The sequence below is a fragment of the Sprattus sprattus genome (genome assembly GCF_963457725.1).
Source record: "Sprattus sprattus genome assembly, chromosome: 11".
Lineage (NCBI taxonomy): Eukaryota > Metazoa > Chordata > Actinopteri > Clupeiformes > Clupeidae > Sprattus > Sprattus sprattus.
In genome coordinates, this window is record NC_137909.1 from 18713280 (window position 1) to 18785368 (window position 72089).

Consider the following 72089-nt stretch of genomic DNA (forward strand, 5'->3'; position numbering starts at 1 on the left):
TGACGGCAAAATAAAAATACAACATTCACTGTTATTTAGGCTAGAGATCGTAGAGCTCACTATTGTTGGTGAAATACGGCATTCAAAATAGCCTGCTACTGGCTTCTTACCATAGCCTTCTAAATTCGAGGTTTAAAATAATCAGTGTGGTTTGTGTTGTGTACGCCACTTGATGTCGCGTAAATGTTTGAAACAGTTGATCTCGTAAGCTATAATATCGGCCTAATAAAGCGATTTGTTTGTTTTGGCTGATTGCACGTGTGGACAGTAGCCATTATGAACTATAACTGCTTAATTTTTGCATCTATTTCATGAAACCACAGAAGTGAAATACGAACATTCTTTTGTAAGTTTGCTGGAATAGCAGCTTGTGTTTAGGCTGGAGAAATTACCCTGAATCATCACAAAGACAGCAGCATTAATAACTTCAATACATAAACAACCATTGATAACACCAGTGCTGTGTAAAAACCCTGATAATGCAACCATATGACACAGCCTACTTATAAACACGTTTGCCTTTTTTTAAACGCACAAATATCTTTTTTTTAATTGATCATGATATGATAACTCACACCGAATGGTCAATATACATTGTCTGATTGTAGGCCTATGTGATGCGCGCGCGCGCGTATGTGTGTGTGTGGGGGGGGGGGGGGGGGGGGGGGGGTCCCCTGCATTCGTTTGCATTTCGGTGACAGTTTATCGACTTATTCTGCAATTGGTCTGAATTTTAGATGCTTGGTAAATTTGTATTCCATCATATAGTTAGCCTACATGATTATATAGCTGCAGGCCAATAGCCATCTCGGGAGTAGTGCTCAGCTGGTAAAACATACACTTTTGTTTTGACCTTACCCTCTGCTAAGTCAAGACATTTGGTATGGACTGTATGGTTTCCCAAATCTGCCTAGGGCCAACTTAATGTTTAATTCTAGCAAAGGCAAGCTTGTTGCTAACTCTTTTCATCCCGATCTGACAGTTGGAGCAGTGCTTACCAGGCCTCCCGACATGGCGGACAACGAGGAAGCGTTTGTTGTCCAGAATTCGCCCAGTGAAACGGAGTCGAAGGATTTACACACTGAAAGTAAACCAGAAAAACCAAATGGAACTTCAAGCAAATCCCCGTCGTCGCAGACAACTTATATTCAACAGGTTAGGCCTTTTCTATATCTTAAGGGTCTCTGCCTATAGCTGCAAACAAACTGACTGTATAAATGTAGTTCACATTCCCATTCCTATAGGCTATAGACTGTTTAGAATGCAAAAAGGCAGGCTCTAAACGTTTTTTTTTTTAGTTCTCGGTGGTGTTGTAGTTGTTCTTGTGGCTGTTAATCTTCTATTTTGGTTGTTTGGACGGTCAGTGTGATGTAAGAATATGTTTAACACCGCACACATATTTTGTTATATACTTTAACCTTCACGAGTTACCTGAAACAGGCTATTCACAATAAAACAGTTGAATATAAGGAAAGGTAAGGAAAGGTATACCGTGTAATAGATATGTTATAAACACGGTTGTTGTTTATAAGTGAGTGTTGATGTTTAAATAGGCCTGGTATAGCCTAACTCCAACAAGGTTCATCATTTGCAAAAACAAAATTGCAAAATAATGTAGCACTGAAATAGTATAACAAATACATACGTGAACTAGTCCTATATAGGCTACTTTTAAGAAATAACATGGACTTGACTCGAGGTCGATAAAGACTTGAGGTCTTTATTTTAAAGGACTTGTCCCTTAGCTTCATCTTAGCTGAAATGAATGCAACCATTTGAACAGACTTGTATAGCCTACATAATATTTACAAAATGTATTCGCTACAGTAGGCAGTATGACACAAAGTTCTATTTCATGCAAGGCGCTGTCTTTTTATTTATTTCATGTTGTGTATGTTTAGTATTCAAATTAGACTTGGTGCATTGCATTCTCACGATTTGAGGGTTGTTGTTTTTTTATCTGTATTTTAAAGGGAATGGAAGGAATTAAGGTATACTTGCATGAAAGGGAGTTGTGGGTGAAATTTCACGAAGTGGGCACAGAAATGATAATCACCAAAGCTGGAAGGTAAGATACACAGTTTCCTCAAAATGGCAAATTGCACCATGGTATTTTGCGCTGACAAACATGCTTGTTTTCTCCTTTGACATAGGCAGGTGAAATGAAAATAGCTTAGCCTTCTCTACCATGGACTAGCACATTGTAAAGTGAGAAGGCCTGAAAACATCATTGGTTCTTTCGGGTTGTTTTGGTCACCTAAAGCACTCAAAACGTAGCCTACTCTCTATGTTCTGTTTTGTTTTTATTTGACATGTGGCATAAACGACCTGGAGTACTGAGCAAGATCATATTTTTTTCCTTTAGAAATTCTGACGATGGGGAGAGTGATTAATGTAAACGGTTACCATGTGTGGCAAATACCTCAAATGATGTAGGACGTTAGGCATTGTCCACCTCATTTGTGTATATGTTATAGAAAATATCGCTCGGTTCATAATGGAACATTTCTCGTCTCTGGGCAGTTTTGCTCTCGAATAAATTAAGGCTGACTAGGTGGTTATGAAACTTATGAATGCCATTTACTTAATGCCTTGTGTTTGCACTGCCGAGTGCCGAAGTCGGTCTAGGTTGACGATAGACGACACACAAAAAATCGTTCTAGACTGAGAAGGAGACCATTACAGTTACAGGAACAATATGGTTTGTGAGGCCAAGGCGTGAGCGAAGCCATTCAATGCCACCTGCCTTACAGTCAGGATTATCGTCTGATATAAATGGTGCCTGTACAGTGGAATTTTGTTGACAATGAATTAGCGCTTGTGCCGTTGAAAAGACAGGTTCATGTAAATGTCCTGAGATTGTATGGTTACCGATTTATTCAGCTTAGGCACGGGTAAAAACACTTTTGCCATAGAGGCAGGCCTAGAAACATCCTTTTTCACTCTGTCACGACGGATCGTTTCTGCGCTGAATTCAAAGAGGCGGATGTTTTTACGTTTTCGGTGTAGGCCTTTTTATAACCCTTCTTGGATTAGTGTGTTGCATGCCTTGCGTGTGATACTTGCAGTCAGAATTAATTTGGTTCAGAGCCTATTAACCTATGAAATTCTGTTTATGATCACATTTATCTAAAGTTATAGGCCTACTCAATTACAACCGTTGAAATTGTTGCCTTTTTGGTGATTTGGTAAATGATGCACTCTTATAGGAACAAACCTGACGACGAGTTCATTCCGAGTGTGAATTGTGCGAAATAACAAATCAAATATAGAAAAATATACTTTCACACTCTCGACAGCTTCGACCTAATATAACTGCGCATGCCTTTAGGGCTTTTAGACAACTATGAATGTATCTGTAGTCTAGTAGGCTACGGTGGTCCGTGCTCATGTTAACAAATTGTCTTGCGGGTCTCAGGTATTTATTATTCATTAGAGCTGTGTCGCCGATAGCCAACCAGTGTGAGCTGTCATTCAGTAAACCTTGCTATGTTCTCACACTGCTGCATAAAGCGGCCTTTCAATTCAGTTCTGAACCCTGAACCTCTGCTCTGCGTCCTCAGCACATGGGCCTCAGTCCAATCTTGCTGAGGGAGTTTGCATACTGTAATAAATAGTCCATAGTCCTTAGTTAATGCAGCTGGTTATACATTCCTCTTTGTTTGACCTAATGCTCAGAAACGGTATTTATTTATCGCATTTATTTGTTTTGGCTTAAAGGGGATAGGGCCTACTTGATTATTGGGCCTGTATGATGGTTGCAAGTTCTTTGACGTTATTACTAAGACACAAGTTTCAGCGAAGCTTATATTTAAATATGTTAATGGAAAGAAGGCTATTTGTTGTAACATAGGTAAGGTGGAAAATTCCCATTGGGAAGTTAGCTGTATGACATTCTTAAACGTTCTCATGAAGAACACGCTTATGTAAGCACAGCTCAGCATTCGCCTCCAATTTTCCAATTGTAGGCCTGTTGCTATTTTCAATATTTGCTTAGTTATACTTAATTTATTTGTGATTTGGAGGAGCGTTTTCATGTGATAACTATTACGTTAATGTGATACCTTTTCTGCACTGGGTTTTAATGGAAATACTTAACCTATGTAATCGGAATTAAATGGAAATCTAAATGTTAAACTTTCTATGCAGATACGCAGTTTATTTTATTAATAATTAGTTCAGATGGTTGGCTATTTCTACCGGCAGTGGTGTCAAGCAACAGGTTTGCAGCCAACGGTCACTGACGTAGCATGGCCGAATGATCAGTCGACTCATCAGTGATGGTATAGCGTTTTGTCTGTCACCCAAAAAAAACTTTTGTGGGTTGAACTTCGCTTGGCAGCGAATTATTATTTAAAATGTTGTAAGGTAACATTTGAGTAGACGATTTAAAACAAAAACTATGGTGTATTATTCAAGGTTAGACTTGACACCACTGTATACAATGTTTTGTACAGCACAAAATGCCCATACAAGTTTGTATGTTCAGTATATTTATTGGCAACTGTATATTCTTGCATCGCAAAACTTACAATTCAGTAACATTGTTTTCTTTCGTCTATTTATAGGCGAATGTTCCCCAGCTTCAAAGTAAAGGTGACTGGACTGAACCCCAAAACGAAATACATACTTCTGATGGATGTTGTTCCTGCGGATGACCACCGCTATAAATTCGCCGATAATAAATGGTTCGTAAGACACAATAGCTGACCCTGTGGTGAATTTCAGGCACTATTTCAAAGACTCATATTTTGCATTCAAGATGATTTATTGATTTATTTAAATGGGAAAGTGCATTCGTTATTCTGAGGAATATAATAATTTGATTCCACTAATGCAATATGTCGAATAACCACTCATGATCTCAGTTTGCAGTACCATCTTATTTTCTAGACAAAGTTTTAGTCTCTGTATGCTAAGGACATGTTGAGACTCAAAACGGAGGCTAGGTTATGAAATGCTCCAAAATACCTCAAGTTTACTGTCCTTAAAGAAAAGGACGATTGTGGCTTTTGAGTAGGCCAATATACAGTCAATGCTCCAATGTATTAATTAATTAAAGAATTATTTTGGAATCCATAAAATAGATTTGCTTGGCGCCTCAGACATAGAAAATAAATTCTAAATGCATACTAAAAATATGGTTGGGTAAATAAACGTTCCTCTCTGACATGCTAAGCAGATATGGTCTACTGCGTGTGTGCATGCATATGGGGGGAGGGGTAGTGGAAGTTGCGGAGTGGGGATTTCTTGGCAAGTATAGTCAAAACTAAATAAAGGCGAGTGTCTTCATTTTTTGTCAGTTGAAAATGACCAGAAGTGCAGGAACGAAGACCTCTTAACACTTCTCTTTGCACTTTTTGCGCTGTGCTTGCAGCTATGAAAATTCTATGCCTGGTTAGGGTAATGGCCGTATTTTGTAACCTTGTCCCACCGAGACGTTTTAGGGTCAGTGGCTTTGAATGGTCGTGTGTTCAGTGAGGATGCACCAGCCAATAACTGATAATTACCTTTCCTGTTCAGGCTCTGGAACTAATCGCCCTTATGATCAAACACTGTTGTGTAGGTTTACATAACAAAGCGACTTTTTATACGCCAGAGCGGAACCCTGCAAAGCAGCTAATCTTACAATCTTACACATTCCCACAAGGCATAAAATAACAAATAAAATAATACGGCTGATTTCATTTTTGATTTAATTTTTTGCTTTGTGGACATTTGTTATTCAGATCAGAGTAGGCCAAATCTCGGTCACTGTAGCCTTGGGGGCATTAACGAGAGTTGCCCATTTTCGGCCTACCTGTGTGTATTCATATTAACCTAAGGCTATTGAAGACACGTTTATCCAAAGGCTTCAGAGTAGCCTATATAGAATCAACTCAATATATTTTTTCGAAATTAAGAATGATCTTATTATTATCTATTACAGAATTTGCACTGAAACAAAGTATGGCTAAACCGAGCTTCATATAAACACATAGGCTACCGACATGTGTCAACATTTAATATCTAATTGCTTCAAAGGCAGAGTATGTTTGTCAGCCGTTGGTAGGGTTGTTTGAACAGTAACGGTGAACTTTAAATGAACGTTTGGGTTTTTTCTGCAGGGACAGCTCTCGGAGGTCGGTGTGAGTTAAAATGTTGGATTTTTGTGCTGTGGTTTAGGTCCGTCACAGGGAAAGCAGAGCCGGCGATGCCCGGGAGGCTCTACGTCCACCCCGACTCCCCCGCCACAGGAGCGCATTGGATGAGGCAGCTTGTCTCTTTCCAAAAGCTTAAGCTGACCAACAACCACCTCGATCCCTTCGGACACGTAAGTATATGGTTGTTTTAAATTAATTTTCACTATTTTGTCTTCAAGATAGTGTTGTTGATTTTTAAAGCGCTTGTTTTGCAACATTAAACGACGTTTAGGCTTTAGGTGTGGTGCGAGAAAAGTGCCATGTTATCCTAAGCTAATCGTTAAGGCCTATTAGTTTAGTGGCAATACCCGTTTTTCTTTTATGGAAACTTTTGTTGCAACTAATCTTTTGTTGCAACGAAAGTTCTTATTTGGGCTAATTCATGATTTCTTTGATCATTATTAATCTCTCACAAGTCCTTTGAGATAGACATAGAGGTCCTGGCCTACACACAGGCATTAGCTGGCAATCGTCCAATCATGAAATGTAATTTTAAAGATATATGCAGATCTGAACACTTTATTCTGTTTAAACATTCAATGGTTTGAAATAGTGAAAGTGTGTTTTGGAATTTGGAATAATGGATAATGGTTAACACCACCCCCATCACAGCAGTAAATGTTGTTATGGTTTTGCTGTGAATCATGTATTTTCCATCTCTTTTTCATGGGAGTCTAAGTTTTCGGATGTGTCAAAACATAAATGATTTTATCATTCATAATGTAACATAAGTCATCAGAGATAGAAATGCTATGAGGGTATCGAGTAGCAAGTACTGTGCAGTATTTCATAGTATAATGCTGTTAACAAAGGTGTTACAAGTTTGAATAGAACCAGAGAAGCATCCTCCCACTTATTCCCTCCCACACCCAGGACCCACAGTATTAGCAACTCTCAGCTTAGAAAAGAGTCCATAATGACAGATTCAGCAACAGTGTCTTGCTCTGGTTTTCGTTATTGTACCATTACTTATAAGTCAGTAGATTTGCATGCCGAGCTATAAAGCCTGAACTGACAGAGAAACCTGACCACAATGAGGCTGCTCTTAACCAGTGAGCTGATTGATCCTCACTGTGTCTGGCCTTGCTCAATCCTGAGAGTTGTTTTTTTTTGCTTGTGTCTGCCTAAATATGGTCTCCCAGCCCATGCAGTCCAGTCCAGTGCTGTGCTGTGCTGTGCTGTGCTGTGCTGTGCTGTGCTGTGCTGTGCTGTGCTGTGCTGTGCTGTGCTGTGCTGTGCTGTGCTACTCTGAGCTATGGTGTACTGTGCCACTGCTAAGTACTGATCACAAAGCACCATTGGCCCAGTGTTTGTTCGGCCCGATTGTGCTTGTTCTCCTGCCAAACCCCAGCTGGTAGGGCGAAACTGGAGCCAGCCCGGAATGTGAGCTGTGTTGTACATTTTTTGGCCCAAGTGCAGTTTTGATTGGTTGCAGTGGTTCTTGACTTACAACACCCCCACCCACCCACCCATTCAATCCGCCCCCCACCCCAAACCCTACTTCCCCCTTCTCTCCCCTTCTCTTACCCCTTTTTTTCTGCAAGTGCACCATGGGATTCCTAAATGAAATACTGGTTCCCCACCAAAATAACAATCCGTCGACTTGTTGTTCCAGGTGGTTGGAATAATTTTCATGGCTATTTATAATTACTAGCTTTTTGGAGACGAAGCAGAAGCAGGATAGCCCCGTAGACTGGATCCAGTTAGCAAAACATCAAGACAAGCTTGTCCAATGGAAATCAATTTGAATTAATGACACACAGACGCGCGCTCACGCACACAAACACAAACACAAACACAAACACAAACACACCACAAGGCAAAGTGAGATGAAGAAAAAGGCCATGTTTCATGTTGCAAATTCTTGCACATGCAGTGAACACAGGGAGAGCTGTAGTGAGAGGTGGTGGTGGGGAGGGGGAGTGAATAATTTTATTTCCAATAAAGTGTTGATATTGACTCCAGCCTCGCACGAGGCCAAAGAGGTTCTCTTTGATCGTGGCCCCCACATCAGTCATCCCTTCAATAGGCTTACGCATTCTTTCCCAGCCTCTGCAAATCTCTAGAAATGTTGTCCGTGCGTTAGGCAAGCTTTGGATAACTGTGCTTCAAACTGTTTATGCTTTAATGACAGTGGGAGATGAGCAATAGTCAAGGGTATACAAAGCCTGTTAATCTGCTGGGCTTCAGAGACCCTGTGATGTCGGAACATGAAAGCGGGAGGGCGACCACGGGACCCCTGGGTCATCCCTCACTATCATCAAGAACTATCATAGCCAGTCTAGGGGTTGGGGGGGGGGGGGGGGGGGTGCAGATATAGACCAACAGGGCACACAAGGAGCAGACCAGTACTGCAGACTGACTGGGTGGTCCCCCCCACCACCACCACACCACACCCCCCTCCAAAAAAATCCAGCACCACTAACAGCTACTCGAGCATGCTGGGAAAAACTGTCCCATCTCCATCGGCTGGGCCATAAGGGTAGATTCCATGATATTCTGATGGAGTGAGAGACAAGGTGGTGCAGAAAAGGGAGAGGGGGTCGATCACTCAGCATGGGCCGCTGTCTGTGTTCACTGACAAGGCCAGGCCTGAGGAGAGGCAAGGCAAAGCAAAGCTGTGTATCCCTTTTGTGGGTAGCCCATGACAGTGTGCTGCCGCCCTCCTGTTCCCAAACGTAGAACTTGTATTTTCCCTCACAACACTGCAACAGGAGAAAGGATCGACGGATGGCTGAGATAGCTGAAGACCACCTCATCTTGGGTTTTCGACCAGTTGAAAAATGAATGAAAAGAATGCTTAATTTCCTGCTTGCTTACAGTAAAGAGGATTAGAGTATTTAGAGTGTTTGAGATACTAGCCAGACACACTGACCCACAGAGAGGCACTAAGGGTATCTGTGTATGTACTGCCCACAGTGAGTATATTGAGGTGGACAGCCATGCTATGATCATACAGTGGTTATGTCATATAGCATGAGAAGGGCAAGACTCATTTGCTTTCATGAGGGGATTTATTATTTATCTCGTCTTTTTTCCTCTGTGGTCAAATTCAAAAAAATCACAAGAGGAAAATGGGTAGGTCTCCGCCAGATGAATAAGCTGTTCTGTATAACTAGACCACCAGTATCTGACTTATTCAGGAGGTCAAATTCATTGTTTATCATATTTTTTTAAATGACCATCTCTTCACTAACGTCTGTGCAGTGTGTTGTATTGGAGGCAGCCAAATGGGACCGACCTACAGAAACACAAATGCCTCCGGACTTGAGACCCTGCAGGGGGAAAAAACGTTTTGTTATCTCTATGCTAAAGTGGACTTAATGAAATTAAAACCCATCAGATTGCTCACGGCTGATGCCCATGACTCCCAAGTACGTCAGAACAATTAGACTAAGGCCCGCGGATGAGAGAGGCCTCGCGAGAGGGGCGCAGGGCCCAAGTTCAACTGAGTGGACAGCGTCTTTGTGTCGCCAGACGAGCCGGCAATTCAGCAATAGCGCCGCGGACTTAGTACAAAACAGGTCAACGGAGGTCAGAAGGAAAGCAGGGGAAGGAAAAGGTGTACAAACATGGCCGCGGGAAATTGAAAAAGAAAGAACGGACCAGCCACCGAGAACTGTGCATGATTTGTTTAGGCAGAGCCTTCTCCCATGGCAAATTGTTTAATGATGGGCAGAGGCAGTGGCCGAGGTAGTGGTACATGGACGCTGTGTTCCACTTCAACCACAATCGTTCGTGAAAAATATGACTTGTGGCATAATGTTGCCGTCTCCATTAGAATGATAACTCCAATTAGGCTACTTTAAAAGCAAAGCGCTATTGTGTTGCTTCAGTTGCCTTCACCTTAGCAATGAGTGATAAGCTATTGGATGTGACCGTAAACCATAGCCTACCTATAGGGCAGCGTTTCAAGCTAAATTAGTTACATATTTTAACCAGTTGATATTATTCCTTGCAGATTATTCTAAATTCTATGCACAAATACCAGCCGAGGATCCACATCGTGAAAGCGGATGAGAATAATGGATTCGGATCCAAAAACACTGCGTTCTGCACTCATGTGTTCCCAGAGACGGCCTTCATTGCAGTCACATCTTACCAAAATCACAAGGTAAGTCAGCTCAGTAATTTTCTTTATAACATACGTCAAACTTAAAATACTTACAATAACACGTATTTAAACACGTCTTCGTGTCTGTTTATTTTAATGAAGCAGCGAGGCTATTGAAAAAACATCAATAACGATTAGGCTAGCCTATTCGATCTTGGTGGTCATATAATTGCCTTTGTTGAAATAAGTGGCTGGAGATGACTTTGTGTGTTTAAATAATAGAAACTAATAAACGAGTTGTACAAAGTTTTTATAATGAAGGCAGGTAAATGGGTCCAGTCGCCACAAATATACACAAATATAGTGATAATGTAGCAGACCACCAGTCTTATGTCTGAAAAGCAGCGTACTCAGCGCACTGACACATGTCAACGCTCATGGTCCAAGGAAACCGCATGTTCGATAACCAAGCAGAGACCCTGCATCTCAAGGGACTTTTCAGACATTTCAGTCAATGCCTCAATAAGCAGTTTCAAGTGGTAGCACAACAGGATGAATAATTGAAAGAACAAAAACTGTGTCTGATGTATGTGTGCGTGTGTGCGTGTGTGTGTGTGTGTGGTGTGTGTGTGTATGTGTGTGTTCATGGTGTTGGACTTTCCTCAGACTTTTACACAGAATAGTTTAATTTAGTTATCATAGACTCAGTGAACTCAGTTAACATGCAGCCAATTTACAAACAACTATTTAAAAGATTTTGTGTTGCTAATTTGATCAAAGTAAAATAAGTTGTTCTGAAATGTAAATTTCGTTGTTTGCAAGGAACGGGCTTTAGGAGTGTAGAGTGACTGTCTTTCATAGGCCTAGGCCTATCTGTATACTCATGTGAAACCGTAGCCAATGCAACTCCAATAAATTCACAAAATAATTAAGTCAAATAATTGAAGAAAAAAAGATTATGCATTGGTGTATTCTGGTAAATTAGTTTCATAGGCTACTTAAATTTGAGTCACAATCTGTTACGCAAGTCGCTTTCATTAATAGACTTTTTCAAAAAGAAGCACAAAAAGGAAAGAGGTGTAGTGTTGTCATTCACGTAGGTTTGAGCATGCGTGAGATAAGTATGATGGACTTGACTCAGATTGGAGCGCAGGTGATCATTATTAGAAAGACATATAAATGTAGGACAGTTCTAGGGTGGATGTTACTCATAGATTTGTATTTGCAAGGAATTAAAAATCGACGGCCAATTAAAAAGGGAAGACCAGGTACAGTTGTAACAAGAGGACAGTTGTAATTTGCTTAAGTTCTGAGCTCGTGTCTAACGTGTCTAACGCGATGAGACATGTGTTATGGCTCAGTCTCAGCCTTTGTCCAAAGTTACACTGACAGAAGTGGCTTTGCGGGGCAAATTTGTAACTTTAAAGTTTTGCGCAAGTTTTGACTGCACAAATGATGCGTTTTTACAGGAACACAAGTATTAGGTTGTGATTGTAACCAGTGATTTCCAAAATAGATGTTTGTATAATTATTAGCTACATTACAATGTGTTGTATTAAAGTTATCTTGTGTTTGCCTTCGGCTAAGGACAATTGTAAAACGCATTGCAATCGGTTGCAAACAGAAAGTGTAATTAACAAGCAAAATAGGCTATAGCTACTTTTGCGAAAATGTGACACCCTTGGTTGGAGGCGATTTGCATATCTCACTGGCAAAACCAACGCTGTAAAGACAACAATTTACAGAAAAACTATTATCCACCACTATTATGGTTTGAATAATGCACGTTTGTTGACGTAAATGTTACTCTACCCCTTCAAACTGGCATGTTACAATTATTCTTGGCCCCGACCCACACTCACTGCATTTAGATGAAAATATTTTCATTTAGATGAAAATAAGAGAAAAAGCAAGGCACATTCTAGGATTAGTAAAGTTAATATAGAGACGAAAAGTAAAAAAAAAAAAAAAAAAAAACTGTTACAACGGTGTCCCCTACTTTTTATTTACTGCAGCACAAAATATAGTGCAATAGGCTTGGTCGGTGTCAGTGCATAGGCATATGTTCAGGCACTAACACAACATCGCCAAGCCTTGTTTGTTTTAAAACGTTTATTTTATCTGAAAACTGTGTTAAGACCTTGCTATGAGTGGTCCAGACCCACCTTGCGAAAGTATGTCTTAGAGGCCTATACCTTAGCTAAAGACGCCCTAGGAAACACCTCCAAACGTGAAGGTACAGCAAGCCTACCTTACGAACGACGTAGCGTTAAGCAACCCACCCCTGAAGAGTAGACGTTTTTACTGTTGTAATTTGAAAATCACATACGTTTCATATAGGTTTTAAGTGTATGTATAAGTTCATTTCCAGCATATTTTTAAGGGAAAATTATACTTCTCTAGAGATGATATGGAAGATATCTGGTGATGTGAACGATCTGTAAAAAGATGACTCAAGGGCACATATATTTGATAGGCCCACGTGACGGCAAGGTGGATGGCTAACAAAAGTTTGTCAGGAGAGGAGGTGTTATTAGCTAGGCCATCTTACATTCGCAACTTTCGCTACTGCTCCTCGATAAGCAAGGTCAGAAACCTCGTCATTTTGGTGGCAAAAGTAGAAGCGTCTATTTATTGATCCAACGGATGAGATGGAGAATTTCGTCGCCAAACAGATATTTATCAGGCCTCGGCCTACATAGGTTGGAGGCTGAAGTTCGATGGTGTAACGAAACTATCTTAATTTTTGTCATATTTAAACTCAATCTATGAAGAACTTTCTGAGCATCACCCCAATATGATTTTTAAACAAGGGACATGTGCCTGTAACATTAAACTATTGGATATATTTGTTGAATAAACGCAGAACGTGGCAATAGGAAAATCAGCTTACATCTCTACAAACGGTTTCATATGGCTTAGTTCAAAAGTTTAACACAATATCTTCACGTTTCTTGTTTCACCTGTTCCAGACTTTTGCTTGTTTCATTGCATCTTTTGCGGTGGGTTTTGGCCTCACAACTGATTGTGGAAAATTCCTAAGTTCCTATTGTGAACTCCTCAAAATATCCCTTAAAAAAATGATTTTGCCCCGTTATTTCTTTAGACGGCTATATGTCTGTTTCACATCCGTGCTTTAACTATGTCGGTGTCAAGTTTTAATGTGGGACAAGGGAGGGCGCAGGAGGGGGCCGAATACCGGTAATGTCTCCTGAGCCAATCAAATTCTGTGTTGCTCCTAACAGGATATGCAACTGGCTGCCACTCACAGAGAACCATTTAATATTAGAACCGGTATAATTAACATTGATGGAATTTGGATAATTGTCGTTTTCTCTTGTTATTGGCTCTTGAGAGAGAAACACAATTTTGACCATCACCCATAGCTCGTGTGTTTAGTTGATTTTTTGTGTAATCAATGTCACCTAAGAAATACGCAATGCAATGAATCACATTAGCATCCTAGATTATAATAGATTTTATCTCAGAATGGCAGACTACTTATGCGAGACAGAATAAATTATTCTTGAGCCCATATTCTAACATAAAGCCTTTGTTTTTCTAACATGTATGGTTGTATAAACACAATTCTGATTCTGTATCTGAAATCTCTTTAGCATGCCTAGGACACTCTACCTCCACAGAACATTTCTGTCAGTGCCGTGAGTTTGAAATCACATCTTTTCTCTACCCACGAATGTAGCTTATTTTGTGTTTTTACTGCCTCATAGATATGTCAAACTAGTTAGAAGCACACGATTAATATATATCTTGAGTTTTTCAGGATGTTTTCTGCGATAGAATACAAAATGTAATGTCAACGATTCATTTTGTCCTGTTTTAGTATAATATAGAATGTTTTGTAGGGGGTTAATGTTTTAGTCTTCCTTTGAACAACGCCTCCAGCCTTTGAACCACCTGATGCGCGTAGCGCCCAGTTGCTGGTTTCTCCTCTTCAGTAATGTGCATGTATTTGTAGCCAACATTTGTAAAGCAAAGTATATAAATAAAAACAGGCTTAGATGTATGTAGGGAACCTTCAACACGTGACAAGCTTATGTGTGCCAAACGCGCCATGCGTTTACGAGAGCCGTGAGAGGTCCGCGTGTCTCAACAAGGAGATATTTTACAAGGTTTGGGTGAAAGTGAGAGCCAGAGCGTAAGTTGACGTCGTGTTGGGAAACACACCACGCTCGCCAACTAATTACCTGCCAAGTAAAGCGTGGCTGAAGAAGGGATATCCTCGCACTGCCTGTAACTCTGCGTAATACCGTGTAACACCCTTTACAGGAGACCTAGGTTCGTTCTGTCCCATTGGCGAAAATACAGCAAATTCATAAACATTCGCCCCGGGAAACGTATAGCCGCGGGATGATGTGTTTTTCATGGAAAATATGTGTAATCCTAGTTTTATATTAAGTTTAGTTCATTCTTCAGCACAGAGTATATTAAGCCTGTTTTGAAATAAATATTTGTTTTTGATTCGCTTAGTCTGGTGCTTTATTTAGTTTAGAGCGTCATTATTATGATAACAGAATAGCGGTTGATTTAAAAAGTTAATTTGTGCGCTCAACTGTCCATTTGATCGGATGGTATTTTTGTCCAATGTTAGGGATTCAAAATGTATTTTATGATATACTGTTGCAATCCTTTAATTTAAGTACACCTATTAAATTCCAGCACCGTCACATATTTGTATGATGTCGAGACACGCTGAGGTATAACTGGATATGATTATGGGAAAAGGCGCTATGGACTAGCCTACTTTTGAACATTTTCATGAGGATGGTTACTTTTTTGGGGGGAAATAATATAACTACTAGATATTAGATATTTATTATTAGATATAATTAGATACATTTAATTTCACTGATATGTTTTAAAACACGCACACACACATCTCAGTCAGTCAGTTCAACAAAGTGGAATACATCGGAGTTACAACCGTTTTAAATAGGAGAATAAATGAAACTTGAATGAAGCCATGTTTTAAAACTAATAACTTATTTTAAAAATATGTCAATCTATTTTTTCACTTCTCTCTTTAATTACAGAAAAGAAAACGTTGACACAGCTCGTTCATGTGTTAGTTTCTGTTTTAGGTCTGCAATCACCAATACAATTTTCCAGATTTAGACTTGGATGTTGCTTGCTGGTTGTTGCTGCAGATGTGCAGGTTTTCCTCATATTTGGGGAGCACAGACATTTACCAGGTTTACTATTTCAGTTGGAATTTCTACACAAACCAACCAGCATTTTGTTGTTGTCTTTTTAGAGAGTTCACAGAGATTTAAAATAGAGATGACTGACACATAAATAACTACAGAAACTTACCTCTGAATCTCCAGTGAGAGAAAGCCAGGGAGCCCTACTGTCAGTGAAGATTCAGAAAAGCCTATGTACCGCTAGCAGAATGAGGCATATAATGTTAAGATACATACTGATGCAAATCCTCCATGTCTTTTTTAGATAACCCAACTGAAGATTGAGAACAACCCATTTGCGAAAGGCTTCCGGGGAAGTGATGACATGGAACTGCACAGGATGTCACGGATGCAAAGGTAAGCAAGCGGGAGGCAGAGGCCCCATTCAGATAGTCTTTTTTGCTTAGGAAGGTCCCTAACTGAGTGAAATGACCCGGAGGTATAAGTTGCAGCCATGATAACAGAATTCTCTAAATGCGTAGGGAAGGTGCTTCAGTGCTTCCTTTCGTATCTCCTTTAGCATAGGGTACACTGGACCATCCTTTAGGAAAGGAAAGGTGATAATATCGCTTCACAATTAAACAACCCAATCCACAATTCAATCAACATGACAAACGGCCTATATATACCCCCTACCCCCCACCTTAAACTTCCTCAGAAACACACGGGGACAGACAACTATGGTCATGTGCTTGTGCAAGAGCAAGGAAAAGTCAATAAAGTTGACTTTTTTCTGTCCTCCTCTTCCTTTAACCGGAAATAGACCCTCTTGAGAACCGTTTTGCTCAGCCCGTCTAAATCTGCTGGGCTCATTCCCTTTACAGGCCGTGTGAAAGGCTTCTCTTGACAAGGAGAGGGATTGGTCACCAGATAAGCGAATGGTGATAGGCTTTCAGATCCTTACAGCGTCGGTGGAGCTGTGCTAATCAATGCATGTGAGGCAAGTCAAGGCATTACAACGCACAGGCAGAAATGACAATTTTGCTTTCCTCTCTTTTTTTCTGCGATGCATAAGCCCTTGTGATGTAAGTGTAGCTCCTTGAGCTCAGGCCAGGCCTTATGTGTCAGAGGCTTTCATGGTCGATCTGGCTCGACCCTCAATCGCCATGGCGACATCTCTGCTTCACGCGAAAGCGGGCCCTGTCTCAGCCATCGGGGGCGGTGGAGGGGAGATCCGGAACAGTTGTCTGAAGCGAGCAACGGTCGATCTGGCTGGTCCCAAGCCGGCACCAAACACCACATGGCTCAGGGCTCTGATTTGCTCCAGATGACAGGGCCACAGCGCACGTCCACGCCGTGTTGAAAAACACTTTTTCAAAGCACAAAATCTGGTCTGAAGCCCACACCTCAGCCTACTTAAGGCATTGCCTATACTGCCAAACGAGAGAGAGAGAGAGAGCGAGAGAGAGAGAGAGAGAGGGAGAGGGAGAGGGGAGAGAGAGAGAGAGGAAGTATCTCTCTCTACATTGTGTAAAAAGAGTGACAATTGAATATCTCCATAGAGCTAAAACAGGCTTATCATTGCTTGTGAAAGGAAACCATCCTTATTTTATTCCCCAATCCATTCACTGATTTAGCCTCCTCTCACGCCATCTAAAAATGATCGGGAGTTGCAATCACAGCAACAATATCTGTTATTCTCTCCTGACAGGTTTTTTTTCAGACAAGGAAAATGAATTCCTCAGCCCAGGCGATGAGACACACGGCTGCTATAATCCATAAATCACCGTAAACACACACCTGTGATGTAACACGTGTCCTTGGCTGGCGAAAAGGCCTTACCACCCCTCTCTGTGAGAGAAGCCAGGCCCTCTCTTAACAGAGTACTGTGGCCAGTGCAGGTCTGGACTTGGTTAGGACTCTGGTCTGCAGAGGCCTCTTTGCAAAACCAGGTCACTTGTGCGAAAGAAGAAGATGAAGAAGAAAAAGAAAGAAAAAAAACAAAGGAGGGGGAAATATTCAAAGAAAGAGAAAAATGTGCAGGGATGTTCATGAATCACTTAGAGTCATGTATCTCTCCTCATCTCTCCACCGCAGACCAACAAATGGGTCTCAGACTGATGTGACTGTCAGAGGGCTGTTCACTGGTGCGGCGTGTGGTTAGTTACTTTTCAGGATGGTTGAGATGTGTGGATGACAGATTCCATGTAAATATAAGTCAGCTTCAGGGAAGGAATCAACACAGAGAGATTTTTCTTTGTTTGACCCCCTGGTTTCCCTCTCTCCCTCTCTCAACATCTCACTTTAACCATTTATCTTTCTCTGTCTCTCTTTCTCTCTCCATTTCTCTCTTCGCTCTCTCGCTCTTCTCTTGTTATCTGTCTTTCTTTCATCTACCCTTCAATATATCCCTCATCCTTCCATCTTCTTATCTCCTGCAGCAGTAAAGAGTACCCGGTGGTGCCCCGCAGCACAGTGCGCCAGAGGGTGGGCACCAGCCACAGCCCCTTCAGTGGCGAGGTGCAGGGCATGGGCACGGCCAGTGGCATGGTCGCCCCGTACCCGTGCGAGAACGGTGTCAGCAGCACCTCCCAGGACCTGCTGCCCCAGACCGGCTCCTACCCGCTACCCCACGAGCACGGCCCGGACTACCACTGCATCAAGAGAAAAGGTGGGTCTCTGCGTGTCTGTAGAGAAACCCCTCATGAGTCTTATTGGTGCTTTGTGGTGGCATTCATTGATTTGTTTATACTAATTTCCAGTTATTAACAACAAGTTTCCGGACCAAGGAAGCCACAATATACCTCCTATATTTCTGGAAGGACAAAAATACATATTGGCGTATTTGTACTGTCTTGAAGAACCTATTGAGATTCCTTTCTAAGACTGCTGATTTAGCCTTTGACCTGAGTAAATTAGTGTAATAGATTGAAGGCATGAATGCATGTCATGGCTGCTGTTTGCATCGTTCGTTCAGTGTAGAAACAGGAGTACACACTCACATCTTATCACCTAACAGTGCAGAACTCTACAGCAGAGAGGTTTCAGGATGGAATGTAAGGGCTCGTTTTAAAGGTAATCAACTGCAGGGAGTAAAAAGGAGTGTATTTTTAACAAGCTAAACACTTTACAGGAATGTATTTAATGTTCTGTGAATGGTGAATTTCTGGCACTGTGTCTTTCTATTTTCATAATCGTAACTCTCTCTCTCTCTCTCTGTTCATTTCTCTCTACTTCTCTGTCTTTTTGTTTCTCTCATCTCTCCCTCCCTCTTTCTCTCTCTCATTTTGTCTCCTTCTCTCTCGCTCTCTCTCTCTCTCTCCATAGTGGAGGATGACTGCCACACAGGCGATCACTCCTACAAGAAAGCCTACATGGAGAGCTCCTCCAGCGAGGAGGACCATTACTATCGGCCTGTGGCCTACTCCCAACCCCTTGGCCTGGCCGGCGCCGGCACCGCAGGGCCCTACCGGACCGAGGCAGGCCAGCGCCAGGCCTGCATGTACGCCAGCGCCGCACAGGGGGCCGAGCCCGTGCCCAGCCTGGAAGACATCAGCTGCAACACCTGGGCCGGGGTCTCCCCTTATGGCAGCTGCTCGGTGGCCGGCATGCAGCCCATGGACCGGCTCCCGTACCACCAGCACTTCTCGGCCCACTTCACCTCGGGCCCGCTGGTGTCCCGGCTGAGCGGGGTGGCCGGGCATGCCTCGCCGCAGCTGGGGGACACCCACGTGCCCATGTACCAGGGCACCATGGGGCCACACCAGACTCTGGCAGGTGCTCGGCAGTGCAGCCCCGTTGCGGCAGGGCTCCAGTCGCCGGGGGCAGGGGCCGCTCCCGGGCTCCAGGGGAACGAGTACTCGCTCTACCCACACAGCATACCACGCACACTCTCACCACACCCGTACCATGCTGTGCACAGTGTTAGCATCATGCCCGAGTGGAACGAAGGCAGCTAACTGGCCAGGAGGAGGTTCTGGAAAAAAAGGGTCAGAGGCAAAGAGAAGGACTAAGCTGGGAGTTAAGGAAGAGTTCGGGTCAGCGAATTCGTCCGTTTATATCTTGTATGTTATTCGAAGGAGAGAAAGTTACTCTACGTCAGATCCACATGGTGTTCTGACATCAGTGTTTGAGACCGTCATATCGAGAAGATTAGAGACTTTGAAGTGAGAGAAGTAAGGAGCATGGACATCTTTTAAGAGGACTTTTTTGGAAGTCTGAGCAGGCTGGAAACATTTCCGTCAGAGATTTTCTTTTCGGGGTTGAAGGATGAAGGATCATGTCAGTTTGTCAAGTTTATGTGTATAGTACAGTATCAAGTGGAAAGAAAAAAAGATAAGCTATAAGCTTTTTCCCTTTTTTAAAAGTGACTTACAGAAGCACACACCTACAATTTCATCACCAGACCCGTTTTTAAAAGCAATTTTTATATTCTATTTTTCATCTTTGTGATGTGGTATGCTTTTGTTCTGTTTAGATTTTTTTCAGTCTTTGTAATCTGCAAATATGAAAAGATTGTTAGATGGATAATTTTGTTTTTTAAAAATTATGTTGAAACCCTTAGTGGATTAAATGTGTTTCTTTTCTTCTTTTTGTTTGATAATATGTACTATGTAAATGTTACTGAGAAAAAAAAGACAATCGCCAGTCAGAGAAGTCAAGTCGAGTGTAAAAAAAACCCTCTTTTGAGTGTGGACTTCTGGCTGGGGCAAACACATGCACTTATGCAGTTCAGGAAGTTCAGGGACATACTTCACCTCACCCATATGAAGTATGAGCAGAATCATCCGACTATAATTAATGTATCAGACTGAAGTAATATTTTCCTTTAAGACACGATCAGTCACAATTAGTTTTATCTTCGTTTATCCACAGGGGTTCACAGTAACAGAAACAGTCAATCATATATGGAATATACTCTATTTATTTCTATGGTGTGTATGGTTTTGAATGGAGTCAAGGTTGATATCTTGTGTTTGGCGTACAGCTGTGTCATCTATACAGATCTCTGTATTGTATTTTCACCATGCCTTTAATTTGAAGAACTTTCCCCCTCTGCAGTTGTGTTGAAAGCATAATGTCAAACTGTACTGGGTCATTACAGTCAGTGATGCATTGATACATGCTGTGCACTTTGTACCGAAGTGATGTCTCTCAACCAGTCCTGTTTTCAATAGAGGTATTTTCTGGAAGACTAATGCGAGTATGTGTGGGAGTGTTAAGGTACATTTTATGTACATACGCACACTAGGAATTGGATAAGAATGCCTTACACACTAATTGGGTTATTTTCCTTTAGGAAATATGCTAATGTCCTTCAACTCTCTTAAAAGAAATGGAGATAAAATAGTTTTTTTAATTGTCTTCACTTGATACCCAATTAGATTCTTCAAGCCAAAGAACTTGGAAGGGTTCTAGGAGAAATGCTCACAGGGATCCCAGTTGCCCCTTTCCATGCTCTTCATAGAACCGTAAAAAGGTTCTCCTGGGTGTGAGCAGAACCTTTTCATTTTCTCTTCTTTTCAGTGCACATTCTGAAACGGCTGGTCGAGGAAAGGAAAAAAGGCAAATAGTACACTAAACTAGACCCTTGACAAGTCTATTCAGTGAGATTATGTAGAGATGGATTGATTAATAAAAAGTACCATTGCACAGTGTCAGAGTGCAGTGTAATGGTGTTTTTATTTATTCATAATGCAAACCATTTGGAACAGTCATCTATCAAACCCCCTACTTCTTGCCGAAGTATGAAGGAGAGAAATCATTACGGAACATACAGAAGGACAGATGGTTTATCTATTGGCAAAGGTTACTTTGAAGAAATGCTTGTAGAGCCAGGTTTTTCATGTTAATAGTATTTATTTCTCCTGTATTATAAAGCCTTCTCTATTATTTTTTTTTATCAGAAATGATGCTTGTTAGTTTACTCTGTTCTGTTGGTTTGTATCTTGCAGCTACTTATTGTTTCCTTTTCAGATTCTTTTTCTTCCTTGGACAAAGAGAAATCATGCTTATTTAGAGATCATATAATTAATTTTAATGGTTGTTAAAAGAATATAAGATCAAAGAAGTGGTTTACTTTGCTGTAAATACAACACAAATGTACATAGAATACAGAATTGCAATAAATCTAAAACATCATCCTGCATATTGCTTGATATTTTCTAAGTCTCCTGTAAGGTTGCATTTAATAAACTGAATAGCACCTTGTTCTGCCCCTCCTGGTGCCCTCATGGTTGAAAGAGCGTGGCCTCTAGAAGTGCCCTCTAGAGTGGTCAAAGCAAGAGGGACTGCCCTGTCAGCTGCCCTTCAAATGAGAAAAAAATGACTGATGCACAAAACCATGATGATATGCCCTGTAGAGCAAGTCAATTTGATGAAGTGTCTTAATAAGTGCCCTTCAAGTGGAGAAAGAAATGTTGCAATGCCCCATAAGGTGCCCTTACAGTGGAAAAGGAAAAACTCGACGTTCCCTATGGGTGCCCTTCCTGTGGAAAAGGGTACCGTTATGAAGTGCCCTTTGGAATGCTTTCCCTACAGGACAGTGTCCCAAAGGGTTTCGTTTCCAGTAGAGTAAATGAGATGCAAAGCTGCAGGCCACCCCTACAGCTGAGAACACATGATGAACAAGTGTCCAATGACGTGTTCCTTTAAAGGAGAAGTGCCCCTCCAGTGACGTGATGCAGTGCTGTAAATGGTGTCCCTACATGCGTGTCAATGGATGCCCCTGAAGTGAAATAAATGTGATGTGGTGCCCTGTAGGTGCACTTACAGTGGGATAAACATGAGGTTCCCTACAGGTGCCTTGTTAATGAAACAAACTCATGAAGTGCCTTCTTCGAAAAAACGAGAAGACAATAAAACAAGCGAGAAAACAATAAAACAGTGATCTTCAGGCTCCTCTACAACGTGTTCTCTAGGACAGGCTTTCCCAAAGTGGATGCCATGACAGCAGTCCAGGGGCACCGCCAAATATTTTTTTAACGATTTTGAATTTCAAACCCTGGTCACATTCAAAATACATGGTATGGTCACTAACAAATCCTTTCTGTGTTTTAAAAAAATGGGCAGATAAGTTAGGCTAAAATCTAGCTAGCCTTTGATGTACTCTTATCAGCATTGCCCTGTTTTTTTATTTTTTTAATGTTTCCTTTAGGCTAGGCTAGATTATGTTAGGTTAACTATTTGATGGTAAAAGACAAAGTAAATTGTTGCCAACGATGACAAAATAAAGTTTGCTATACTGTTTCCCACTGTTAAAAACATACATCTATTCCATCCATAAAGTTTTCGGGTTTTAGCCACACCTCTTCTAGAATGTTCAGATGTACAGTCTGAGCTGTGACCCTGACATCCCACTACAGTTTGTGAGGCAGTTGATACAGCAAGCCTTCTTAGAAGTTGTCAAGATTGAGTTTTACTAATGATACATGACAAAATACTAATGTATGTACAATGCAAGTGCCTTTATAGTCTGCTGTGTTTTGGAGCCTAGATGCCTAGCTAAGGACCTAGCTATCTAAACCTTGCTTAGCTGGTTCTGTGCTCACCTATGGACTCAATTTACTTTTTATCTGGATCACGTAACAACATGATGTTCATCTTAATCAAGGGTGAAGACCATTTGATCATACATGATGCATCATAGCTTTTTACATGCTGGTGGGGCCCCATGTCGTGCAGTAGGCCTAGGTGCCAATTATTTAGTCGCCCCTGCCCTTCAAACAGCCTGAGCCCACCACTGGTTACTTGCATTCTGTGGGGATTTAAAACTAAAACGTTTACACATGTTAAAAACACGTAGGATGTATCTCTGCAAAATAGCGGCCAGCGGATACCGAACTCTGCCGTGAGAACCTTATTCCCGAAACTATAAGAGACGTGCTAGCGACTGATTAGAAACCCAAGGCCTTTACCCCCACCTCTGTTGTCCGAGGGTGCAGATTCGAGTCCAGTGCGGGATTGTGCATAGGCCTATTAATGTAAAATCACAAGGCGAGCAACACGTTGAAACCCATGTAAACAACTCAGAACTCCTTGGCTCATAAAGGCTGCAGTCCAAACATGCCACAACAGCAGGCCAGCGAGTGAAAAAGGAAATCGTAACTTGGCCTACCTTATAGGTTCTAAAGAAGATGGAGTCGTGTGTGTTTTTAATTGGAGTGGCATCGTAATCAAAAGTGTCTGCTGTTTCTTTGTTTGCTGCTGTGCTGTTCCTTCTAATTCCTCCAGGCGTGTTTTTTTATTTTAAATAATTATTATGTTACGTTATGTTACGTTCACTAACTGGCGCCAATAGACAGAACTATTGCCAAGTTGGTAAACGTAACATAACGTCAGTCGACAAATCTAAGGAATGGAAATTGTGAAAGTTATTATCATTGATACATAATTCTAATGATTCTCAAGACAAAAATAAATTCAGTTTCGAGGTAAGTGGAAATTTAACCCAAAAAAGAAATGGTATCATTAAAAGATATATATTGTTTTCATGAATCTGAAAGGGTGGACTAGGAAATCGGCAGCATGAATGTAGATGAAATGACACATGCATAAAATGTAATATAAATAATTTGGCCAACATCAAAGCACTGTTCCAAACAATTCTACTTGTAGACATAATACTGACAATGACCAATCACATTCCAACTCAACACCTTTGGCCACGCCCATGAAAGTTACTAGTGGCATTACTCAAAGTCTTACTTATTTTTTCATGCATAGCGACACTTTTTTTTTTACTTGGCAAACAATACCTAAATTGCAATATTAGCATTACTTATACATTTAAAACCTTCATAACGCCAGGAAGATATAATCTTACTAACAATTGATAGAAAAGCAGGCATTTTGCATAATGTACTGGATCAAAGGTGATAGCATCTGAGCATTAAATACAGCTTTTTTTTGTCAAAAGTGGTTGGGACAAAATTGGTGATTGTATAAAATGGTGGGGAAATGTCCCTAGTATGCCCAATGTTAATAATGCCTATGTCCTGTTGAAGTTTATTTGTTTCTTGGACTTCAGCTTCTTCAACCTCATGTGACAGCACAGCAATACTACAAATTCCATCATCCTTAAACCAACAAGACAAGTCAAGTCAAATCGCATTGTAAAATAAAAACAATGCGATTCTAAAAGATACATTGTAATTTATATCCTAAACTCATGAAAAAATACAATGACAATCCTCCTTCCACTAAGGAACATACACTGACCATTGGAGACACCCAGTAAAGTAATCCTAACATGGGACCATTGAATTTAGTTAGATAGTGTTTCCTCCATGCTGTTAATCACAATGCAACCGCCAACTAATTGTCCTCATCATCTCGCTGTTGTAGAGAAAATCCCCCTGGATTAAAGGGCTCTCCTGGGCTGTCTCTATGACTGCCGACCCCCTCCCCTCCCACATCGTGTGCACACACACATGCTCAAACACACACACACACACACACACACACACACACACATTGTCATACACAAACACACACACAAATACTTGCGCAAATGCACACATACACACACATTTACTCAGAGAAGTATGCACGCACACACTTATCCACCCAAATGCATAAAGTAACGGCTGCACATGCACATGCACACACACACACACACACACACACACACACACACACACACACACACACACACCCACTGGTAGAGTCCATCTAATAAATCTCTACCACGCCACGGCTGACTAGCCACCCTTTGCAGAGCAGCCAAAATGGAGTTAGCCATGGGCCTGTAGCACTGAAAAAATGCCCAGCAAAGCATAGCAGTAGTCACAAAGAGTTACATTTAGAAATTTAAATTACAGACTTAACTTGGCTTGGATTAAACTGGTTAGAAATACTGTATTTAAACTCCTGGCAATTGCCTATCCTGCCTTATTCAAGGTCTAAAACTATTCAAATGAATATAAATCTGGGGCCGTATTCACAAAGCCTTTTATCTTACCACTAGGAGTGCTCCTAACTCGCGCTAAAACCTTTTACGTAGGAGTCATTTCTTAAAAGTGATTCACAACGGCTCTGAGACCTACTCATACTAAGGATAATACCAACTCCTAAGCTTAAGATAAAAACTCCGTTGCTATGGATGACGACGATTCTCATGCACGAGTTTAGAAGGGGTGAGGACGGTGATTGGTTGTTGACAGGCTCTCTCATTAAAAACTAATTTGTGACGTCCCTCTAACAATCCCACTATATCAACTGAAAATAAGAGAATAACCTAGGCTTCAAATTTAGTCATATTAAATAGTTATGGACAGTGCAGTTAGCAGAATGCACACGCATGATGACAAGTTTGTGCATCCAACGGGAATGACAATTTGCACGATAAGGTAAATAGAAAGCGATCAATATATAATATGGCAATTGCATGTAATCAAGGCAGTAATAATTAAAGCACCCAGCAAACTGTTAGGCTATTATATTTCCAGCCCTTGACCACTTCAAATATCAGCACATACGGCCCTTCAAGCCCTCCAATCTTAATTGATCAAAGCGAAACGAACGTGAACCGTAGCCTAGGCGAAAGCCTACTGGTCCCAATAGCCACTGTCACCCCAGCGGCATCCAGCTGGTAAGTTCTCAAAAACCTGCGACCGCTCTCCGTTGAAATGCACCAGTCATCGGTACATCCAGGCCACGGTGGACGAATTATTGTAATGTGTGTCCCGTCACTGGACATTCCTGCGATCGCCATGGAATTTACTTTGATATTGTGTAATAGGCGATTGTCTGGATAAACTGTTGGATGATGTGGGGTCTACAGTGCGTTGATAGTTTGATGAATTAAACGGCTGACTGATGATTCCCAGTGTCGTCAGTTGCGTTTTCCGCGAAGCCAAACAAAAATCTTTATGTTTCCAAACATTTCACTTCGGGACACATCGTTGTTTAAAGGCGTCATTGCATCCCGCGCTAATTCTACGACAATATTAATACCTTCACGGTTTAAGCAATGTCTTTTATCAATTCCAAGTCGGCTGCAGCCATCTTACGATTTTTTGTGAATAGGTCTTAGTGATTTAGGAGTCCTCATGAGGAGTTTTAAGCTGTCCTAGACTTAGGTGCTACTTTTAGGGATAAAATATTTTGTGAATTGCTCTTAGTAAAAAAAATTAGGAGTCCTACATTAGACTGACACGCCCATTATTTTTAGGAGTTTCTCCTAAATTCGCCACTTATGACCTACTTTTAGCCCTAAGATTCTTTGTGAATACGGCCCATGAAGTGTAGCTGTTGGTGATAAAAAAAAATTGGTGTGTGATATCTGTCATATGTAACTCTCTTGTTTTATAAAATCACATCTTTGTGACGTAATTTCTTGACTTTTGTAGGAGTAGAGTTGGCATCCTCTCATTCAAACAAATACTGATAAATGCTGAGTAATATATCACTTGATGATGCACAGGAGCTGCTGGTGTTTGAGATATGCTTCAGCGCCGGGTTGTACGAATGCAGGGAATGCTCAGAGGAAACAGGCCCAAATGACAGACACAGGGAAACTAGGCTAGAGTGAAAAAGTCAAAAAACTCTCCTCGCCCTCCCCCGGGTTTGTCTGCTTCTGCGTTTTCTTAGTCAGTCTCTAGCTGTCTCTGTCTGTCGCTCTCTCCTTGCAAAACTCTCTCTCTTTTTTTTTTACTTTCCATATTTTCTTTACTTTCCGTCTCTCTCCGTCTTTCTCCCAGAGTCTCCCTCTCTGTCTGACTCCCCCTCCCCCTCCTCTCTTTGTGTCTCTCTCTTTTTTCTATTTTACCCAAACACACAGTGACCTGTCCCAGTGCCCCCCCCTCCACCCCAATCCCTTCGCTCAAGCCCCTTTGATCTGACTGATGGCAGCTCTCTGTACTACCTGCTCCTACACACTGCTGATCCCGTCCTCCCCTAGAAGGCCGCCGTGTCCCCCCCCCCCCCCCCCCTTTGCCAGGGAAAGTCATTAACCCTGTAGCCTCCTGGCCTGGACTCCGCTGCTTAACTGCAGATTTATCGTCTGATGCCCACCCCACGCATCCACTCACAGCCGTCCCAGGAAAACACGTCTGTGTGGGCCAAGACAGATTACGCCTACAAGTGTCTCAGCCTGGTTCAACCATTTTCAAAGCACTCTTCCTCCTCAACCCAATCACCTATTTCTCATTCGATCAACTTGCAATGGGGGAGTACAATGGGGCATGATCAGTACTTTTCAAGTCATTAACTCAGGAACTGATAAATAGCTGTGTAAGGGGATTTGGCCTGGCAAACACTCTCTGGTAAACATATGGGGCGCCAAAAGAGGCCAGAGTGAAATTTAAGAACGGCACAATCAAGTATGATGATATCGTCATATATATCACAACATTGACAGTTGGTAGAAATTGCTATCAAGCCCACTAGAAGGAGTTGTAGTGGCCTCTTGGCCCTTGGCTTCTCCAGTGGTAATAATTCTCTGGCTTTCAAATGAAATCTGTGGTAAGAGTTATCTCTATCGCACAGAAACATTGCTACTCTGCGAAAGCCTCCGGCCTATTCTGGCAGCAGTATGTGCAGCCTTTCGATTACAATGCACAATCCATTGTTTAAAAAAAAAAGAGTAAGAGTCAAGTTAAACTAATGATAAGCCACGGCCTCTCTCAACCTTAAATCTGAAAAGAAAACAAATCATTGCTGGGGTGCTCTGAACGCAGACGGGAGAACAGAGAGAACCGGAGGAGAACAAGAGCATTCCTGCGAGGAGAAAAACGAGTGAGGGGATTACTTTATTAAGATGTACTGAAACGCAGCCCGTCTAGTGATGGATGACTAGTTCAGAAAGGGGGTGAGGTAAGAGAGGAGAGGAGAGGGAGGAGGAAAAGAAAGGTCTGGTCCGGGGGGAAAACAAATCTATTTAACCCGCCGGGGAGTCACCCAGCTGCTTTGAAACGCTCGCGCCCAGGCCAAGAAACTGCAGCGGCCCGAAAGCATCATTAGAGATGCACAGTCATTCCTACAGACAGCTCGTAGACGGCCAGGCCCCTCGGTCTGCCTGTCTGCCTCTCTGTCGGGGTCAAACCGGCAGCCTTCGATGGGCCAGTGGGCCTGGGTGACTATGCAAAACACAGGGGCTTAGCTAACTGGAATCCTGCAGGGTTAAGAGTGTAGTATAAGCAAGCAGGAAAAAAAGATGTGTTTATGTGTGTGTGTGAGAGAGTATGAAAGAGACAGTGAGAGAGAGAGAGAGAGAGAGAGAGAAATAATGAGTGCATGTATTTGTTTATATGATGAAGAGAAAAAGAAAGAGAAAGCGAGTTAGTGTGTGTGACTGTGTGTGCCACATCTGTGACTCCTGTGAGGGGCATACAGTAAACGCCCGCACACGCACACACACACACAAACAAACACACACACACAGACACACACACACACACACACACATACACACACACACACAGACACACACACACACACACACACACACACACACACACACACTGAAGTACTGAGCCAGTAGGAACAACCAATATAGCCAAACCTTTCAGTCCGATAACACATTTTCTGGTCCGATTACAGACATTGAATATATCAACACAGACATGCATCAGCCTGCTTCCCCTTCCCCACTGCTGACGTGCAACCCTTCCACAGCACGTTCCCTCCCGAACCACCCCACCCCCCTTTCCACCACCACCACTACCACGCTCCTGACATTCAGTCTTTCAGCACCCCAGGCCAAGCTTGGAGGCAGCAGGGCAGGGTGTTGAGAGGGTGAGAAACAGGCAGTGTCAATGGGTTGGGAGAGCCAGGCAGACAGACTAGACCAGTGGACCAACTCCAGCAGGCCACAAAATCCAAAAGGATTCTGGATCGCTCGCTGGTGCGCTGAAGCAGTGAAAGATCCTGCCAAGGCTTGCCAATGCCTGTGTAATGATGTCAGAGGCCAGGGAAGGAATGCCTTTGCATTAGCACAAGGTGCTGGAATTCCAGGATAAAAAGAACTACAGACCATCACGTATGTGCTGTATAGTATGTATACATTGGGTATGACCTATGCATGTATGCAATATGATAACGGTTATCTGATTCTTCCCGCATTATAATAAACTATCATTGTTATAGGCGACGTTGTTGTTGTATCGTTGTTGAGAGTGAGAGAGAGAGAGAGAGAGAGAGAGAGAGAGAAGAATATCTACGTTACATTTATCAACTTGCATGTTGTTTGCAATTATTATTCAACTCTGTCAACCATTAATCATTAATTCATTTTACCGTGGATGCCTTTGCCAAACAAAAAATGATAAATTACCAACCGGCAGGGCTAGCTTTGATTGATGAAAAGCCTTTGCATGGCAAAAATCAAGGGCAGCGTCTGGAGATAACTAAGAGTCAAGTAATAGCATTAGCGTACCTGCGAAGAAGAAAAAAAAGTCATATCAGATTTTTTAATGTATGTCAGAGCAACTCCATCTGTCCATGGGGGCCTTTCAGAAAGCTTAATCTGGCCTGGTTCTCACACAAAATGGCTTCCAGCTGTCTAGTCATTAGGATAGATAAGGCACCACCTAGGGCCCCGCTCTCTGGGTGAAAGCAAGAGTCCCGTGGGGGGGCCCTCTAGGATCTTTGGTGATTTCTCCTTCGCTTCCATGTGAAGAATGTTCAGCCGCTGTCAGCGAATGGCCAGGCTTTCACATATGCTTGGGAGTGGTTCGAAACCTGTTTCTTGCGTACTCTCAATGTCAAAACCGTAGTTTTTTTGACCGCGTTCGTGAGCATCTCGTGCCTTATTCTTTGGTCTGTAGAATGCAAAAACTCACTTGTTTTCCTGAAGGAAAAGTAACCACTCACTGGTGCTACGGATCAACAGCAATTCAACAAACCAGCAAAACCTGGTTCAGCCAAGGACATTGGTTTTGTCGCAGTGTGATGAGCAACCGCTTTCGGTCGAATGAACCAGGCAAGGGTCTGCCGAGTTCATGGGTCCATCTGCTTTGGACATCTGCATATCACAGTGCATATACCATCATCCTGGGGAACTGAATTTTAAACACAATCTGGATCCACCCAGACATCACCATTACCATTACCACAACCATGACTCCCATAAGCCTCTCTGATCCTCCAATAGGAAGCAGAGTGGCATGTAAAATGTGGGATGTCCCCGGCATTGATTGGCGCATCTCTACCATGCTGGGCCCGGCAGAGCGAAGCAGAAAGAATGAGGGAGGTGGATTGGCGTTTAATTGGAAGCCGGTGAGACGCAGCCGGCAGAAGTAATGTGGTCATGGAAAGCTGTGGTTCATGAATGCCCCCCTAACGGATAGGCGGCTTTTCCCCTGGCAAAGGCCCTGTCTGACATGATGCTCAGGCAATGGGATACTCCAGGAAAAAAAGAAAAAAAAACGAGGGCCAAGACAGCCCCATGGGGAACCTGTTGCCCGAGCATGAGGATCAATACAGTATTTGCAGGTTGTGTCTTCCCATGAGTTCCCTTGGGATTCCTGAGGTCTATACCCACTGTCATACTCCGTGCTCAGCACAGGTCATTGTGTCTGGCTGGAACAGTGCGAGGCCCAAAGGCTCTTTCCATTGGGGTTGTGTTCACCAACCGTCCAGTTCATTAATCTACATGTTTTTTAAATATGTACAAAGAAATTGGTTGTTTGCAACTGGGTTAACTGTAGAAGTAAGGGTTGGTATATGAAGTTACTTACAAGTCAAATTAAAAAATAATATCCTTTGGGGTAGAGTTAAAAAGTGATTTGTTAATGACAGATATCGAAAGAGGTTTGAGGACAGAAAAGGTCAGCACATGAAAATTGCACTTTCATTTATAATCACATTTTCACATTAAAAGTTTAACCACTCATAAAATTAAAACTCTTACGATTTATAATTAAATAGTATTTGTTAATGACGTTTAATTGCTAAATTTGTTAGAAATATTCAGTGTGGCATTTCAGTCTGAGGCTTCATAGATGATGACTTCCCTTGGGAAAGGAACGTCTGCAGTTTCCCGACTGGAACTGGATTCACTTTGTCCAGCAAAACTGTTATTGAAACACAGCTGTCGACACATAAGATCACCAGAACTGGCTATCGACAAAACATCCTTGTGTTTACAATCAAGTGGTTGAGGTGTAGTCAGCTGAGGTGTGAAAATAGACCCAGTCATCAAACATTTACCACCTCAGACAGACAAAACTCAGCTTCCGCCTCCCTGTTATCAGTCTCACAGTTTCACATAAAAACCCAACTTCGCATGGCCCACTGAATGATGAATTCAGAAGTTTGATGACATTTTGTTTTTGTTTCGCTACTGACGGAAAGAAGTGGAGAGTTTGGCAGCACAGCAATCACAAGGAGAGGGGCTCAGCGGTGAAGCAGCCAGACAATCATCTCTATTAACACCAGACTGAAGTCAATACGGGCCCATCCCGAGAGGAGTGCTGTGCTGTGGGTCTGCGTGTGCGTGTGTGTGTGTGTGTACGAGAGAGAGAGAGGCTATCGATCTCCTTAAATGCAGAGGACTGGAAGAGCATCTCCTCTGGGGCTGCGGGGGCTTCACCACCATCTCTGAGCCGGAGAAGGATGGGGGTCGGTTGGGTGAAGAGGGGAGGGGGAGGGGGAGGGGGAGGGGGAGGGGGAGGGGGAGGGGGAGGGGGGAGGGTTACCTGTGCGGGCGAATGGCCCCAGAACTGGTTCCCTGCTCCGCAGGAGCCAAGGTGTGACCTGATGCTATCGATAAAAGCAGCACCGGGAACAGGCCGGAGTCACGACCCACTGCTGTCTGCCGGTTCTAGCGCTGCGGATCGCCACACCAGGGAAGGGCCCCTCCGGGCGGCAAACACTCGATATCTCACCAGTGGCTCTGGTCTCCGCGATCCATACAGCTTAGCGGCTCTGAGTACTCAGGTGAGTCTTTCTCCTTTGTTTCACTCACTTCAAATTTGTTCGTCTTGCCACTTTCTTTATTCTGTTCTTTAATCACAGTTCTTTATTTGCTCCCTTTCTTTTTTGCTTCTTACATTTTTCCCTCGAATGATTCTTTCTTTCTTACTTATTTCTCCCTCGTTCTCGCCATCCCTCTGTCTCTCAGTTGCATCATGACTAAAGGTGAGTGTGATGGTACTCGTGAAGTATGCAGAGGCAGAATAATGTGTAGCACATTTTTAATTGGTTCGCGTGTGAGGGAAACAGCAAGCACAAAGCAGACTTTTTACTGGATAATTTCTTCACATAAGGCATCTTCCAAACATTTCACCTGACTGTTACAGCTACTATCGCAAGCCAAAACACAAGTCTTTCTTCAGACAACAGAGTCTTGAAGGGTGCTTTGGGATCAGTATAATCAACAGGGAAAAACTAATCTCAGTCTGACCCATTTTGTCAAAACACCAGTGTACCACATTTCTCTCAGATGTTTTTTTTTATATTAGTGATCAGCTCAGCAACTTGAGTAATGGTAATACAGCCATTTTATTCATATCTCAGCAGCAAAAGGCACACACATTTTGTAATACAGTTCTTCCCGCTGGGGGTATAAAATTCTCGGCCCAGTAAAAGGCTTGCTCCAGCCAAGGAGCTCACTGCTCATCTTATCTTATCTGTGACGGATTGTTTGTCTTTTGTAACAGCTTGGCTCTCACCCTCAGAGGGGCAGTCCCTCACTCTTCCCCCCTCTCTCTCTCTTGTCTGCGTCTGCCTGGGCGTAGACAGTGAGGGGAGAGGGTACATATGGGGGAGAGGAGAGAAGTCAGGTTTTTGGGGGTGGGGTGAGGTGGGGGTCTGAGCGTGCCTCTCAACATGCTGGTGGTCTCGGAACCTCTCTCACCTTACAAACAAATGGGCACTCCATCAGCGAACCTGTTCCCCTAGTGTTGAATAAATGTTTGGAGACGATCAAAAGATCCACGGGCCGGGCTAATAATCTCTCGCCCCGCTTGTCGCCCTCTCGTTAGTTTGACGAGTTTTTGTTTTCTGTTTGCATTTCCAGTTAAGTGGGGAATGGGGGGCCTCTCTCTCTTTCTTTCTACCATTTGATAACTTACTCTCTCTTTCTCTGTCTCTCTTGTTTCTGTTGACAGGGAAATGTATCACTTTCCTCTGAAGTATAAATACAGCTGTCTGTCATTCCACAACTTAAAAGCCCAGGCCAGTGAACTATAAAAACAACCAGCATTTGAGATTTGTTTTACCGTTCCTTGTTTTATAAAAAAATAAAACCATACATAAACATTTACATAGGTGATGATGACAAATCATTTGTCTCTTACGTTTTTCCCATATTTTTTCCTTGTTTAGGCCATTATGGTTCAGGATGACAGCCTAAAACCATCCCCAAATTAAATACATTATTAAGTATATTAGTAGTGGTAGTGGTGTTAGTAGTAGCAGTAGTAGTAGTAGTAGTAGTAGTAGTAGTAGTAGTAGTAGCAATAATAGTGATTTTACTACACATCTCCTTTGTCATGTTTTTAGGTGAACAAATACGCTTGGATTAGGTGCCACCCCATAGCACTGGAAAGGTGAACTTTCCCGCTGTCAAGAATCCGTCCTCCTCCGTGACAAAAACAAGACAGTGCGCCCGGCGGGTGGCTGCATAGATGGGGCAGAGGAGGCCTGGTGGCCTAATCTTCCACTAGGTCCTCCTATCATGATGGATTGACAGGGTCGCCTCTGGCAGTCTGATGAGACCCGCAGCCCAAATCAGTGATGCTCCGCAGGGCCATCGGTGACGCACAGGCACGGGACTCTGTGCCAATCATGTCCTCTCAATCTACAGATAAGCAACATCATTGGTCCTTGAGTGCCCTGATACGGGCCTGGGAGTATCTCATTGGCTGTCCGTGGTTGTTGTTGTTGTTGTTGTTGTTGTTGTTGTTGTTGTTGCTGTTGCTTTAACAGCTTGGATACAAATGATATCACATCATGGGAAAACCACAAAACTGATGTAATCTTTGTAAATTTAGTAAAAGTTTCCATTTCGATGATTAAATTATCTGAAATGGCATCTGCCTTGAATTACCAGAGATCATTATATCTGTTGTTTATCACGTAATAAAGAAATGCACTCCTCATCATCTCTCTGGGACCAATTGTGTTTGTTAAACAACTCCATGGGACCAAATGTATTGTCCTTTTAAGCAATTTCAGCACCCAGACAATTACTGAGGCCAACTGTGGTTATTTGTACTTTCATTTCAAAGGCCCTGTTGCCAATTAAAAGGGAAGTTGTGGACTTTTTTTCATGGGTGAACATGGGTGTTGGTGAATGTGATCCTCGCTGGCTGGGCTTGGCTGTGTATGGCCTGCTCCTGCCTCTACTTTGTGCAGGCCTTGAAGGAGAGCGAAACAGATGAGACTGGGAGAGAGAGAGATTGAGACAGGGTGAGAGAGAGCGAGAGAGGGAGAGAGGGGAACTTGGCCCCCAGTCTGCGGCTGCAGAATGGATGAGTGTGTGACAGGCCTCTCCCTTTGCCGTCTCCACAGGAGGCTCATACTGGGCAGAGCGGAGAGAGTGTGTGTGTGAGAGTGTGTGTGTGTGTGTGTGTGTGTGTGTGTGTATGTGTGTGAAAGAGAGCGAGAGACAGAGAGAGAGAGGGGTTGTATGTCTTTCAGAGAGTACATATAAGACAAGGTACTGCACTAGTGCGTCTGGGAGGGAGAGGGAGTACGGGGGTGAGTGTGTGCGTCTGTGAGAGCGAGCAAAGTGTGTGACTGAGAGTGTGTACACGTCTTCACGCATGTGTGTGTGTGTCTGTCTCTCTATGTCTGTGTGTGCGCGCGTGCGTGTGTGTGTGTGTGTGTGTGTGTGTGTGTGTGTGTGTGTGTGTGTGTGTGTGTGTGTGTGTGTGTGTGTGTGTGTGTGTGTGTGTGTGTGTGTGTGTGTGTGTGTGTGTGTGTGTGTGTGTGTGTGTGTGTGTGTGTGTGTGTGTGTGTGTGTGTGTGTGTGTGTGTGTGCGCGCGTACACGCTGTGTAAACTCTCGGCGAGAGATCCCAGGCCGCAGGAAGATAAAGACTTCTCCCAGAATGTAAACACTCTGTGAAGTGGCGAGGGGGGCAGCTGCAGTCACACACTGACACTTTGAAAAAGCCCCCATGCGGGTCAAGGTTAAGCGGCGCACTCTTTAAGGCCTGCTTTCCCTCTTAACCCTCTCCGATGGGTGGATCAGACGGGCAATGACAGGGTAAAAACATCACATCCAACTGTACCAGGAAAAAAAGAGAAATGTCACTTGCTCAGCTTTGTGTATGTGTGTGTGTGTGTGTGTGTGTGTGTGTGTGTGTGTGTGTGTGCGTGCGTGACAGAGAGAGAGAGGGAGAGAGAAAGAGAGAGAGAGATAGAGAGAGAGCAAAAAAGGGAGAGAGAGAGAACATATCTGATGGTACTCAGCTGTGTCTGCTGCTGAATGCTTTTGAGGTCCTTGACCTGGTATGATATCATGGACAACAAGAAGCTGTAATATGATGTGTGAAACTACACCAGTTTGCATTAGTTGTGGGTCTGACCAGAAATACATCTAACTTTTGACCAGTTTCAAGATGAACATGTGGCTAATAATGTATGTCTCCTCTCACTTAAGAGTGAAAGTAGTGAAGGGCTAAAACTGATCTGGCACTAAGTGAATAGGTCCATGATTCACTTAACATCAGGATTCGCTTAGTGACTTGCTGGAGGAGTGTACAGTGCTGCTGTTTTATAAGGAGCCTGCTCCTGATGCTCTGCTTGGAAAACAGTCCCCTATACTCATCCAGGCACCCTTCTCTACCAAAGCACCATGGATGCTGATGGTCATCTTAAAGCCTATGGAAAAATAAGAATTATTTAAGCTTCAAGGTTCAAAGGCATCACTTGTTCTGTAATGTCTATAATGCCTTCATTGTATTCCATTTGTCAACCACTTAATCTGTAAATTGAAAAACAAAATACATTATTGATGCACTCATTCGCTGTGATGGTAATCCTACACACTTACCCCATTTAAATACGCTCTTGGATTGATGTATAATTTACAGTATGCTGTACATTGTATTTACACTAGTGATTGGTCAGGATTAAATCAATGTGAAAGTGCATCTTTGAGGCACTGGATTTGTAACAACTGAGTCAAACACTGACTGAATTATAAGAGTGAGGGGGAGGCACAGATGCCAAGTTTAATTGATTGAGTCCTACAGCAGGGGCTGGATTCCACTCCCATCCACTTAGTTCACCCTCTCCTCTGGAATGTGCCATTACCGGTTAATAAATGGCGTATCAAAACACTATCATGAAGAGAAAAATGGCGCAGATTATATGACTATAGAAAAGTCCTCTGGAAAAACATACGTCATGTCAGAGCAAAAGACTTTAATACTTACTTCTGGGTGAAGGAGCGTTTGGTGGTGTAACACGATAGGGATTCAAAGTCGGGCTAAGTATATATTCTTTTATACTGTACAGAGAGAGGTTATTTCAAGATGGATGGTCTATAATCATGTGTTGGTATTGTTTTGGGTTCATATAGTTTGCGATCAAAAAACAATGTAGATAGAAATCTCTCTGGTTTCTGGACCATTCCTGAACTGTAACAGGAGAATGAGGAAAGCAAAAAAGTTGCTCTGCTTGATGAAATCGCAAAAGGCAGGGTTAGTTTACCATATTTAGTGGTGGGACATGGCTGTGTCAATCAGATGGTAAAACAAAAAAAAAAACATTAAACCAGTTAATAAAGTTGGTTGTGTACAAGTGGGTTGAAAATATATTAACTTTTAGAAAATGACATAATCCAAATACCACAGGCAATGCGTGATCGCACAGGTCAAACACTGGCGCCAGTCTGATCTTAAAATTAAACTTAAAGTTGTACTTAAAATACATCAAAGTATTTGCAGGCAGGGGCCATATTATTAGCAAGTGTTACCAGAGGCTTCTGTGGGAGCCTTGGATATTTTAATAGAAATGAAGAGTGCTTAGAAGGGAAGGAGAACGCAAGGTGACAGTTTCTGTATCCCGTCTCTCTCTCCGCTACTCAGCTCGCTGACAGGAGGATGAGCTGAACCCATCCCAGTAATAACAGCAGCCTTCCTCCACAGACCCCAGTGACACAGAGCCTCTTGTGCAAGGGCCACATGTTCTCCTTGCGTCGAGAGAGAGTGGGTGAGTGGTTCATGGTGGTGTCGTCCGCTTCACTCCTCCCCCCTTCTCTCCCCTCCTCATCCCATACCAACCCCCAAACCCAGAGCCACAGAGACGGCAGAGCACAGTCGCCACGGCGATGCCTGTGTGTACGCAGAACAACACACTTAGCAGAGTACTTAGCAAAGTAGCTTCTGCTCCCAAAATGTTCGGGGGGTTTAGCTGTCATGGGTCTGTGTGCTAATCTAAGTCCCCTGTAGCATCTCTTCTATCTGAGCCAATAGACAGAGCAAGACCCTGGGGTTTAAAAATAAAATCAGTGTCTGTGTTTCGTCAGCGCGAAGCTCTTATCGCTCTGTTAAAAGGTACAGTTTGCTGTGCTTTTCAGAGTGAGCAAGGGACATGAATGGCACCATTTGGTTCCCGTACTCTTGAATGAGTAGTCACAGACTTGCTTGTTCGGGTAGCAGTACTTCCGAGGATGTGATTTCAGTCCTCTTAGAGGAGATGAAGAGTTATAAACATCCAAGTGGCTGTAGTGACAAATTGAACATAAGTACATCAGCTGTGCAAGAGGCCATTTTCACATCTGTGCTCTTGGATATCTCTAGCTTGTAGGTGTCAGTCGAATAACACAGAATGTAAAAAATAAACAGTAGCCACTTGAATTACAAATATAATATACTGTGGAAAAGCATAAAATCTTAACCAATGACAATAACTGTATCACAAGCATATAAAAGCTATGGGTGTTGGTGGTGAAGGGCCTCAGAGAGGGCATTGTGACATAAAAAAACCTTGCTTCTGTAAAGTATAATGCAAGCCAAAGTACTTTACCTCCACAAAGTAGAACTCAAGCCAATTACTTAAGCTAAAAAATGCATGGATCTCACCACAGACAACCAGACACTTTGAGTCTTTCCATTAGCTCTTGTGCTGGTTATGGCCTAGTTCTGGCATGGGGGGGAAGACCAAGGTAGGCAAGGATAATTTTAAAATTCAATCTTCATCTTGATTCTTTCCTATGGCATTCCTAAAAAACAAATCAGTGAGATATGTATACATATTTAGTTCCCACTGACAAGGGTATCACACTTTCATAACCCTTACATTTTCCAAAAGGTGTGGTCTTTCACTTGTGAGCAAAATCCTGCCTTTTCAGAATTTGTCAGCCATTTGTCAGCCATCTTGGTTCAACAAGATGCAATTTTGATTTCACGTGTAAGAAAAGCTGTCAGGGAAACCTGCATGACAAATCATTCCTGAGAACCTCAGAATTAATAAATAACATGCCCAAAAAGACACTTTGAAAACCTGAGAAACATTCCTTACTTTGGGGACATTGAGCAAGAACACTGCATAGCTGTGAGCCATTCTTTTTTGAATACTGCACTCAATTTGCATTCTTGGAGCTAGCATAGCAATAGAAGCTCTAAGAACAAAATCTTGTCTCTAGGACTCTTCTATGCTCTGAAATACTACTGTAAACCATACTGCTGGGATTTGTAACTAGCCTGTCATTTTTCAGTTTGGCTCAGCTGTATGATCCAGTCAGGAAACAACCCACCAGATCTGTTATTTTTGCATGAGTACAAAGCAATGAGGGGAGTGACTGAACTCCTACAGTTAGGAAAAACTGCTAATGTTGCTTACAGCAGTTGCTTACAGCAGCCTTTAGAACCATTTTTACCCTGTATTACCCATTAGCCTGTTTTACACTTACTGCCAATTCCATTATGTAACCAATATGTCTTATCAGTTTGTCTCCTATCCATCAGATTTGTATTGACTCACTATTAGCATTATTAACAGAGACTGCAATCACATAACATCCATCCCATTCTAATATGGGATACACACATATACACACAACCCATCAGAGCTTCACATCACCCTGTTAACTTCTGGATGGTTAAAGGCAGCCAGTGCAACTTTCGAGGCAAAAATAAACATTCAATTTCTAGTCTTTTTTACACGTAGTAAGTTTCAAACTCAGAGAATTGCCGACGGGAATCCTGCTTTATTTATTGGTGGCACCAATAAATAAAGATTGTTGTTGTTTACGATTTTCTATCAGTTCTCACCACACAACGACGTCTCATCTTTGCTCCTTGAATGTCGATATGTAATGGTATGGAGTTATTGAAACTTACTACGTGTAAAAAAGACTAGAAATTGAATGTTTATTTTTGCCTTGAAAGTTGCACTGGGTGCCTGGTTTGGTTCTAATTTTCATTTATTATTTAGGCGTTCGTTCTCTAAGCATGAACTATTTGAGATCACCTCCTTAATAATACCATTTAAGTAGCATTACACAACTTTGCTTTTTCGCAGAATATAGGCCTTTATTACCTCAGTGTAAATAATTGAGGGAATAGCACAAAATGGCAGGGCTACCTTTCACTACTAAATGTAGCCCTTGTTTAAAAATGGCTACTACATGTATGGTCACTGTCTAAAAATACAGCTCACACCAATCATATTATTACCAGTGGGTGTCAGACATCAAAGGCACAAACACTTAGTAACTGCCACTAATTGTCAGTGGGTGTTGATGGTTATGCTACTGCAAGGTACAGTATGTATGCCATCATTCATGTTCAATAAGCAGTTGCGTAGCGTTCAGAAGGGTTTGTCTTGTTTAACATAACAAACCACCAGGCTGGAAGGTTTATGCGTCTTATACCGCAGAGCAGGTCGTTCCCACACTTTTTGATGCAAGCAAGCCATCTAAGACCTTCTCAGGAATATACCTCTGGTGAGAAGTAGAAAGAGAAACCTACCATTAGGGAATTGTGTACATTATTTAGTTTGCATCATAGATTTATATTAAGACATTAATTTAATGTTATTCTTGGGCCATAGTCATATTCTACACTTTTCTCCTTCTCCATCAAAGTTCATTTTTAAACTGGAATTTTAGAATCCCATTAAAAGATCCACAAGAGCTTCATACATAGGCTGCTGGATTGTTAACATCATGCAGCATGTCACATATCATGAAGGCACATGGCTGCACTTTGAACTCAGATGGGCAACAGATATCAATGCCCCACCAGGAGCGGCACAGGACAACATTAGCTGTGTTTCAAAATGACAAGGTGAAAAATTGAAGTCCCTCAGCTCCGGACCGTTCCACTCTAGTGAGCTATTGATTCTCCGTAGGGTGTCTCGGTTTTGTGACGGACATGGCACGCCGGAGCGGTGGCACTCTGTCAAACCTGGTGGGAGTGGCAATAAAAGGATGTCGACTTTGGAACAAGAGCCCGCTGAAGTGTGGGACGAGGGCTTGGGGACACCTCAGGAGATGCTGCAGCCAGTCCAGACTGCTTTGAGGCGGCGATTTGGGAGTCGCTCAGGGATAGGCTGGGTCAAAAGGGAATCCGGTGATGACGGTGGCTCTGGTTGACTTGACACGCGCAGAGAAAGTGATGGAAGGGGGGAGAGATAGAGAGAAAGGGAGATAGATATATAGAGAAACAGAGAGAGAAAGATAGACAGATAGAGAGAGAGAGAGAGAGAGAGAGAGAGGCATTCAAGTGTTTGGCCAAGGAGCCACTGATGACAGATCAATACACAGACAGCTCCTGCCTAACAATGCAGAGAGTGGCTGAGTCCTTTACGAGCTGTCTGCTGACCCCTGTGTAGGAGGTGCTATTCTCTTGTCACCTGTACCTCAGTGGTCAAAAGAGAACATAAAACACTTAGAACACTCCAGAATGCTCAGGGGCCAAGAGCAAGATCAAGGAACCTGTTTGAAGTCTTTGTGAAAAAAGTAGTCTTTGTGAAAGTTGATCATGGAAATTCTGTCTCGTAAAGTTTGAGTTCAAGGAAAGAATCATAATATGGGTTCCCTTTACATAATTTTTTTCAAAAGTTAACTTCCTTGACATGTTAACATGCGGAAATATGGGAGTATAGTTGTAATAATTTGTGAGTGCAAAGATGAACATGTGGCTTGTGAACTGTGATTTAATCCTTATCATTGTTTTTTTCTTTATCATACATTAGTATTGAGCTGAAATGCTAAATCAGTACATGCCTGCAATGAATGTTTCTATATCTACGTCTCTCTTTTGGGTTCTCTCTCTTTCTCTTCCTTTTTCTCTGCGCAGTAGCAGATCAAAGCCAAATCATTAGTCCTGCTTCATTATGCTACTCTGATCTATTCCAACCCTCTAATTGGCTGGCTTGGGGACTGGCCATACGGCCAGCAACATTTCCTCTGTCAATGTCCAAAAGGAAAGAAAGCTTAACAGGTCAACAGACTGAAAGAGTCTCATTTGATGGGTCAGAATGGCATCCGTCTGTAGAGAAGGGCCAGGTCAAAGGCCGAACTAACATCAAGACTGTCAGTGGAAGTGCGGGTCAGACGGGGAGACGGCCAAACAGGCGACATGCAACCGCGACTCTCAGACGAGACGATTAGCGGAGGACTGCACGGAACGATGTGCTATCAGCCACTCTCTCTCTCCTGTAAACTGAAGAAGAGGAGGGAGGAGAATTAAGGAGGAAGGTCATCACATAGATGCCCGAAAGTAAAGAGCAGGTCAGACAGATAAAGGTCTTCCAACAGCCCTATCTCGCTACAATGCTTGGAATCTGCTTGGAAGAATTTCCACAGCATCAAACACAAGTTTGTCTACCAACTGGGGCGCTAAACTAAACTGACTGGGACACGAACCGGTAAGAGTGGGTGTCATACGAACATGTTTGGAACCTTTTTGAGCACACTTCCACATTTTGACTTATAATTCATCTGTGTTTATGTATGTGTGAGTGTTGTGTACACACACATATCACATATATGTACATACAAATAAAAACCAAAACACTTCAGGAACAATTGACCAGTCACCCGCATAGTAGTCTGGGGATTACTGGGAAAGAGATTCTAGCCTTCATCCTGGATGAGTTATTCATGGCTATTAATCCCAACAAACACAGAGAGAGAGAGAGAGAGACACACGCGCGCATGCACACACACACACACACACACACACACACACACACACACACACACACACACACACACACACACACACACACACACACACACACACACACACACACACACACACACACACACACACACACACACACACACACACACACACACACACACACATATTAGACAGTCTGCCTGGCACCAGACAGAAGCTCACAATGGAGGGGGATGAGTGGGAGCCCCCTGCTGCCAGTGGGCGGTCAGGAGGGAGAGAGAAACTCTCACTAATGGAGACATGACATGCTCGCCGGGGCGGAAACTCAAACAAACGATTAATGGGCCACGGACCCTTCAGCACAGCACAGCGTCCCTCCTCCTCCTCCTCCTAAACCTCCACCTTCTCTTGTTCTCCCCTCTCTGTTTATCTCTCTCTCTCTCTCTCTCTCTGTCTCTCTTTCTTTCTTTTCCCTCCCTCATTCTCTCATTCACTCTCCCTCAGTGCTACCACAGTCGCCTGGGCTGGCCATCTCACGAAGGCCTCTGCACAGAGGTGACATGTTCCTCTGCCTCTACCAAGAGCGACTCTCAGCCAGCCCTCCTCCGTTCCTCCCTCCCATTCAGTCTCTCTCCATCCCCCCTCCCTCTTTCTCCTCCGCTCTTCTCGTCTCCACATGTCCCGAAGACCTCCAGGACTAGCATGCCCCGGGCACTGGAAATATGGAGGACAGAACGTTTCACAATGGACGGCGCACAAAAGCATTATGAAAAAGCAGAGCCAAAGGCTATGATACCATGTCACTGAGAGTTCAAGCTTAGGCAGAATAATCACTGTCCGTTTTTAGGGATTCTGTTGCCCCTCAATCAGTTTAAGCGGACAGAGATTTCAAACTATTTTTTAACCAAAAGATATATTCGATAAACAAATACAGACCTCAGCCTATCAACCTCCGTGATGCTATTTAATATAGCTCAGTCAGGGGACACATCTCTATTTATGTGTGTGTGTGTGTGTGTGTGTTTGTGTTTTCCGTGTGTGTGTGAGCAGCAGCAGCAGCAGCAGCAGCAGATGTGACGCCAGGGCAGAACTGGACGTCATCTAGCTGTAGCCGCTGGATCAAAGACAAGAGGAACAGAGCCCAGCCATCTCTATCCCCATCCCCATCTGCAGCGAGGCCACGAGCATCTCAATCCAATCTGGAGCTTAAACTCGCTTTGGTACGCTCGAGTGGAGGATGTGACCTAACGAGGTACCTGCGGCACAATCCAAATGGGATTACAGGGGGGTTATTAGGCCACAGCCCAGTCCCCCAGGCCCCCTGTTGAAAGATGGAGGTTACGACATACACACACATCACAATACACACGGATATATACACACATACAATCACAGACATTTTTGCTAAAGAGAGCATCCTCTGGCGTCGAAAAAGAAAATGCTGCACACAGCCCTTGTCCCTATTAGCATCAGCAGGCAGAGATGACCATTTCTGGACACTGGCCGGGATTTGACCCCGTTGCATTGCCGCATCAGTTCATGCTCATTCAGCTCAATCCGAGTTAGGTTTTTTTCATCAGGCGCCGCATTCATGGAGAAATAGACACTATCAACACATAGCAACTTTTATGGGGATGTAAAGACTTGAGCATCAAAAGCAGACTGGCTGCGGGGGATTGTGAAAACGACCGTCTCTTGGGAGAGAAAAGACAGTCACTGATAAAAAAGAAACCTCGGTCAAAGGCAGGGTGTCTCGCATTCTGAGCGGGGCTGTGTTGTGGTGATGTTGACCGTAGTGACGAAATTTACCAACAAACCAATGTGAGGGTTCACTAATCTGGAGGATTCCCATCCTTTTTCATCAATTCCGCCGTCAGAAAAGAACCCAATAATCCCATTAGGAGCCTGGTACAGTAGCTGCTCTTTCACTCGAATCAGTACAGCTTATTTTGTCAGCTTGTCAGAGCCGTAAGGTTCATTCATTAATTCATTGTTTCATTCATTCACGCTGTCTAAACAGGAGTAGGGCTCCAGAAGACTGACGAACATCAGCGATGGCAAGAACGGGTTTACGTTCTTTAGCGATCTCGCAAAAACAAAGCTCGATTCAGGGTTTGCTCAACTCCTTCTGGGCACTACATGTTACTCCACCCCCCGCCAAACCACAAGTCCCTGCGTCACAGGACAAGACAATGGTGGCGAGACTGTTTGGAGGGTTCTAAAGAGAGGCTGAGGGCGGAGGCAAGGGGTGTAGGAGTGTGGGGGGGGGGGTTAATCCAGTAGCCGCCAATGCTGCTAAACCCCAACGAAAGGGATAAGAGCAAGGGGAGAGAGAGTAGAGAGGGAGACAGGGGGGTAGGGGTCCCCCTTGCGCTGATGTGTTTTGATTAGCAGGTAATGATCTTTGATGTAATGCGCTGACTGAGAAAGCGCGGCTCCGATTGAATTCCGGTGGATGCTTGGCCGACCTGGAGCCAGTGTCACTTCTCATTAGGCCGGCCGAATCCCTGACCTCCCCTCTGTCCGACTCGGGGCCCCAGCCTCTCAGCTGGAGCACCCGGCGTAATGATATCAATAGCAGCAGGGGTGCAATGAATACAAATCCGCGTGCAGAATGTTTGGACAAGAATTCGCTAGCTGAATCCCCCCCCCCCCCCCCCCCCCCCCCCAAACCCCAAACCACACACCACCACCCAGACTACCCTGCCATAGGCATTCACCCACCCAGCTGGACAACTGACCGACTGAGTTACCAACCGACCAACCCCTCGTCCTTTTGCGGCGTTCCTCGGAGACACAGACAAGCACACAAAGGACAGAGCTGGACGTAACGCAGGGATGTGATTGGCCGCTGGATGCAGAGAGATACAATGGTCAAACTCCCCCCAGTGGCCACGCGGTCAAGTGCAACCACGATGGGAAACCTCTGAATGACCCCTCTTAAAGGCGAAGGCAGAGAGAGCAGAGGTGACGAATTTCTTCACCCGCTGTATAAAATTATATTTTTCCCTGTGTATACCTGGCAGACTACTGATCCTGGCAACGTTTCAAGCATTTGCTTGAGATTCAGTCTTTCAGATGAAAATGTCAGTGGTCATTCGAAAAAAACTGATAAATTGCAAAATTGCAAATTTATTAGCGTAATTACGCCAGGTGTATGATGAAGTTTTGATATATTTCTCTATTGCACTGGGGCTTAAAAACAGCATTAAGCATCACTTAACATGTGTGACTGCATCCAGGGAAAACCCACCACGCCACTTTTCCTCGAGCCAACACACTGCCCAGTGTGATCAACCACCAACAGCAGGAATTGGATTTCCGTCTCTGGTATTGACACAGTCGCCTCAGGGACCAGCAATGGGTTGTCGAATAACAAAAGCATGTTCATGGACTGGCCAAAATGACCTGCAATTAAGAAGCGAGGGGAAAGGGGCTGTGTGTGTCTGTGTCCGTATTAACAACACTGGATACCCCATAAAACACGTCACACCAGAACCTGTTTACAATCAATGGCAGTAGCATTTAGCTGCTGCAGACATTCTGTAAGTCTCAGGCTTAATGAAGGAGTTGAACGTTTGGAAGGATGTCACGTTTTGTATTTTGTGCGGTTTTTACTTGTCATTTTGACAATTACTGAGCTGTGATAAGTAACATTTGGTATTACCAACCCTTACATGTGTTTTCAAAGGGTATAGTGTTATAAAATCAATTAGAACCACGTGTCATAATTACAATATTGTGGTATAAATTGACATTCAACTATTTCTTCCCCAAGGAGATGTCAGTGCTCTCTTCAAGGTCTCACATTATGAAGTTCAAAATATCAGGCCAAATTACAGAGTTCAGTAAGCCAGAGGAAATGATAAATTACGAGTGGAACGCTTGTTAGTGGCAGTTTCGTATCGTGCTTTAGCCAGATGTTTGAGTCTGTCACTGACAGTAATCGTCTCAAAACAAACAACTTGGCCCTCTCAGGGAGAGGAACTCTACTCGGGGAACCCGTCTGACACAAGGCAGCAACACCAGCGGGTTTGCTGTGATTTCCGCTTAATTATGATCATCTCTTCTTCAAGCACTCGTGCTCTGTCACCTCGTGGCGAACAAGACAACCGACTTTGAGTAAATGTGCGCTGCTCGCCTCGCACTTGTACGATGCTGTCGCTAGCCCGTGGCTTGTCAACAGCTAACGAAGATGCCGCTGTAAAACAGCTACTCCACAAACTGTAAACAAACAAACAGATAGCTAACACGCTTGTGCAGTCAGGGGGCCTTGTACAGCCACTCAACACGCAAATGGGTTCAGCTACAGCGGGAGAATAACGCCTCTCTGTGATCTAGTAAGTCTGGCGTTTCAGCTCACACCCTGTCACTGGGAATATCTTGCCCTTGTTGAATATAAATGCTGTTGAATAATAAATGCTGCCATTTCTTGTTAGGGCTGAGGACCAGATGCATTATAAAATGTGCAGCCTGACAGCATTACTGCATTTGTGTATACAAAGGTAAGTTATTTAAAATGGCAACTACAATGCCCTGGTTTATTTTAATACACATAGATTTTTTTTGTCGGATTTCTTTTTAAATTAGATTCGTATTTGATTTTGTTTCGCTTAGTTTATGTTTAGTATTTTCTTTTTTTGCTGCCAAGGCTGAGTAAAATAAACACATAAAGTATTCATGTGGCTATAAAAGCAAATATTTCCTTATGTGAAGCAACAGAGATTTGAATAAAAAACTGAATTCCAAATTATAATAATAATAACAATGATAATAATAATAACAAAAATAATAATAATAATAATAGGTATTAGAGTTAAGCAGTTTACCTGCGACCTGAGAAACAAACCCTGAGGAAGAATAAATCAACAAAACCACCCAAGCAAACATAACAGGGCATGGCCACTGTGTGATTGTCTTTAAATATTCATCCTGCCTGTGTGTAGACATTTTAAAAAAGCCCTGTTTGACACTTACACCGGTGCAAGTATCCCATCTCCACCGGCTTCACACTCAGCCCCTTCTTAAATCAAAAGCTTTTTATTCGGGTACATCTCAAGTGCATTAGCATCACACAAGCAGGCAGCGTTTACCCTCTTTGCCCTGTGCGGGAGGCACTCTCTGTAAAATGCATTCTACTCAGGCCTTGAAATATAAGGATTATGCTCTTGGCTTTTCTGACATTGCTCTGGTGTGTGTAGTATGACTGACAAGAGCTTCAGTACCAGTCCCCGTGTTTGTGGTCTATAAACAATGTACATTGGCTATGTGATAATGTGAAAATTACCTGTGAACTAACATTTACACACTGTTAAATGTTTGTTGCTTGTCACATGCATTGTGCAAAGTTTATCCCAGTACTCCCCTACCCCTGAACCACATAATAATGCTAATGATGATTGTGGGAATTTGGTGCGCCTGCGTGGAGTTCCTTAGGTATTGACCCAACAGGAAGATCTCTTGTGTCTACACAGCAGCATTGAATATGACTGTCTGACTGAGACAAACAAATCATAAGTGCTCCAAGAAAAAAAGGACATATATCTACATAATAGAGGGAGGGGAGCTTACACAAGCAAACCACTCTGTCTAAACTAAACTACATAGAGCAAACTGTTTAACTGTACGAACACATTAATCATATTTATCCCTAAACAACACAGTAAGTCCACTCCTTCTTAAATACAACTACATGAAAACCAGACTAGAAGTGAGCATCGTGGTGTAATAGTGTTATCAGTGGTCCACGAGTACCTTTGAAGTGGTCAGGGCAGGTCTCTCATTCATTAAGGCCGACCCACAGAGTTTGGGTTCTGTCAGTCGACCCACGGACTTCTGCTTGGCTGGGGAGGCCTGGTCTTTGTCTCCTATCATCCTGGAGCTGACACACACATACACACACACACACACAGGCAGGGGTTCCTCTCCTCTCTTCTCCAAGCTGTTTCACACAGACACACACACACACACATATACAGTTTCATGTACACGCACACACAGGCTGACAGGGCTCTCACGTACACACTTACACTTACTCACTCACACACAACTGTACGGTCTTCTCTTTTCTCCTATCTCTCTGACACAGACACACACAGGCAGGCCTCCTTCTCTTCTCTTTTCTAGACTCACTTTCTCTCTCTCTCACACACACACACACACACACACACACACACACACACACACACTCATGCTGTCTACAGAGCCAATAGGATAACTCATAAGTTCATCGCATAATACACTCACTCACACAGACACAGGCACACAGACACACACACAGACACACACACAGTTCTCTCTTTCAATATAGGACTTGGCGTTGACATAATAACTCAAAAAGCTGCATTTTTCGTTCTATGTTCTGTACTTATCCTCTGGTGATGATACACACAGGCCGGAGCCACCGTCTTGAGAAAATCACTGACAGCTGATAACTGCAGCACATGTAACGTGGGAATTCTCTCGTTCCCTTTGGCATCACTCATTGATTACGACGTCAGTGGTCTTCACGCTAGAGACGCCCTGCAATTAACGTGACTCATCTCAAAGAAAGAGAAATGAATATAAAGCACATATAGAGTGTGAAGATTGTAGTGTGCTTCAGTGAAAAGTGACTCGATTGTCCTCATATTTTCCACAAGAAGCCTGCCCATATCTGGGAAAGCCTGGAATATTCCTCAGAAACTGGCACGGATGGGAGAAGAAGCCCCTGAGCCAGTGGCAGCGGGGTTGTCATGTTTCTGTTTTTTTTAGAGTGTAAGGGGATGTATTACCGATGGACCCCGGGAATGGGGATGGGGGGTTCTCTGACACACTCACTCCCTCATTAAAGAATGATACGGGATTAACTGCAAGAGACAAGGCTGGGTTCCCAGTGGCGTGGGGATGACACTTTTACAACATTGCCCAGGCACTGGGCTCCTTAAGTGACAGTAGTCAAGGTGAGGGAGACGGGGCTTGCTCTGAGGAGAAGTAGTCTTTTCTGTTAGCCCCGCTCCCATTCGCGTATTTTATTAGCATAATGGAGAATGTTTGGATTTTTTTTCTTTTTGGCCCAGCGTTGGTCATGCATGCCAAGCCCATCCACAAAAAAGGTATTGTCTTGTCTATTAGCAGGCGGTGTACTGATTATTTCCAGATGCATTAGCACGACATACCCCTCCAGTTATGGCACACCAGACTAGCCTTTCTACTTTAGGAAGCCATGGCTGACGTCTTCATGGACTTCCAAGTAAACAAGTAGGATGGTGCAGTGAGGGAGTCAGAGTTGGAGACCTTCACCCGTACAACAGTTGGAGGGGGAAAAAGGCCTCCATCTCCGGCCTCCTGAACCTGGGGAACAAGGTCCAGATGGCCCAGTCGGGCCGGACTGGCTACCTCCCTCCCTCCCTCCATGGCCTTATCTCCAGCTTCACTTCACTTCAAGGGAAGCACTGACAGCAGTGTTAATTAGCACCTTTCCCCTTTCCCCAGCCCAGCCGCTCCACAATGCTGGTCAACACCACTGGCCGGTCAGACAGCCCCTCCACTCCATGTGTGCATTCTTCCTCCCTGCCCGTGTCTCCATCTCCATCGAGGGGCATTCCTCTAGCAACCTGCGATGTCTAGCCTCGCCCAAAGCTCTATCACCATTAAAGTTAAGGCCAGAAAGGACCCGTGGGAGGCTCTGGCCATATAGCGGACAGGCTAATGGGACCCTGTGAACCCTCTGATTAAAACCAGCGTCTCTAATAATTACATTGACCATCCACAGACATGACTGTAAATAATCATTTAAAAAAGACATTTGGCCATAAAATGTTTTACTAAAATACATTGCAATAATTGGTAATGTTATAACCTCTAATCTAATGTAATGGAAACAATATTCAAGACCAGCACAAAATTATTATTCAGTTCATTATTCATTCATTTCACAATCACAACACATCCTTAAGGATACAAAGTCTACTGTCTCGCATATTTGGGTCATCTTTAACGCTCACCCAACCCTGGAACTCTTGTATTGCATTCAGGCCCGCCGTGCGTGCTGCTCGGGCCCGGGGAAAAGATGACCCCCCCCCCCCAACAGCTCGCTGACTGCCCTTTAATGCACACACAACGTATGTTGCATTCGCGCACAGCAAAACGTGCTCTCCCACACACTATTTAATCATGAGCCTTGTGCCAGGGTCATCTGTAGCCTTTGACCCTGCCTGACGGCGGGCGTAAGTGTATTCATGACCCTCTGACCATTTGTCCAGAAGTCCGGCTAACCCTTTGTCCTGTTAGCCTGAAAGCTAACAAATGACCTAGGCTCTTTGATCACATTGACTTGGAGATAGAATAAAAAAGCCCTCTTGCTGAATTAGTTTAGCTTCAAAAGGAGTTTACAGGATCAAGGTGCACATCAATTATCAAGCGTATAAATCTGTGTCCATCCCAAACCGGAGTTAAATAAGCCTACAAACATTAAAAGAGCTCTACACTAGTGTCTACACAAATGGCTGGATGATACAGTGTGTGCATACAGTGTGTTTTGGAAATCAGAACAATACTCAGAACCCTTCACAGCTGTGAACTCACATTATGAATCCTTAAAGATGCCCTCTAGAGTAGCTTTGGGTTATACCACTCTTCTCCATAACATATTGAGAGGTTTTAGGTGGAATCATTAAAACCTTTAGGCAGAATAATTAGCTTTTCTACTAAGGGTATAACAATTAGGTAAAACAATGATTTGTTCTACCTAATACCAGTGCGAAAAACTGGAGTAGCCCTGGGGGTCCTAGAGGCTTCCAGCGCTCTCTGTAGTCTAAAAAAGGCCTTTGGCGAGAACAAGCCAAAGAAAGTCATTTTAATAGTGTGCTCCTAGAAAACTGAACAGTCATTCTCTACCTGAGTGCTTACTTAATCCTGTGACTACTGTATACACGTGCGTCATCGTCTTTTAGATGGACGTGTTTGCAATTCAACTCTGACTGATAGGTCTACGTTTTTCTGTAGCAGTGTCTCGCCTCACTTAATTACACTACTGTATGTTTGCTGGACTAGATACAGTTTATATACACAGGAATTAGGAAAACCTAGTGTTTCAAGTAGCGATGAGAAAAAACATTAATTTATGAAAACCACCCTGGTTACAAGCATACACACAGACATGGACCGTATTTCATACAGGGGCATGGTGGCCTTAATGCCAGTCACCAGAACCCAACCCATCTTGACAGACCATGACTCTTGTGACTGGAGCCTACTATGTCATGTTTATGACCGTACATTCAAATTCAAAAGGGAATCAGAAGCATTTATTTAACACTTGCAGTTTGTCATTTTTATGTTGCATCTCACAGGCATGTAAGAGCATGGAGACATGACAAACGTTGTGATGCTACATAAAATGCTAATGCTTAAATTTCTATATAGCCTGCATGTGTCATCATAAAAGGGGTGTGTAATGAAATCACATGTCTATATCTGTATCTTGGAGTATCTGTACATAAGCATATACACCTACAATATATACATCTTTATGAGAAAGTATCTATAGAAATGGATATACGTACATATTCAGATATTTTCGACTATCTGTAGATACAGGCATAGTGTATATGCGCTACACATATACATGCACATACATTTTTCTCTGTCTTAGAGTATATGTAAATGAGAGAGATTTAATACTCAGTTCATACCCGCATGTCTGTGCCTATATATACATATGAGTAGGCCAAACCTTATGAGTCCTTCCTGCCCCTGACTCTCACTGCCCTTCTGTGTCTGTTTGAAGTCCAGACCACTTGGCTGGCCCTCTCCCCCTCTCCACTGATGGATGCCTCCCCCTCCCACTGGACACGAAGCTTCCTCTCCCGGGTCACGTCCTGTCTGCCCCCTGTCCACCGCACCCCCCCAACTAACATGTCCAGGGCCTCTGCCCCACGCCACCTGTACCTCCGCCTGACCAACCTCCCCACCCACCCTCCTCCCAGGCGCCATGCTGCGCTGGTGGTCAAAGTCTAGACACCCGCGGCAATGCACGTGCATATAACTGGACCTCGGTTCTGACAGCAGTGCTGAGATTTAAATGGCTGTTTGCAACACCCAAATCCAGTAGTCTGCTTTAGTAATCTCTTTTGGTAAAGAAGAGAGCTTACCATTCTTTTACGGCACAAATGGTGCAAAATTGCTCGCAGTCAGTTTTCTGATATCCACCGGACGCTTGCCCACATATGCGCTCACTTAGTGCTGCAGGCAGTTCTCAAGCACTGGCGGTCTTTGAAAGGCGGCAATGATTGCAGTGCCCCCATTTGGTGGTAAGAGGAACCTCTGTTTCCTATTACACGCAAGGCACTGAGGCCGGGCCGCCATTTCAATTTAGGCAGGTTATGAAAGTAGGGCTAAGAAAAACAGTATGATCCTAGAAAGTACACTCATCTCATCTCATCTCTTTAAAGCGCCTGGGGACAATTTTAATATATAAATATAATTGAGTTGAATTCAATCTCGTGTGTGTGTATGTGTGTGTGTGTGTGTGTGTGTGTGTGTGTGTTTGTGTGTCTGTGTGTGTTAATCTGGTGTACATAGTTCTTTTGACAGAACCATTTGTTAAAAAAAATCCATCTGCACCCATGGAAGTTACAAGAACAATCTTGCAGGAATCTTTGTTTAAAAAGTAAAATTTCTGTCAAATTAGCATAAATTAAAAGAGTCCATCAGCCTATTGGATATAGAGTATTTGACTAACTCACTCACGCGGTCATTCCTTTACCACTGCCAACTTCCACTTAAAAACACCATTGGAAATAAATCACAAACAACAGCTTTTAATTGTATAGTTAGCAAGAGACACCATTTCTGCCATTTAAATGTCAACAAAGTTTTTTCCAAATGACACCAGTCTTAAGTACTGAATTCATTCACCCACAAAACATAAATTCTACCCCAGAGAAAGGGAAAGACAAAGGGAGAACAACAGAGAGAGAGAGAGGAATAATAAGAGACTGAGTGAAAACAACTGGATTTCGTAATTTCAATTGGGCTTTGAGTATGCTTACAAACAGACAGTTTGTTCAAGAGGCAGTTCAAGGAATATCTGCCTTTGATTGTTCATACAAGACGTGGCAGCAATAAGTTGCGACATCTTGTTATCTCGCATCACGTTTTTCTCTTTTTTTTTTGCATTGGCAACTTTTGTCCAATGATTATTTTGATTTCCCCCCCGCCTCTCTGATCCTGCGTATGACAAATGAAGTGCCTAACCACAGCCAGGCAGGGCACTTCAGAGAGGGCGAAGAGAGAGAGAGTCTGGGAAAACATTCCGCACGAGACGAAAAGAAAAGGACGAGAAAAGAAAAAAAAAAAGATTGAAAAAAGACTGGGGTTAAAAAAAAATATATATAAGAAAAAAAAATGAGGTCTCAAAAACAGGTCCTTTCTGGGTTGCGTAGGACTTAGGATCAGTGGATTTTAAAGGAGTTTTGAGGGAAAAAAGGTCAAATCTTTTGCTGTTGTAGTTCAGCAGAGGGAAAACCAAACTGTGACCCAGGCGTGACGCTAAAGAGCTGTAAATGCCTCCTAATGATGGCCTGACTGCTTGCTAGGGATGCTTGCGTGGCAAATGGATCCTTGAGGTGGCATGACAGGGGGAGGCCTCTTATGGAGGAAAAGTCCACCACAAAACAGCACGATTCTATTAATCATCAATTCACCGCTCTACTGGAGCAGAAGCATCAGGGGCTGAGGCCAACGCTGATAACACCGCATCCTATCAAAGTCATAATAACAGCAACAAGATAGGCGACACTGAAAACCCATTTGTGCTCGCAAATGCTCAGAAGAAAAGAAAAACACTCACACACACACACACACACACAAAAGCTGGTGTGGCCCCTGACTGAAAACACACACAGCGACACACACACAGGAGAGCCTTAATATTTCTCATGAATAATATAAACCATATGCTGCAACTCATTTCCAGGCAGTGGAGTGGGGAGGGGGTTGATGTGTGTGTTGGTGGTGGGGGTTAAGTGTGTGTGTGTGTGTGTGTGTGTGTGTGTCTGGGGAGGGGGGGGGGGGGGGGGGGTAGGGTGCAGGAGCGGTGGGTCGCATCAGGAAGTGCAGGGCGGATCAGCTCTGTGAGTGGGCGGAAGGTGTTGACTAGATGCAAACGAGTCGCCCTCGCAAGGCACGTCAGCCACGCTGATAACCCACTTTTCCGCCCTCCCCATCGCAGTAATGGCTTTATAAGGGGCTTTTGCCATCAGACCATGGGGCACCAGGGCACCTGGGCAAATAACCCCCCCCCAAATAAACCACTGCTGACCACTGGCCAGTCCCCCCACCAACACACACAAACACAACACACACACACACATCTTCCTCCTTCTATACTGCATTCCATGGTAAGGTATCCGGTCTCAACATCTAATAAATAAAAAAAATAAAAAATTATTAAAATACATTTTTTAGGTTAGGTTATTTAGGTCGTACCTAAAAAAAACACCATAACCACCACCGGTCACCTTTAATGCTTCTTCTGGTTAGGAATATCGACTCTCTTCAGGTTCTGAATAAAAGGAATTGATTTTGACCTGAGCAGATTGTTCCTCATGTGAAGACACGAAATGCATAATGTATAACCATAATAATATTTGTATGAAAAAGCATTATAAATCAGATTTGAATACGTACGGCTACTACAATTGAACAAACTTTACTGTATTAGAAGACGACCAATTTCCCCAGATTAGCTCACTGTAAGGGAGTGCCATGGCGACCAGGCACATGGGAGAGGGATGTGCACTGGGGGATTTGTCATGCCAGACTGTGCATTTGGCCATGTGAAATCTGGAGCACTGAATTTGCCTGCTGCCTCTGGCCATGGGCAAACCAGGCTGCTTCGCTCCACCCACCTCCAAACACACACACAAAAATAATACACTGTCACATACAAACACACACACACACACAACCACACAGAAACAAGACTCACACATGTAATCGCACACATATGATCAACCAATGCACATGTACAGACAAACACAGATGCAGATGCAGACCCAAACACAAACAAAATAGCCCTGAAATAATGCAGCAAAATGAATATCCCCTTCTGTTCAGATTTCCAAAGGGGGGACTACACTCATCAAAAATAATACATCATTCCCATCATCCCATGCAGTAAAAAAACAAATACTGCGTTTAGGAGGAATAATTTTGCCGATGGAGACAAAAATCATCGGGACAGGCCCATAGATAAAGAAAAAGGGTGAGTGTGTGTGTGAGACAGAGAGAGAGCTGGGCATCGTAAACGAGAGAAGCCTTGCGTGCTGAGGGAAGCAGGGACCCCAAGCTTGCGGCCTGCAGCACATTCTCTCATGGTTTTTTGTGTGCGTGTGCGTGCGTGTATGTGTGTGTGTGTGTGTGTGTGTGTGAGAGAGACTAATGGCTGGGATCTGAATGCAGGCCCTGCTGTCTAATAGAGTGTATTAAGATTTATAGCAGCGGGACACAGACAGGGGTCCAGCAGATCTTCCAGCAGGCCCCCTCGACGTCCCCACGCAGGGCTGCAGCCTGCACTTCATGCGCCGCTGACAGGTGGTGGTGGTGGCCACCGGAGAAAAGCTCCATCTCCCACATCCTCAACAGGACGGCTGGGAGCACAGCAGCCATGCTGCACACCATCAGCATCTAGGCCATTTTTAAAGACTTACAGAGGAGAGGGAGGGGAGAGGTGCAAAAAAAGGAAATTGAATCAAATGAAGTAAATATCAGAGGGGCAAGGCGGAACATGTGGGTTTCTTCTTTTGTGGAGCTGGTGGGCAATTCATTAAAAAAACCTCGATTAGAATGGAAACCATGTTTCTTTTCTCATTTTGGGTGCCCACCACACCCCGTTCCATTAGAAACGCACCCAAAACGAGGGCCTCTGGTGTGGTAGTGTCAACACGTCATTGGTTGGTACGTTGGCCAATCAGTGGAGTGCTGGCTGCGGCGCGTTTTTTTTGGGGGGGGTGGGGGTAAAGGGTGGGGAGGGGTCAGGTCCAGAGGTGTGTGGAGACATGGGATCTCCGAGGGGGTCTCAGGGTCCCAATTAGGAAGGTCCGTACGAACGCAACAGGGGTGGCAGCGCGCTAAGAGCTTCCGGAGAAAAATAAGATTAGATGGGATACACAGAGGCAGCGTTTCAGATCAGTGACGCTCGATCTTTGAAAATGACCCCCCCACTCCCTCACCATCAATTTAAAAAAAGAGAAATTCAGGAATCAAGGATTTAAAATGGATGCCAGCAGTGGAAAAGAACTTGAGCTCCTTCCATGTGAATCAGCGCCATCTTGTGGACAATTCTCGCATCTTCAGCCTCTATATGAATTTGATGGCATGACGGGGAGACGTCTCCATACGTTAAATGCTAGAAAGTGCTAGCGGCTCAAATTGGACCAAGAAAAACTGGTCGATACACTGTGATTCCAAGCAGGCCTAATTACGGACATATGCTTTCAGTTATTTTTTTTGTTTTTAAGTTTTTATGTTAAAATAATTGGAAACCAAATAAAACACCCCAAAATTAAAAAAAAAAAAAAAAAAAACACAAACCTAAAAGAAAGAAAAAAGAAACGTGGCGTACAAGAAAAGTATGTGGTGTGGCCTAGCGTGCAATGATGCACACAGTAAAGAAGTGTGTGCAAGATACACAGACCGTCTAAGTCATTACCCAGCACAAAAGATGCAGCGCTTTGCCTTGCTGCCTGAGAAGTGCCAAATGGCATGTAGTTATGCTTTGTGGCGAGGCTCTACTTTTAGAGATCCCAAAATGTTTTTTAGTGCCTTTACAGCAGGGCGTGCTAAAAAGCACTTCAGCGCTCCCTTATTTCAACACAAGAACTACTCTAATTACAGCACAGGAGTGGGCCAGCCTGACCTGCAGGGGGAACTGAAATGGTTTTAACAGGGTTCCTGAGCTAAAGCACCGCTCCAGAAGGACCTAGTGGCTGCCTGGAGGCCCAGTTACCCTGTAACGTAAAGGCTTGGCCGTGGCACAGATGCACTGTAAGCAGGTTTGATCCCCCAGAGGTCTTTGTGTGTGGGTTAGCAGGGAATAGACAGAAACCGCAGCGGTGTACAGGACAGCCATTGCAAATGGAAGTGGAGCAAACATAGAAAACTGACTGAGAAACAACTACATGTACACACTGAGAGCTCACAGAAAGACTTTCAAATCCTGATGGACATTATTTATGCTCGAGATCATGCCTTTTAATTTTGCAGGTTTCTCAAATGGTTGCCATTTGATTTTAAACATCATCTTCAGTGGTACTGGTTTACTCTTTAAGACAAATCTACCTGATTATTTCATTACCAAAAATAATGGCATCTGCATTCTTAGACTTGTTTTTACAGATCTACCTACAACTTATCTCAGTAATGTAAACCTGGTGTTTGAATTCTCCAAGTGCAACTGTCACTACAGACGAAGAGTTTAGACGTGTTCGGTTGCCATAGAGAGAGTGAAGCGGTCCACTCCACACCATGCGTTTCATAACGCGTTCACACGGCCCCCTCGGCGTGCCGAGCCACACTCCCGTGACCGGCAGCTCGTCCAGGGCCCTTGTGGCTGCCGTCTCTCCGTGCGGCCTATCTCAAGTAGATGCTGTGTCAGTCCTGGGAACGGCAGATAAGCCCCGCCACGGCGGGGAGGCTCTTCAGAGGCATGGCCCACAGACCCCCCCACCACTAGCCTCCCCCACTCCACTCCAACCAACCCCACAGTTCCATGCTGTGGGAGAAGAGTCGGCTGATGGGAGCTGGTAGAGGGTGGGGGTGGAGAGGTGGTTGGGTGTTGCGGTGGTGAGGATGGGGCGTCCTTTCCGAGGGATTAAGTCCTATCAGATGAGGGGGGCTTATAGACCCTCAACCTACTGTGCCTAGAGGGGAATTTCTCTCTCAGTGAGGCAAGTGTGTGGACAGCCGAGCTCAGATTTATATGGTATTCAACCTGACTGACTCTTCACTTGAACTCTGTGGGATGGATCAGCTGCAATGAAATAACACTGCCTTTATTTGTTTACTTTTTTTCTCCTCTTTTCATTACACAAACCTTAACTATGATGTCATTTTGAAATTGTTAAAAGAGGAATATGATTTTTTTTTTTTTTTAAAGAAGGGGAATCAGAAAGCTTTTTTCCTGCCAAAAGTGAAGAGCTTGAGAAACATGAGAATGCTTGAGAATACGTTAACAGAAACTTCAACAATCCAGCAAGTTAAATTCTCACAGAAAATAACAGTAAATTAAATGTATTTTCACTTAGTAGAGTAGTCTATTTTTTGTGAGAACACCTGGACGATCTGAAAGAAGGCGGTCGGGCCATGAGCCGTAGCGACGGTATCTCCACCAGTACACTAGAGTACAGCTGACCATTATGAATGAGCCAGCCATCTTTTTGAGTTTAGCAGACTCACAAGTGGAAATGGATGCCACAAATCTTCATTGTGGTCTAGGGGGTCTGGTCGTAGATAACCCGGTGATAACATGTGCACATATCATCAAACACCAGCTAGCATCTAACTGTATCCAGATGGGATCTACGGTCTCACTTACACATGGCCTATCACCTGGCCACTTTTATAGAGACCAATCACATCATATTTTTCAGTTGCCCCAACTGAAAAAGACAGAAAACTAGAGTCGTTTTAAACTAAATATTATGTGGACATAGAACTACGTTTTTTACAAAAACACTGTTTGTAAGACTTGGTCCCTGTTGGTGTTTTCCAACTGTGAGCTTAAGACGCAGCCACTACATTAATGCTGACATTACTCAGTTGAAGCAGCTTTAATGTCTGGATGACTCAAATTCAAATCCTGCTCCACTTGATTTGAGCCTTCTAGACATTTAAAGCTGGTCATTACTGGCATTTAATACCATCTGAAGTAGTCTCTAGGACTGTACTGCCACCTAGTGGATTAACTCAGCTAGTTCAGTTGACAGAGGCCGCACTGTCAGACGCTGGGGCCGCCGCATACTGATTTGTTTAGCATGCAGTCATATTGGCTGTCAGGTCTAAACCTCAGTTTGATGAAAAGCTGTCAGGAAGACGTTACACACACACAGACACTGTCCAGACCTCCGGAGAAAAATGTGCTCAGCAGGGGAGGTTGGGAAACAGGACTTTCAGATGATGAATCTTCCAAGCCCTACACAGACAGAAGTGGACTTTGGAGCGGAGCCGGGTGCATTAGAGAGTCAGCTGTTTTCTAAGACAGCAACCAGCACTGAATAGAAACCATCAAGAAAAACCCCACACACACACACAAACACGGGTAAACACTTTAAGCATATCTTATCTGTATTGGACATGGAATATTGTTTAAAAAAATGTACATGTACAAAGTATGAGAAAAGAGGACTGTGAAACTGGGAGAGACGCAGGACGTGAACTACCTGGTGTCCATTAAGTCAAGCGTCACTCAACAGCTACCAGGAGGGATTCACCCAGTCCCTAAGGTCCTCGAAATCGGCCTCACAGATCCGCATTCTTACAGACGGCCTCACATCCTCTTCCTCATTTTGCCCTTCTTGTTCCCACCGCGCCCGAAGCCGGACTTCATGACGTTGTTCACGTTCTGGCGGTTCGCACCGCGTTTCTTCTTCAGACCGCCGCTCTGCAGGAAGTTCTGCTTGGACTGCTTCTTGCGCTCCTTCAGGATCTGCTCGCGGCTCCTAAGCTCGGAGCGCACACCCTTCTGGGCGCCGCCCGCCTGGAGCCCGCCGGGTGCCCTTGGTGGCCCGTTCCTGCCTCTCTGACCTGCGGGAATAGAGATGATCATCAGAGGGGGGGGGGGATGACAGAGCGACTTGGACTTTTGAATCCTGTTAGGCTCAGTATTATAATAATAATAATAATAGTAATAATAATCGTCTTTCATATCATTCCGCAAGTAGTCCGGTCATTTAACGTCAGCAAGTAATGGGTTGCTACGCAACACCTGAAACCTTAAAGGTGTATTTGCTTGAAGAACGGGAAGTGGAAATCACGAAACGGCAACAAAATCGTTTAAGAAGTATTTTGGAGGAATGTCTTCTATCGTTTTGGTGAGTAACTGTATAATAAGCCGGATGATATATAGTTTGGAGGTCATTATCTAAAAATAAAATCGATTGGGTTTCAAAATAAGAGTATACTGCGGTTGAAACGGTATAGCCAAATCTCTCCCGGTACATTACTACCGTCGCACGGTATATACCGTCATAGCTCAGCCCTACCCTATAGTGTGAAGAATGTGGAATGAGCCAGAATTGCTAACCCCTCTCAAATAGAGAGCATGACACTTAACACCTATCGCTCAAAAAGAGCGAGAATAAAACCTGCGTCAAAGAAGCCACAACAGCATTCATAGTGCACGGGAAGATGCATTTGTGTTCATAGAAACTGACCATGTCATCTCAGACACAACTGCACATATGGCGGAGTTCCTACCTCCTCGGCCTCGTCCTCGGCCTCCCATCTGACGACCTCTACCACCTCCAGTCTCCCCATCACTGTCGCCAGCATCGTCATCCATCTTGTTCCTCTTCCTCCACTGCTCATAGCTAACACACTGTCAAGGCACAAACAGTCTACCCATACATACATGAGAAACTCGAGATAGTACATTTGGGCTATTTGTTTGCAAGCTCTCACACATTCAATGGAATTTTTTTTCAACATTTACAATCAGTCCTTCCAGCATTCTCAAATCTCGCCTCATCACAAATTCATGCAAATTCAAGGATATCCCCAAAAGTGTAATTTTCTCTTATTACCGCAATATGCAGTCATGGAATTTGACTGCATTATTTGCGACTGATTTTATTTAACTCAAAATTAAAGATCCGATTTCCTGGGGCAAATTCAGTCCCTTTTAGGCCGTAATAATTACAACAAGCTCTCGCTAGACCTCAGAGTGTCAGTACAACAATGAGCAGGTAAGGATACAAGTTTTTCTTCTTCTGGTTGCTGACCACCTGTCCATTCTCTAGTTTGACCTTCTTCTTCTTGTCTTCTTTGCCCGTGTCGGACACAAACCGCTTCTTCTTGCGGTCCCTTTGGGGAAACACATGGGAACGGGTGAGGTAAAGGCATTTGAGAACCACAGTATAATAGTATAGTGTGGTTGTGTTAGTGTGTGTATTGAGTTACAGTGTGATGGGTGTGCAAGGAGTACATCCTGTATGTGTGTATGTATATATATATATATATATATATATATATATATATATATATATATATATATATATATATATATAAAATATACACAAACAGGTTCAATATACACATACATTCACACACACACAGATTAACCTTTTGTCAACCACTCATATGTATAAAATATATATATATATATGAGTGGGAGACAAAAGGTTAATCTGTGTGTGTGTGAATGTATGTGTATATTGAACCTGTTTGTGTCTGAGTGGGAGACAAAAGGGTTGTATACACATAAGTGTATGTGTCTTTTTGGGAGTTTGCCCTGTGTGTGTGTTTGTGTGATGATTGTAGCTTCTCTCACCATTTCATGATGCTCTTGTGCCGGTCAAGTGTTTTATTCTCGTCTCCCATCAGGTCCAGTACGGCTGTAGAGGCCTGCTGCTCAAATGTGGTGCCCTCACCAGTAAGGCTGAGCCTAGACACACACACACACACACACACACACACACACACACACACACACACACACACACACACACAACCATGAGCTGAACAATAACATAACCATTCCCAGATCAAATGTATCTAACACAGCTAATACAAGCTGGTGCTCGTAAAAATAAATAGGAATATGCTTCTTTTAGAAGATAAACACAAATGCAAAAGAGAATCAATTTCCACAGACAAACACAGAAACATTTAGAAGAATAATTGGGTTTCTGAAGAGATCAAGCTTCAGACAGCCTAAATCAACTAAAGCTTCCATTTCAAATCAAACCAAACAACCCATTGATCTTTGGTTTGAGGAAGAGCACAAACCCTAGACACAGTACTGGTTTGCCTCCTTTCACATAAACATCCATTAAGGGTTTTCATCAGGTTCATGACCCTGAAACTGAACTATTACAACAAGGAACATGCAGAACTTAAGTCAGGGGAAATGAAGGAGGAGCACATATTGATGAGATGGATACTTTTCTTGCGCTAAAGGGATATAAGCATAAACATGTCTACTTCTATGTAAACAAATGCAGCCCAGTATAAACAAAGGGAACCCAAAGTAAATGTAATACAGGAAACGATATAGGCTACACGTCTTTGAACGTACCCTCTCTCAGAGTCGAAATCTTTCGGCCTGTATGGGATGTAGAACTCCTCGTCTCGCCCCGTCTCCCTGTTTTTCTTGCTAGTGGGATTGGCGTTGTCCTCCTCTTCTACATGCTTCTTCCTCTTCCCACCGACCACCTCGGCAAAAACTCCCTTTAAGAAGAAGCCAAATGGAAGCAAAAATCTATTACTTTACAGTATAGTTCATATATTCATATACATATTCATGTATATAGATACTTCATTCCTAATCCTACTACCTTGCTGCTTTGACAACTGAATTTCCCTCACGGGATTAATAAAAGTGGTTTCTTATCTTATCGTAATAAAGATGTAAAACCAACTACACAACTGATTTACAAAAACACATGCAAAATGTGTCACCAAGCTAGTGGAAGCAAAGTAGAAATGAAAGAATCAGCATGTTTTACATTGCTTTTGAAGTGGGTCCGGTAGAGAATAAGTAATTCCAAGAGTGGTTAGCACATTTATTTCCACTTTGATTGTTGTCATGGTTACTCATTTCACCACTCACCCGGATATCCTCCTCCTCCTCCTCGGAGTTGTAGGCATCATTGGCTGCGGATTTGGAGACGGGGGCTACAGGAGGAAGGCGGAGTTTGTTCTCAGCGATGCGCTCATCCCGGATCCGTGTGAACTTGTCCACCAGTGGTCTGTCCCTGCTGCGCTTGGCCCGCATCACCCCACAGCCGCTGGCCTTTTTTGTGGAGTTAACCTCAAATATCGTCTGAAAAGAATTTTTTTTAGATAATCTGTTGAGGATCATTTATGAATTATCACTTAATTTTTTTGTTCAGGTATGTATGAAGGACACAAATTTCAGTCAGATTTCCATTTTCCACATACTGGAAAACAACAAAGACATAAAAACAGCCGTCAGCCCTTCCAGATTTACCCTCAAATGATAAAGTCTCAACTCACACATTTGGACTTATAGCCCTTGATGCTGTCCACAATCTGCAGTCTATCCAGTTCATTCTTCTCAAGACCCGAGCCTGAAAACATAAAACAATACAAATACACCTGAAAGAAATACTTAATACTCACTTAACACTCACTAAATAATCTCAAATACAGAGATACACAGAAAGACAGAAATACTCAAATATCCAATCAACCGGAAAAACACTGGGCCAAACATGGGTGAAACCCTTGCCAGTCTATTTAACAAAACCTCCAGGCGACATAATAAAGGGCTAATAGGCTTACCTAACAGGGGATGGACGGCCATGCTGGTGAAGTCGGTGTTCTTCACCCGTTTGAAGGACTCAGGAGAAGGGCTGGGCCGTGACTTGAGGTACTGTTTGTAGGCGTTCTCCGCGACTTGCTTCATGTTCTGCAGGTCCAAAGAGTTGTCGTAGGCTGTGATGAGCTCCCCTTCCTCATCATCCAGGATGCTCTGGGGCACACGTCCAAACACGCCATCTGCATCTGCGCACAAATACACACACAGTACTCATAATATTGTCACATAATACGATTCACATTGCACAAACATAGATTTGGAGAAAAACTGGGCACATGTCTTCAAACTGACAGACTGCGTAGAATAGCCACTTATGAGTATTATGTGCACAGAAGCAAACGGAAACAGACGTCGCCTGAAGTTCCAGTTCAACATAAATTAAACAGAATTCCCAATTAAGATAATCCAACTAGTTTCCCACTTCTTCCATTTATATCAAGCTAGGTCCTTCTGAACCACAGCTACCTTTTTGATGATCATGCGAAGCTAACTGCATGGGTCTTCCCAGGAAGAGATGAAGATCGTAGACAAAGGGCACCTCGTCTTGGCACACCAGGCTGAAGGCTGTTCCACCTCGTCCAGCACGGGCAACACGACCTGTAGCACAGGCACAGAGAGGAGAGAACAATACGTCAATCAAGAAGACACTGTATTTGACCAATGTAACAAATGCAGCATGAATGTTCAGTTAAGTAGCTAGCAAATTGTTACCTAAAGGTATTATGCAAACTATGTGTTAATATATCATATCTATACTGAAGCAATGCAGAGCTGACACGGGTAAAGAGGAATACTTTTAATACAACAGAGAAAACGAGCGACGGCCTGTCACTATGTGGGTGACGGTCGTGTCCACTTACCCACTCTGTGCAGAAACAGCTTGGATTTGGAGGGGAAGTTGTAGTTGATGACGTTGTCCAGCAGGGGGATGTCGATACCACGGGCGGCCACGTCCGTCACCACCAGCACCATGGCTTTGCGGTGGACGAAGCGGCCGATGTTGATCTTTCTGGCCGTCTGGTCCAGAGCACTGTAGATGTAGGCACACTCAATGCCCTCTGAGGTTAACATCTAAAGACAAATGGCATACATACAGTATGTGTTGGTTTAAGACAAGAAATACAAAGCTCAAGACAAAAATCTGAATTGGATGATGTAGGGAGTCCTAATTTGGCAGATAACAGCCAGAGGTCAATTAAAGTTGGAAGCTTCTTTGGACAAACGAGAGGGGCCTCACAAAAGGCTGTAAAGATGTAGAAATATATAGGGAAAAGAGCGGCGCTATCTTAAGTTTCTGTGACTCGATACCACTACCTTACATTATATCCGTTTACCTACAGAAGCATATCATGCAGTGACCATATATTGCTCTAAGACAGTTACATACAATTTCTAGATTTATTATGAAGTGGAGTAGAGCAAGTAGAGAAGCGACTTGGATCATTTAAAAGATACAAAAATATATGCCGGAAAAAGAGGACTGAGGCCAGAGTTCATGCAGCCATCTCACCTCTTTCACATACTCCACGTGATGTTTGGTGGCCACAAAGACAACCGTCTGCTCCTGGGCCTTCACCACATTCCTGAGCAGGTGCAGCAGCATGGCAGGCTTGTCGTCCAGCCTCAGGTGGAAGAAGGCGAGCTGGGAGAGGATAGGGAGAACACAATATCAACAACACGAACACTTACGAATCAAATCAAGCTCAAATATATCAACATATATGGCACTCATGCCAAGTATGAAGTTCAACACTGTCTGTGGATTTAGATATATTTACTTAATATAAATATCATCATGTGCTTCACACTGAATTGCTCAAGAAGTACAATATACTTCCTTTGAATCTACTTGCTACTCCTAGATGTAAAAGAGTTTGAGCAGCTGAGATTAATATTGTATCAACAGTGTTAATTAATTAATTAATTACGTAATAACAATATTACACCTGAGGCTGATGAAAAAGGTGGATCCAAGTTATCTAAATACCTTCAACTGATCACTCAGCTTGGTGTCGACATCCAGACGAAGAAGAACAGGATCTGTCAATCCTGCAAGCACCACAGTGGAAGTTACTCAACAACCGCTCACTCATATTGATTCAGACTTGTGTGCTGAAATTCATTATGCTAGTAGTGTGGGACACAAGCTACACATACCTGCTCGGGCAAACTCCACCAGCAGTTTTGGCAGAGTGGCAGAGAACAGGAGCGTCTGCCGTGTGTCTGGGAGTCGACGGATGATCTCCTGAAGCTGCTCAGCAAAGCCCATCTCAAACAGTCTGAAAAGAAAAAACACAAGATTTACTTTATAAATCCTATGATGACCATTATATAATCTATCAGTTTACAGACCATCAGCCACTTAACAAAGGCACAGTGATGAGCTAAATAAATGTTCCCTCACTTCAAGCTTTTGAGTTTTCATAGGGGTAGATAGGACATTGTTAGTGATATCACGCCTAAGTTCAGTACCGTTACATCAAATCACATCTAATCCTCAAAATGTAAAACTGTACATCTATATTCTTTTTGTCCTTAATCGTCTTTTGAATGTTCAGAAGGGGAGGGGCTGAAGCAGTGCACTGTGATGGCAACTCCAGGGCTATGCCTACCTGTCAGCCTCGTCAAACACCACATACTCCACACCGTGCAGCTTCAGGTTCATTTCCATGACGACATGCATCAGACGACCAGGGGTACCAATAATGCTGCAGGAAGAGGAGTCACACATATGTCAATAATTCAAACACTGTGTAACGTACGTATTCAAACAATAGGGGGAATGAATGGAAATTTAGATGGACATACATGTCAGGGTTTTCATGTAGAGCAGCAAACTGTTCATCCATACTGAAACATTAAATGTAAACAGGTCAGTGGCACAGTCAAAACAAACAGGACAATTTCTCTAGGTCATAATCGTCTTGATGTACTTTACCTGTCACCTCCAAGAATCAATGCAGTTTTAAGGCCAGTATATCTACCAAGCTGGAAGATGAAACACACAAATTAACATTGGTATGTTTCTCTTAAGTGCAACCAGGCAGAGACTGAACCAGAAGAGATACACAAGAGGTAATGACAGCAATCTCAAGAAAGACACAATACCTCTCGAGTGAATTTCATGGTCTGAAGCGCCAACTCTCTTGTCGGAGTGAGAATGAGTGCCCTGGCACCAGTCTGGGCCTGGGGGGCCTTTAGTTTCTCAAACATCGGAATCAAGAAAGCAGCCGTCTTTCCACTGCCAGTCCTTGCCATGGCAACTACATCTTTTCCATCCAGAATGACTGGAACAGTCTGCCAAGGAGACAATGCAGTGGTCCATTATAACGTTTACAACAATAACACTACGATTTAATCCATGACAAATTAGTACATCTGAAGTATGTTAACATGTCAGAACACGTACCCTTCTCTGAATAGGAGTAGGGACTTTGTAACCCTTTTTCATTACCCCCTTATAAACAGGATAACTGAGGCCTGCAAACATAATAAGCATTATTTACATGAATTTAGGCTTCACATACTCCATACAAATACCGCTCACTGCTGTATTACTGGTACCAGTTCTCACCCATGGACTGGAACCCTCCAGACTTCTTTTGCTTCTTATTCTGGGCCCGGACCAGCTCCCTGGTGTCTGGTTCAACATCTGACAGGGCGTCTGATGATGCAGGGAACCGTGGCAGTTTTCTACCGGGCTGATAGGACAAATATACACTACTGTCAATATGCATTAAAACTGAATGATCAAAGCCGACGCCAGTACACAACACGTGTAAAGTTTTTACAACGAACGCCAAATACATTCCCTTTAACTTGAAAACTCACCACAGGCTAAATTAATGTTTAAGCTCGTTATAGGGTACCGCATAATATATACAAATTGCGCAGGTCGGCTGAGAGAAGTAAACATTCCGAGAGCTGAGCTAACTAGCATGACAAATCCAGTCCGCGATTCTGGGGAAAGGATGTTGATATCTGAGGTTTTCCGTTTGATATTACGAAAGCCTTTTTGACATGTAAAGATTCATGTTATAAACGCCTGTTTAAAGTCTATAATAACAAAGCAATCTTACAGCATCATCGTTCTTTATTTCGGCAACCGGCCCAAAGTCTCCCTCGTCCGACTCCACCTCTGGTTCCCTGGTGTTGCCGTGTCTCTTCTTTTTGGTCAGTTTCTTCTTTCTCTGTGCCATTTTCGATTTTCAGCTGTCTTTGTTGCTTAGAGATGGAACAAATGTCCCTCCAGCAAGGTTAAACACAGTGAACCTTACAAAATATTTACCCGAAACAATTCAACATATGACAACCAAGTGGAAGGGAGCCATTTTGATACACGTGTGATTCATGGCGCACAATGGTGACGTAGACGGGCGATGAACGTGACATCATCCGTAGTTGTCTGTCGACAGAGTTGATCTGGTTTTGTAAAAAAAAATATTTTCCTCTTATGTATGCACACCTATTTCCTACTCGGGTGTGGTGTACGGACGTGCCTGGCATCGAGACGGCTGTCTACCAAATAGAGATCTAGACTCTAAATTGAGTTGCCACACACAGGCCCGTATATTGGTGCCCCTTTATTAGTGACTCTGCAGAACACAAACCATACCTATCCACAGGGGTGTTTTAGTCCTTGAGTAGAAAAATACTTGCTTACTTTACTCAAGTATTATTTCTGAGTATCTGTACTTTACTTGATTATTGTTTTTTTATACAATACAGTTCTTTATTGCATTTTCTCACTTATATCACAGCTTACTTGCGAAAGTAATTAATGCATAGGCCTATGCTGTAAATTTAACATAAACATTTGTTGTTGTAACACTTGTAAGAATACAGTACATACATTAATCCTCAACAGTGTTGTCCAGTAGTTGTGTCACACAATTAACTATGAAAACCGATATATCTCCCATGTGGTTAAAGCTGGTCAATCTAGTTCTTTGACAGAGAAACATAAAATCAGAAGTTTCAGACAAGGTGCTTTACATTACTGACTTTGAGGATAATCTCATTTTCTTTAGTATGTGATAATTAAATAATTCTTTGCAAACAAATCAACCTATATGACACAACAAATGAATGGCTTAGTAATAATATAGTTTAGAGTGAAAATGATTAAAACAAGCTGTATACGACAATGGTCAGTAAACCAAGCTATCATTTACTGTTTGTCACTTGTTACAGGGCAGATCATGTTGTCAGTGATTTGGTGGACTCTAGTAACTTTAGTCTGAGTCGCTGCTGCTGCTACTACTACTGCTGCTTGAGGAATGCTGTGGACAGAGGAAATGTATGTCATGAATTAAATCATGAGTTCATATGCACACAATATATGGAGAAATTCAGACTTCAAAGTGTGATTCTGGCTGAAATTAGCATACGGTATACATCTAACTTGCTGATCCTGCTCCTTCAGGAAATTATATTACAGTCACATCAGTTTGTTCTATAACAAACAAGGAAACCCCAGGTGTCATTGAAATGCCAAAAAAACTACATTTGCGATCTGCTGTCATACTGATCAACAACAAGTCTCAGCTCAGGCTATACATCAGGCTGCATATGACATGAGTCATATCAGTATGTAGAACAACACCCTCATTCAAAGTCCACACAGCCCCACTTCTCACCTTTCCATGCTTCATGTTTTTATGAGCCTTGTGTGCCTTCTTTCCTTTCTTCATCTTTTTCACTTTCTTGTGCACCTTGTGTCCCGTCAGGGCCATTCCTGCCCCTGCTACACCTCCTGCTAAACCCCCAGCCAGAGGGTTGTAACCCCCAGGATGTTGATGAGGACCATGTGGATGAGGACCATGAGGAGAGCCATAGTGAGGGCCTGGGTAGACTCCACCGTGTGGGACATGAGTAGGGGCCCCTGGATAGGGTGGGGGAGCAGGACCAGTGGGGAAATAGGTTTGTCCTGGGGCCCCAGGAGGACCCAGCCCAGGAGGTATAGCTGGGTTCATACCAGGTGGATATGCTGGATTGTGACCAGGGGGGTATGCTGGATTTGGAACTCCAGGATAGGCTGGAGGAGGAAAACTTGGGTTGGGTGGACCCATTGGAGGACCTGAAATGGCATTAAATGCGATGTCACACTTCAAATACTGTTAACTAATCCTATCTCACTAAAATGATCAGGTTTAGTAACAACTCTATCAACTTACTGAGTCCGTGCACCATTTAATTACAGATACATACAGGAAATGTATTATTCTTGTAAACAACTGCTGAAACAACATTACCTTGGTTAGGCCACATTGCAAGTTGATCCACTGATGAATGACAGAATGTTTAAGAATTGTTTCCTGGAACTTTCAAGGACAACGGAGTCAAATGATCCCTTTTAGGTAGAGTAGCCATTCCACATAAAATGCTCGACTACATTATGTATAACGTTATAGAGTCAACACATTGCCTTTTTTTAAATTTAAAAACATTAGCGAAATCCAATAAACTGCAACACAGAACTCGCGAACAAAGTAGCCTGTACAGCATCTTCTTATCACTAAGTTTCAAACTGGCGTAGTCCAAGTTAAGATATCAACCATGCAATTCGTCTTCTGAAACACTGAAACAAAACAGGCTCACAAGTTTAACAACATAACAGACATAGGCCAATCACTTTAAGCTACAGCCTACCTTTAGCCTGGATACCAGCCTGAACTCCGCCCACAACATTTTTGGTCTGGAGATTCAGTCTGGAGTCGAGTTAGTTGGGAGGGTTTAAACGGCCCCGAAAAGTGATCTGACCATTCAAATTGTAAGGGCGGGCTTTATACGTTGATGGACAGATATAGATAGAATACCGGTATACATCGAACAAAGATGGCGCCGTCTCGGAAGCTTAGTGGGACATATTTTATATGATTTAAGCTATCTACACGACTTTTATATGTCTACATTGACTCGGTTAGTTGTGTATACGCAAAACGAGTGTTGCCCAGGATTATGGGTCTTAACTGAAGCACTCTAGAGCATTATTGATAGGTTATGCTAACGCGTAGAAAAAAAAAACATTCAAACGAATGGTAGCTTCTAGCCTTGAGTGCTAATATGATATGACAGCGCAGATATGACAGCGCATTCATTTTGAAAGAGGAACAGAGAAACGCGATCAAGGCATTTGTCGATTGAAAAGATGTTTTTGCCGTCCTTCCTACGGGATCAGGTAAAAGTTTAATCTATCAGATGGAAATACTACGTTGCTCTGATTGGTTCTAGGTATCCAATTCAGCGAAGAGGAATTTTCTTTCCTGGTTCGTTGAAACACGCCCCATAATCACAGCCCAATAGTCCGGTCTCAGACTCATATTCTGACTAGAATTATGAGTATGACATCGTCAGGCTAGCCTACCTTGTTAGTCTAGAGAAAATTCTCAGCCTTCTGGTTCTTCCGGATACCGATCTTGGGAATGAAACCAGCGGAGTAAGACATATCCATCGAAACAAATAGACACTTTCAGGCTCGGTGCAACCAACCGCGTTTATTGAAATTCAATGCCTCCATTTACATTTTATTATACAATTGCTCCTAACAACTAGTACTGCCAAACTACAGTACTGAAGTGAAGTTTATAATCCTATTTAACAGGAAGCTCTGACACAACCAATATTTTGAATCTTGAACATACCATTGGTCACGTCACAACTGTTGTTATGGGCTTTACCCCATGGCTACATGGTTGTTCTTGACACGGAAAAAGAGGTGTGACCGATGGGAAGCTGGAGCAATTTTCCCTGATTTTGAATAGTAAATTAATCTATGACTTGGTCAGTTATCACCAGTAATTCAGAAACCATATGTTTATCTATGGCAAATCCATATCCCTGAACACATGAAAATTCCTTTATCATAAGTCGTATTACCTCTGACACATAATGGCTTTCACAAGCAGAAAACTGTCAATGTCCATTTAAAAACATCCTGAAATACAGCTTGCTAAAAACACTGACATGCCCAGAGATGTTAATATAAAGTTAAATCAGAGAGAGACACAGAGTAGCCTACATCATATTTCAATATCATATTAGTAAATGTTAGAGCAATTGTTAGTGACTACAGACATGAAGCTGACATAGAGGAATATATAAACTAAAAATAAGCAACTACAGCATAATTACC

The 72089-nt window shown here is 43.2% G+C and overlaps 3 protein-coding genes across 3 annotated transcripts; 1 reads left to right on the forward strand and 2 right to left on the reverse strand.

The window, feature by feature from the left end:
• Positions 1 to 1113: 1113 nt before the first annotated feature.
• Positions 1114 to 19339, forward strand: tbx5a (T-box transcription factor 5a; the record flags this gene model as incomplete). Its single annotated transcript, XM_080847262.1, has 8 exons — positions 1114 to 1155; positions 1974 to 2068; positions 4569 to 4688; positions 6166 to 6313; positions 10144 to 10296; positions 15706 to 15797; positions 17825 to 18051; positions 18708 to 19339. Exons 2-8 carry the CDS (start codon positions 1977 to 1979, stop codon positions 19337 to 19339), a joined length of 1464 nt encoding a protein of 487 aa, XP_080703388.1. The 5' UTR covers positions 1114 to 1155; positions 1974 to 1976.
• A 40392-nt stretch (positions 19340 to 59731) lies between these two features.
• ddx54 (DEAD (Asp-Glu-Ala-Asp) box polypeptide 54) lies at positions 59732 to 68301 on the reverse strand. Its single transcript, XM_080847311.1, has 20 exons — positions 68035 to 68301; positions 67530 to 67656; positions 67365 to 67435; positions 67064 to 67252; positions 66894 to 66943; positions 66764 to 66805; positions 66568 to 66663; positions 66113 to 66234; positions 65943 to 66004; positions 65466 to 65597; positions 64816 to 65026; positions 64421 to 64552; positions 63919 to 64140; positions 63631 to 63704; positions 63224 to 63436; positions 62690 to 62841; positions 61943 to 62056; positions 61369 to 61476; positions 60871 to 60983; positions 59732 to 60198 (listed from the first exon to the last, which is right to left on the reverse strand). The coding sequence occupies exons 1-20, from the start codon at positions 68152 to 68154 to the stop codon at positions 59942 to 59944; spliced, it is 2607 nt and encodes an 868-aa protein (XP_080703437.1). The 5' UTR covers positions 68155 to 68301; the 3' UTR covers positions 59732 to 59941.
• Positions 68302 to 68847: 546 nt separating this feature from the next.
• On the reverse strand, positions 68848 to 70225 carry LOC308371908 (uncharacterized protein; the record flags this gene model as incomplete). The annotated part of the gene is made up of 3 exons (XM_080846940.1): positions 68848 to 69237; positions 69595 to 70034; positions 70210 to 70225. The coding sequence occupies 3 exons, from the start codon at positions 70223 to 70225 to the stop codon at positions 69190 to 69192; spliced, it is 504 nt and encodes a 167-aa protein (XP_080703066.1). The 3' UTR covers positions 68848 to 69189.
• Between the last annotated feature and the right edge of the window lie 1864 nt (positions 70226 to 72089).

Excerpts from the sequence above, each read along its gene's own strand:
- ddx54 (XM_080847311.1), bottom strand. The coding sequence starts at position 68,154 with ATGGCACAGAGAAAGAAGAAACTGACCAAAAAGAAGAGACACGGCAAC. Across the intron at positions 67,436-67,529 it reads TGGAGGGTTCCAGTCCATGG|GCCTCAGTTATCCTGTTTAT; the intron begins GTGAGAACTGGT and ends TTATGTTTGCAG. Across the intron at positions 61,477-61,942 it reads CACAAGAGCATCATGAAATG|GGACCGCAAGAAGAAGCGGT; the intron begins GTGAGAGAAGCT and ends GTTTCCCCAAAG.